Genomic DNA, 63,319 nt, shown 5'->3' on the forward strand with positions numbered 1-63,319 from the left:
TAATTTCTGACAATACAATAATAGTAGAGGTCCTTAACACACATTTACATCAATGAACAAATCATCTAATAGAAAATAAAAAAGGAAACAAGGACTTTGAAAGACACACTTGACTAGATGAACTAAACAGATATATTCATAATGTTCCATCCTAAAACACCAAAATACACATTTTTTTTAAAGTGCATACAGGACATTCTCCAGAACAGATGACATATTAAGTCCCTGATCAGGCCTCAACAAATACAAAACAAAAACAAAAACAGAAACAAACAACAACAACAACAACAAAAGCAAGCAAACAAACAAAACCCTGCAATAGTATCATGCATATTTTCAGACCACAACACTGTGAAACTTGAAGTCAGCCACAAGAAACAAATTTGGAATGACTGCAAATACATGAAGGTTTAACATGTTAATAAACAACGAATGAGTCAACGAGGAAGCCAAAGAAGAAATTTTAAAAAATACATAGAAATAACTGAAAATGAAAACATGATGGTCCCAAACTTTTGGGATGCAGCAAAAGCAGTCTTAAGAGTGAAGTATATAGCAATACAGCCTTATTTCAAGAAACAAGGAAAATCTCAAATAAGCAATCTAACCTTACACCTAAAGAATCTAGTAAAAGAACAGCAAACGAAGCCTAAAGCCAGCAGAAAGAAGGAAATAATAAAGATTAGAGGAAAAATAAATGATATAGAAATTAATAATAATAACAATACCAATAATAATAATAGAACAGATCAATGAAACCTAGAGTTTGTTCCCTGAAAAATTAATATAACATGAAAAACTTCTCTCCATTCTTATCAAAAAGAAAAGAGAAAGGAACCAAATAAATAAAATCACAAATGAGAGAGGAGAAATAACACCCAACATCACAGAAATACAAATAATAATAATAGGATATTATGAAAAATTATATGCCAACAAACTGGACAACTTAGAAGAAATGAATGAATCCCTAGAAACATTTAAACTACCAAAACTGCGGGGCACCTGGGTGGCTCAGTGGGTTAAGCCTCTGCCTTCGGCTCAGGTCATGATCTCAGGGTCCTGGGATCGAGCCCCATGTCGGACTCTCTGCTCAGCGGGGAGCCTGCTTCCCCCTCTCTCTCTGCCTGCCTCTCTGCCTACTTGTGATCTCTCTCTCTGTCAAATAAATAAATAAAATATTTTAAACTACCAAAACTGCAATAGGAAGAAGAAATAGAAAACTTGAAGACACTGGTAAGCAGAAAAGAAACTGAATCAATAATAAAAAAACTCCCAAGAAACAAGAGTCTAGGTCCAGATGTCTTCACAAATTCTATGTAAATATAAGACATAAATATATATGTATCTTTCTTATAATTCATTTTTTCTCTCTGATTTTGAAAAGCAACTACATAAAGCAATAATTATAAATTAAATTGATGGCACATAATGCATAAAGATATGATTTACCACAGTAACAGTAAAAAAGAAGGGTGGAGTTACATAGGACCCAAATTTTTGTACACTATTGAGACAAAATTGCTGTTAATATAAACCAAATTCTTATAAATTAACATGTTAGTTGTAATTCCCATTGAAAGAACTAAGAATATAAGCTAAAATTATATAATATGATAACAAAAAAAAAGAACAGAAATGGCACCCTAGGCAATATTAGTTTCATGCAAAGAAGGCATAAATAGAGGCATTGGTGGGAGAAATAATATACAGTGAAGAAAAAACAAAATTACAGAAAGTCTTCTGTTAGTAATTACATTAAATGTAATGATTAAACTGTTCAATAAAAGGCAAATTGGAAAAAGGATTAAGAAAAATATGATCCAGTTACATACTTTCAATAAGAGACTCACTTTAGCTTTAAGGACATAAATTGAAAATAAAGCACCATGTGAACAGTAAGCAAAGGAGAGCTAGAGTGATCATACTAATATCACAAAGTATACTTTAAAAGTTGTTACAAGAGATTAAAAAATTATATAATGAAAAAGCATCAGTCCATAGATAAGATATGGCATTTATAAATATATATGTATCTAACAGTAGAGCCCTAAAACACATCAATGAGAAACTGACATAATTAAAGGGAGGAAAAAAAAAAAACAGCTTAACAACAGTAGTTGGAGATTTCAATGCCCCACTTTCAATATATCGGTAAAACAACTAGATTTAATATTAATAAAGAAATTGAAGATATTTGGGTGCCCAGGTAGTTTATCCTTGGGTGGCTGCCTTCGTCTCAGGTCATGATCCTTGAATCTTGGGTTGGAGTGACGCATAGGGATCCCTGCTTGGGAAGGAGACTACTTCTCCCTCTGACCCTCACCCCACTTGTTTTCTCTCTCTCTTTCTCCCTTTCAAATAAATAAATTAAATATCTTTTTAAAAAAAGGAAATAGAAGACTTTATTAACCAACTATACTAACAGACATCTATGGAACACTCCACCCAACAACAGCAGAATATACATTTCCAAGATAGATAATATGTTAGAACACATCTTAATAAATAAAAAAATAAAGTCTTAAAAAGCATTTTATTTTATCAACACTGAAAGGAAATTAAAAAACAATATCAAAATCAAATTTGGGAAACTTACAAATATGTAGAATTAAACAATACACTTATAAACAACCTGTGGGTCAAAGAAGAAATACAAGAAGTTAGGAAATAATTTGATATGAACAGAAATTAAAATGCAAAGCACTGAAACATATGGTATGCAGCAAAAGCATAGTCAAGAGAAATTTATAGCTATAAACATCTACATTAAAAAGGAAAAAAAAGTAAAATCTCAAACCAGTACCCTAAATGTCACCCTAAGACACTGTGGAGGAAAAAAAAGAACAAATAAACATAAAGCAAACAGGAAGAAGGAAATAATAAAGACTAAAGTGGAGAGACAATAGAATAGAAAGCAATAGAGAAAATAACAGAAACAGAAACTGGTTTTCTGAAGATTAGCAGAAGCGACAAACATTCAGCAAAAAAGAGAGGACTCAAAAACACTAAAATCAGGAAAGAAGGAGGAGACATTACTAAAGCTTTACAGAATAGAAAGGATTATAAAGGAATACCATAAACAAATGCTGATAAACTAGATCAACTCAACGAAGTGAACAAATTCTTAGAAACACTAAAGTGACTCAGGAAGAAATAGAAAATATCAATATACCTATAATAATAGATTGAGTTAGTATTTAAAAAAAAAAAAAACTATAAAAAAGACCCCAGCCCAGATGGTTTTGCTAGCGAATTCTACCAAAGTTTTGAAGAAAAAAAAATTAATACCAAGCTTTCACAAAAAAACAGAACAGGAGGGAGCACTTTTTAACTCAATCTATGAAGCCAGATACCAAAGGCAGAGACAGACATCACCAGAAAACTACAGACCAATAACCCTTATGAATACAGATGCAAAAATCCTCAACAAAATACTAATAAACTTAATCCCGCAGAATATTAAAAGGATTCTACATGAAAACAAAGTGGGATTTACCCTAGAATGCAGAGTTGGTTCAGCATACAAAAACAAATCAATATAATATGCCATATTAAGAGAATGAAGAGAAAAAAATATATTACCATCTCAAAGGATGTAAAAACATTTTTGACAAAATCCAATGTCTTCTCTTAATTAAACAGAACAAAACATTTAACACACTAGGGATAGAGGCAATGTTTCAAACTAATGAAGGCCATTTATGAAAACAACACCATATTAAATGATGAGAAGTCTCAAATCTTTCCTCTAAGTTCAGGAACAAAAAGCATATCCACCCTCACCACTTCTGTTCAACAATGCACTAGAGATCTATACAGAGACAAGAAAAAATTGTGCATGTATTCAAGTGAGTAAATGAACAACCACAACTGAAATATGTTTTGCCATCTTTAAGGTCCAGAGTCCAGAGTCGCCTTGTTTCTGGAATAAGTCCATATTCCACCTAGCTACGGAGAGCAGGATCAAGATTCTTTCATGTTACTGATACTTGTGACTGAGGCTTCTGTCTGACCCAGGATATTGCCCTGAGCGGTATAATCACTCATCTCTGTGCTTGTGTAAGGAACCCAAAGACATTTTAGAATTCTGCCAAGACAGCTCAGAGCGAGTGACCAACTTGAAAAGGACTCCTTCCTGAAATGGTGACTCAGGAAATAGCTCAAGATACAAATGCAAGTGTGAATAAAGAGACATGTAAAAGTAAGTTTTACTTTTGTTATTGCTATTATTTGATGTGTGTGTGTGTGTGTGTGTGTGTGTCTGTGTCTGTGTCTGTGTCTGTGTGTGCCCACATGTCCAATGTCCCTAAGAAAAGTATTTGAGCCACAGAGAGCAGACACCAGGGTGCAAGAGCTAAGAGTTGGATCTGTTGTTCTCTCAGGTCTGGTCAACCTGATTTCTCATTTCTTCTCATTTCCTAATTAAAATTGTTCCATAGTTCTCAGTTCAATAACCTCTCTCATTAGATATTCTTTTCTTTTCCATCTGATTCTTTTCTCATTTTTGTCCATGCAGTCTAATTTTGGAAAGTCTCTCTGCCCCTATATTTCTCCTCTTCTATCAGTAATGTTCCTGGGTCAGATGCTTCTGTGTAGTTTAATTTTTTTCCACTCTCTAGTCCCACAATCCCAAGTCCTAGCTCACTCCAATCCATTCTTTTCTGTGTCATTAGAATAGCATTTATTTCTAAACTATGTCCAGGAATTAGCATTTAATATGTATGATATTTATATTTTAAAATTTGAGAAAGATGACCTAATAGAATTAAAAACCAAAAACTTTCATACTGGCCACTCTGTGTAATAATGAAATAAAAGCTTTTTTAAAGGAACACATTGCTGTGGAATTCTAAAAAACTATTAATATTCATGGTGAATACTTTTTTTTAAAAAAGATTTTATTTATTCATTTGACAGACAGAGATCACAAGTAGGCAGAGAGGCAGGCAGAGAGAGAGAGAGGGGGAAGCAGGCTCCCTGCCGAGCAGAGAGCCCGATGCGGGGCTTGATCCCAGGACCCTGAGATCATGACCTGAGCTGAAGGCAGAGGCTTAACCCACTGAGCCACCCAGGTGCCCCGTGAATACGTTTTAATGTGCACCAACTGGGACTTTTTGAATTAGAGAAGAGATCCAACTTATACCGACTATAGTTCTGATTCACAGTAAGTTCTTTATAAATCAATGTATAATAAGACTACAAGTAAGTGAGTAACTTTTTATGGTTGAAAAAATACATAATCAAGGACTATCCAGATACAGAATGGAAAAATTCATTCAAGTATCATTCAAGTTATACTTGCCTAGAATTTATATTATGCTCTAAAAATGCTTCATGCAAGAATATGGAATTGGACTACTTTGATGTTAACTTTAAAATTTTATTTGCTTTGGGGGCGCCTGGGTGGCTCAGTGGTTAAAGCCTCTGCCTTCGGCTCAGGCCATGATCCCGGGGTCCTTGGATCGAGCCCTGTGTCGGGCTCTCTGCTCAGCGGGAGCCTGCTTCCTCCTCTCTCTCTCTGCCTGCCTCTCTGCCTACTTGTGATCTCTCTCTGTCAAAAAGAAAAAAAAAATTATTTGTTTGTAATATTTAAAAGAAAACAAAACACCTGTTTCCTTTTTTCCTCTGTAAGTTGTGTGAAACATAGTGGTGTAAAGTTTCTCCTATGTTTTCTTATTTTATATATAAGACCATATCCTACAAAAGCATTTTCGCTACAATGACTATTTAGAACCTTAGGCAAATATAAGAGGATAGGATATATAATTTGTCATATTCTCCTCCTGAATGATAATTCCATATCACTTTTGAAATTTAAGACAAAATCTTGCTAGATCTTGCCCTTTTTATGTCTGAGTAATAGAGAATAGATGGATAACCCATTTTTTTTTTCCATTCAACTATCCATGAACACTTGGGTTGCTTCCATATCTAGGCTATTGTAAATAATGCTGCAATAAACACAGGGCTGCATATATCTTTTCTAATTACTATTTTCATTTTCCTTGTGGAAATATCCCATAAAATACTGGATGATAGGGTAGTTACATTTTTTATTTTTTGAGAAACATCCATACTGTTTTACAGAGGCTATAGCAATTTACATTCCCATCAACAGTGCACAAGGATGCTTCTTTTTCCATATCCTTGTCAACATTTGTTATTTCTTCTCATTTTGATTATAGCCATTCTAACAGGTGTAGGTGACATCTCAATGTGGTTTTGACTGGCATTTCCATGATGATTAGTCTTCTAGAGCATCTCCACATGCATCCGTTGCCCATCCGGATGTCTTCTTCAGCAAAATGTTTAGATCCTCTGAACATTTTTTATTGATTTTTTTTTGGAGAGGGGATTGGTGTTAAGTTGTAGAAGTTCTTTTTTTCTTTTAACTTATTTTGTTTAAGTTCAATTAGGTAACATAGAGTGTATCATTAGTTTCAGATGTAACTTTCAGAAATTCATAAATTGGTTATAAATTCTTTGTGTATTTTGGACATTAGTCACTTATTATTTGCAATGTCTTCTCCCCCTCAATAGGTTGTCTTTTTGGTTTTTTTAAATATTTGTATTAAGCTATCCATTTTAATTCCAATTTGGTTAATATACAGTGTTATACTCGTTTCAGGTGTACAATGTAGTGATTTAATAATTGTATACTTATCTCAGTGCTCATTGTGATAGGTGTATTCTAACCCCCATTACCTAACTCACCTATCACCCCATGAAACTCCCTCTGGTCACCCTCTGTTTGTTCTCTATTGTTATTTTTTGGTTTGTCCCTCCTTTTTCTTGTTTGTTTCTTAAATTCCACATATTAGTGAAATCTTATGGTATTTGTCTATCTTTGAATGACTTACTTCACTTAGCTTATACTCTCTAGCTCCATTCACATTGTTTCAAATGGCAAGAGTTCATTCTTTTTTATGGCTGAATGGTATTCCTGTGTGTGTGTGTGTATGTGTGTGTGTGTGTGTGTGTGTGTGTGTGTGTGATTCCCTTGTATGTGAACGTGTGTGTGAGTGCATAAATTTTTATTTTGATGTAGTCCCAATAGTTTATTTTTGTTTTCATTCTTCTTGCTTCAGGAGATATATCCAAAAAACTGTTGTGGTCAATGTCAGAGAATTTCTGCCTGTGCCATCTTCTACAATTTTTATGGTTTCAACTCTCACGTTTAGGTCCTTAATTCATTTGGGTTTATTTTTGTGTATGGTGTAAGAAGTGGTCCTGTGTCATTCTTTTGCATATAGCTATCCAGTTTCCCCAACACAATTTGTTGAAGAGATTGCCTTTTTCCCACTGGATACTGTTTCCTCCTTTGTCAAAGATTAATTGGTCATATAATTCTGAGTTTATTTCTCTATTTTGTATTCTATTCTCATGACCTATGTGTCTATTTTTATTCTAGTACCATAGTGTTTTGATTATTACAGCTGTGTAGTGTAGCTTGAAATCTGGGATTGTGATACCTTCGGTTTTCTTCTTTCTCAAGATCGCTTTGGCTCTTTAGTGCCTTTCCTGGTTCTGCACTAATTTTAGGATTACTCTAGTTCTGTGAAAAATGTTGGTATTTTGATAGGGATTGCAAGAATTTGTAGATTCCTTTAGGTACTATAAACATTCTAACAATATTGATTTTTCCAATCCATGAAATATTTTTTTCCATTGGTGTCATCTTTAATTCTTTCATCAGTGATCTATAGTTTTTGGAGTATTGGTATTTATTTCCTTTATTAAATTTATTCCTATGTATTTTATTATTTAGGTTCAATTGTAAATGGGATGGTTTTCTTAATTTCTTTTTTCTGCTACTTATTTTTAGTATATAGATATGCAACAGAATTCTGAACCTTGATTTTGTGTCCTGTGATGTTACTGAATTATCTGATCAATCACTGTAGTTTTATAGTGGAGTCTTTAGGGTTCTCTCTATGTAATATAAAGTGATCTGCAATTGGTGAAAGTTTTACTTCTTCCTTATCAATTTGGATGCCTTTTATTTCTTTTTCTTGATTGATTGCTGTGCTTAGGACTTCCAGTACCATGTTGAATAAAAAGAGTGAGAGTGGACCTACTTGTTCTACTTGATCTTAGAGGATAAAAGCTCTCAGTTTTTCACCATTGAGTATGATGAAAGCTGTTAGTTTTTCATATATGGCGTTTATTATGTTGAGGTATGTTCCCTTTACCCTTATTTTGTTGAGAGTTTTTGTCATGAGTGGATATTGTACTTTGTCAAATGCTTTATCTTACATCTTTTGAGATGATCATATGATTCTTATTCTTTGTCTAGTTAATTTGATGTGTCATGTTGATTTATTTGCAAATATTGAATCACCCTTGCATTAATGGAACAAATCCCACTTCATCATGGTGAATAATTAATGTATTATTGGATTCAGTTTGCTATGAGTTTGTTGAGGATTTTTGTGTCCCTGTTCATTAGAGATATGGGCTTCTAGTTTCCTTTTTATGTAGTTTCTTTCTGGTATTAATATCAGAATAGTGCTTTTATTGTAAGATCAATTTGGAAGGTTTCCTTCTTCTTTTATTTTTTGGAATAGTTTGAGAAGAATAGCTATTAACTCTTTTATAAATGTTCAGTAGATTTAACCTGTGAGGCCATCTGGTCCTTGACTTGTTTACTGATTCAATTTCATTGCTAGTAATTAGTCTGTTCAAAGTTTTAAAATTTATTCTGGTTTAGTTTTGGAAGTTTCTAAGTTTCTAGTAATTTATCCATTTCTTCTAGCTTGTCCATTTTTTTTGAGTATTAGTTTTTATAACATTATCTTATAATACTTTGTTATTCTTTATTATTCTGTGGTGTTTTGTAGTTTTCAGACTACAGATCTTTTATGTTTTTGGCTAGGTTTATTCCTGGGTATCTTACGGTTTTGATGTAATTGTAAGTGGGATTGATTCCTGATATCTCTTTCTGCTGCTTTATTATTAGTATATAGAAATGAAACAAAGTTCTTTACTTTGATTTTGTATCCTGTGATTTTCCTGAATTCATGTATCAGGTCTAGAAATTTTTTGGTGGAGTCTTTTGGGTATTCTGTTTGGAGTACCATGTCATCTGCAAATAGTGAACATTTGGTTTCTTCTTTGCCAGTTTAGATGTCTTTTATTTCGTTTTGTTGTCTGATTGCTCAGTCTAGGATTTCCAGTACTATGTTAAATAATGGTGGTGAGAATGGACATCCCTGTCTTTTTCTTAATTGTGGAGGAAAAGCCCTCAGCTTTTATCCATTGAGGATGATATTAGCTGTAGGTTTTTCATATAGTGCCTTATTTTTATGAGGTATATTCCTTCTATCCCTGCTTTATTGAGGGTTTTTATCATGCATGAATGTTGTACTTTGTGAAGTGGTTTTTGTCTATCGATTGAGAAGATCATGTAGTTCTTTTTTATTCTTTTTATTAATTGTGACATATCACATTGATTGATTTGCAAATGTTGAACTACCCTCACAGCCCAAAAATAAATCTCATTTGATTGAGGTGAATGATTTTTTCAACATATTGTTGGATTCATTTCCCTGATATTTTGTTGAAAATTCTTACATCTGTGCTCATCAGGGATGTTGACCTATATTCTCCCTTTTAGTGGAGTTTTTCTGGTTTTGGATCAGGGTAATACTAACCTTGTGGAATGAATTTGGAAATTCTCCTTCCATTTCTATTTTTTGGGACAGTGAGAAGAACAGAAAATAACTTTTTTGGGGGGAAGATTTCATTTATTTATTTGACACAGAGAAAGATCACAACTATGAGCAGCAGGCAGAGAGAGAGGGGGAAGCAGGCTTCCTGCTGAGCAAAGAGCCTGATGCAGGGCTCAATCCCAGGACTCTGAGATCATTACCAGAACCAAAGGCAGAGGCTTAACCCACTGAGCCACTCAGGCAACCCCAGGTATTAACTCTTTTTTAAATGCTTGGTATAACACATCTGGGAAGCAATCTGGACCTGGACTTTTGTTTGTTGGGAGATTTTTGATGAATGATTAAATTTCTTTGCTGGTTATCAGTCTATACAAGTTTTCTATTTCTGCTTCAGTTTTGGTAATTTATACGTTTCTAGGAATATATCTCTTTCTTCTAGGTTGTGGAACTTGTTAGTATGTAGTTTTTCATAATATTCTCTTACATTTGTACTTATGTGCTTTTGGTTATTATTTCTTCTCTCTCTTTTGTGATTTTATTTATTTGGGTCCATTCTCTCTTATTTTTGATAAATGATCAATTTTATTAGTTTTTCAACAAACCAGCTCATGGTTTGATTGATCTGTTCTATAGTTCTTTGTTTGTTTGTTTTAGTTTCTATATTATGCTCCAATCTTTATTATTTCCTTTCTTCTGCTGACTTGAAGCTTTGTTTTTCATTCTTTGTCTAGCTCCTTTAGGTGAAAGGTTAGAATGCTTATTTGAGATTTTTCTTGCTTCTTGAAGTAGGCTTGTATTGCTATACACTTCTTTCTTAGGTTTGCTTTTGTTGCATCCCAAAGGTTTTGGACCATCTTGTTTTTATTTTCAATTGTTTCTACGTTTATTTAACATTTTTTTCTTTGATTTTCTGGATGGCAGATGCATTGTTTAGTATCAGGTTGTTTAACTCTGTGTATTTTGGTCTTCCAGATTTTTTCTTGTGGTTCACTTTAAGTTTCAGAATACTGTGATGAAAAATATGCATGGTATGACCTCAATCTTTTTGTACTTGTTGGGGGCTGCCCTGTGACTGAGGATGTGATCTGATCTGGAGAATGTCCCATGTGTACTTGAAAAGAATGTGTTTTCTGCTGTTAGGATCAAATATTTTGAATATATATGGTAAGTCCATCCGATCCAATGTGTCTTTCAAAATTATCGTTTTTTTGTTGATTTTTTTTCTTTTCTTTTAAAGATTTTATTTATTTATTTGTTAGAGGGGGCACACAAGCCATGGAAGTGGCAGGCAGAGGGTAAGGGAGAAGCAGGATCCCCACTCAGCACGGAGCCCGAAGCAGGACTCTATCCCAGTATGCTGGGATCATGACCTGAGCTGAAGGCAGATACTTAACTGACTAAACCACCCAGGCATCCCTCTTGTTGATTTTCTGCCCAGGTGATCTGTCCAATGATGTATGTGGGGTGTTAAATTAAAGCTGAATGAGAAAATTCCATACCCAAGTATACTTTATCCAGCAAAGCTATCATTTAGAACAGAAGGAGTATACTTGGCTACAGAATTTTTCCATTCAGCACTTTGAATATATCATGCCATTCCCTTCTGGTTTGGAAAGTGTCTGCTGAAAAATTTCCTGCTAGTCTTATGGGTTTTCCCTTCTATGTTACTTCTTCTTTTGCCTTGCTGCTTAAAATTGTTTTGTTTTTTTTTTTTTTTTTTTTCTTTATCACTATATTTTGCCTGTTTAATGACAATATGTGTTGGTGTTGGTCTGCTTTTGTTGAATTTGATGGGGGTTCCCTTTGCCTCTTTAATCTGGATGTCTGTTTCCTTCCCCAGATTTAGGGAAATTTCCAGTTATTATTTCTTCAAACAAATGTTCTCCCTTTTCTCTCTCTTCTTCTTTATTATATTATGGAGCTTCTATATTATGAGTGTTATTATGTTTGATGGAGTTACTGAGTTCCCTAAGTCTATTCTCCTTTTGCATAACTCTTCTTTGTCTCTTTTGCTCATCTTCACTATTTTCCATTATTTTGTCTTCCAGGTCACTAATTTGTTCCTCTGTTTCTTCCAGCCTTGTGTTCATTGCATCAATCTGCTTCCAATATTATTCACTGTACTCTTCAATTCTGATCGACTCTTTTTTACCTTTTATATCTGTGGTAAGCATCCCTTATTGTCTTTTTATCCTTTTCTCAACCCCAATGAGTAACCTTGTGATTGTTGCTTTAAATTCTCCATTGGGTGTGTAACTTATGTCTGTTTTTCTCTAGATCTCTGGCTATGGCCTTGTCTTATTCTTTCATTTGGCAAAAGTTCGTCCATCTTTGCAGTTTGTCTAAGTCTCTGCCTTCTTACTCTGTGTTAGAAATTATGTCTCCTGCTCCTGAAAATAGTGACCTTATGAAGAAAAGGTCATGTAGTTTCCAGGGTCTCGTACTTAAAGGAATGTCTCTTATGTGTGCTATGTGCTCTGCTGTTGTGTTTTGGTTGACTGTCTTTCAGGCCAGTCATCTACAGAGGCTTTCCTTGCCTGATGTTGGCAGTGTTTTGTTCCTGGCCTGAATGTGGCAAGTTTTAAGTAGGTGTGCTCTGGTTTTGTTGTGACATGAAATTTGACACCATTTCCACCAGAATTGAGGCCCTGCAGAACTCTCTGGTTGAGAAACATGATGTAGGTGGTAGTTTGTGCTGGACTTCAGAGGTAGAGAATCACCACACTGGGACTGAGGCAAGCTTGACTGAGAAGGGCAGTCCTGCCAGAGTACAAGGAGGTGGGTTTTGGTGAACAAGTTAAGCATGTAAAACGATGCAAGTTCAGCACTTTGCTGCTTTCTGCAAATGGCTCTGTGTTTATGCTGAGGTGTAGGGGAGGGACACAGTGACAGTCAGTTTCTTTGTTCTCAGAGATTGTCTCAGTGAATGCTGCCTCTCAGAGATATGCTCCAAGAAGGGTGAATAATCTCCCCACTATGTGCCCCAGATGTTATTCAGATCACCTTTTACATGCTGTCTTTTCCCTAGTTTGCCTGTCTTCTCTCCAGAAGCAGGGCAATGCCTTCAGTGCTCTATCTTTGCCAAGTCCACCAAACTTTAAAACTCTAGGTTTTAGGTCCCACTGGTTGTAAGAACTCATGAAATTTAGCCTCTTTCATTTGTCAAGCCAATGGGTTTGAGGAAACTCTCTCCTTATACATTCCATTGTGTGTTTCTTCTCCCCCGCCCCCTTCTCGATGACTATGGCTCCCTCTCCTCCACAGCACCTGCTATTTATTTCTTGAATAAACCATGTCTCTGTACCTCATACTTTTTCAGTGTGGCTTTTTTCTCCCTTTAGTTAGCTCCATCAGTCTTCAGGTTGATTTCTTGGATATTTAGGATGATTTGATAATTATCTAGTTGTGTTTGTGGGATGAATAGAGTCTGTGGTCCTTCCACTCTGCTGCCGTTTTCCCTCCCAAAGTCCTCTACTCTTTTTTTTCAAGTCCAGTCAGTATCTTTATGATCATTGCTTTAAATTCTCCATCAGGCATGATACTTATATCTGTTTCACTTAGATCTCTGGCGATGGCCTTATCTTGTTCTTTCATTTGGGAGAAATTCCTCTGTCTTCTTATTTTGTCTAAGTCTCTGCCTTCTTCCCTGTGTTAGAAAAGCCAGCTATGCTTCTGAAAATAATGGTCTTATGAAGAAGAGGTCATGTAATGTCCTGGGCCTGGTGTTTCAGGATTTGTCTCCAGCGTGTGCTGCATATACTCCACAGTTGCTCTGACTGCTCTGTCCTTCAGTCTGTAGTCTTCACAGACTGCAGTAGGCACTGCAGTAGGCACCTTTTTGTCCCTAGCCTGAATGTGGTGAATTTTAGCTAGCTGTGTTGTGATCTGTTGGTGAAATTAGACCTGTTACCACCTCCACCAAAACTGAGGCTCTGCGAGCTTCTTTGGTTGGGAGACATCATGTGGACAAGTGTTGTGCTGTCTTCTAGGGGGAGTGACCTGTTATCCTGGGACTAAGGCCAGCTTGACCTAGAAGGGAAGTTCCACCAGACTGCAGGGGGCATGTGTCTTGGTGCATGCAAGTTAAGCAGCCAGTGTTGGCATTGTGCCAGTTCCCACATGTGAACGTGTGCTTCTGCTGAGGAATGGGAAAGGGAAATGATGCCAGTCAGTACCTTTGTTCTGGGAGAGCTGTCTCTGTGAACTATGCCTCTCTGGGACATACTCTGAGAAAAACAAATAATTTCTCCACTGTGTACCCCAGGTATTCTTCAGATCACTGTTTCCATGCTGCATGTCCATGGACTCTTTGCCTTCTTTCCAAGAGCAGCTTCAATGTTTCCAGGGTCTCCTGGAGTCAAGCTCTCTGACATTTAAAACTTCAGGTTAATCCCCTCTGGTTGAAATTTAGACACTTGGAATGGAAATGTTTCACTTTCTAAGCCAATGGCTATGAGGAAAATTCTGCTTGTTCGTTCCCCTGTGTGCTCTTTTATCTCTTTCATCCTTCTCCATGACCAGAGCTCCTTCCCCTTCATAGCTGTCAGGAACCATTCCCCTAGCTAAGCCATATCTCTGTGCTTCCTAACTTCTTCAATGTGGTCTCTTCTCTACCTTTAGTTGTGGAGCTTGTTCTGCTCAGGCCGGCTTCTGGGGTATCTAAGATGATTTGATAGTTACCTAATTGTGTTCATAGGTGGGAGCAAGCCTAGGGTCCTCCTAGTCTGTCATTATCTTCCCTCTTTGTTGTTTTCTTTTAGAACTGCTATAATGTCATTGCATAATGAATACATATAATTCATTAAAAAAAGAATCCTCACTCCAATATAACTTAAGATGTTTTATTCCAAATCTATTTTGTTCTTCTTTTCTTGTTTTATCATGACTGATATTCCCTGGTAAGAAAACAAAGACAAAATAAACTGTGGCCTTGCTGTAATAGTCAAGCTGCTCAAGTGATGTTATAATTGCATCACTGTACTACAAACAGTCTTGATTGCAGCTCCTTATCTTTGTTATTGTTGTGAAAAACAGCTATAGACTATACACCATTAAAAATATAGTGATCTGAAGGGGCATGTCTACCAGGATGTTTACAGCAGCAATGTCCACAATAGCCAAAATATAGAAAGAACCTAGATGGGGCACCTGGGTGGCTCAGTGGTTTAAGCTGCTGCCTTCGGCTCGGGTCATGATCTCAGGATCTTGGGATCGAGTCCCACATCTGGCTCTCTGCTCAGCGGGGAGCCTGCTTCCCTCTCACTCTCTGTCTGCCTCTCTGCCTACCTGTGATCTGTCTGTCAAATAAATAAATAAAATCTTAAAAAAAAAAAAGAAAGAACCTAGATGTTCATCAACAGATGAATGGATAAAGAGGATGTGGTATATATATATACAATGGAATACTATGCAGCCATCAAAATAAATGAGGGGCACCTGTGTGGCTCAGTTGGTTAAGCTACTGCCTTCGGCTCAGGTCATGATTCCAGGGTTCTGGGATTGAGTCCCGCATCGGGCTCCCTGCTCAGCAGAGATCCTGCTTCTCTCTCTCCCTCTGCCTGCCACTCTGCTTACTTGTGCTATTTCTCTGTCAAATAAATAAATAAAATCTTAAAAAAAAAAGAAATGAAATCTTGCTATTTGCAATGATATTTATGGAACTAGAGAGTATTATGCTGAGTGAAATAAGTCAATCAGAGAAAGACAATTATTATATGATCTCCCTGATATGAGGAATTTGAGAGGCAAAGTGTGGGGAGCTTGGGGAGTATGGAAGGAAAAAATGAAACAAGAGAGGATCAGGAGGGAGACAGACCATAAGAGACTCTTAATATCACTAAACAAAATGAGGGTTCCTGGGGGGAGGGGAGTAGGGAGAGGGTGGTTGGGTTATGGATATTGGGGAGGGCATGTTCTATGGTGAATGCTGTGAACTGTGTAAGCCTGACAATTCACAGACCTGTACCCCTGGGACTAATAATACATTATATGTTAATTTTAAAAAAATAGCTGAGTTCTGTTGACATTGAAATTCAAATTTCATATTATTTTTCATCACATGTTTTATTTAAAATTTTTTCAGTTATTTTAAAATGTGAAATCTATTCTGAAATCCCAAGTCTTCCAAAAATACATGCCAGCCTTGATTTGATTTGTAGACCAAAGTATGGCTATATCAGTTTTGGCTTCATAAAGTATAGCAAAGTGATGAGGAGAGACCTGGAGCTTAACAGAGATTCCCTCCTTTACTGTGAGGTGTCCATTCCCAAGAATTCTTCATAACGCATGGGATAAGCATCTCCCTAACCTCTGAGATATTCAATCCCATTATGTCTTCCAAGTAGCTGTTGTGGTCTGCTGCTGTAGTGTTTAAGAGTAGTGGGATCCCTCAGCTTTATCTTCGAAAATTGAAACTTGGTCAAATACCTATAAGTTATCAGAAGTATAGAATAAAACTTCTATGGCAAAAACAGTAATAAGGTTGGTCTGGATGTTAATACAGAAATTCTCTGGCATTCATTTTTCAGAATTCCACCTTGAAGATCTAATAATCACCAATGCTCTCCTACACCTAGGATTTTTCTTCATCATTATTTTTCTGTGGCTGGATTATCATAATCATGGTAAGTTAGAAAATGTGTAAAGTCGGGGTATCTTAAGGGTTCACTACTCTCACTGATTTTGACATGGTTCCTGAGTGGTGATTATAACAGAGATAAGTGGAATCTGACCTTCTTATTATAAAAACAGAATTGGAGGTGAGAGATGTGACAGTCTCGCTTTATTGTTTACCTCTCACTTTTTCATATTTACTTCTAATCAACATATTTAAGAGAGATTTTGACAAACTGCAACTCATCAGGTGTATTATTCCCCAAACTGTAAAGGTTCTGGAAACATGTCTCTAAAATTAACAGTATAAATAATGTTTAACAGGGAAATCTACAGCACTTGAGTTACTTGTAAAATATTTGATTGCTTTGATAATTTGTCATCATTTGATAACTTATCTCAACTCTTAGGATTAGAAATAACTGGTTGAAGCTGTAAAGAGTAATATTTGAGTTCTATATAAAGAAAAAGTTTAATAATAAGACATTTCTCCTTAATGAGTATTTTTACAAAGGAAGTCATGAGTTCACTACCACTGATAGCATTTAATGGAAGTCTTAATGGTCATATAAAGGACTTGTTTATCTTAGAGAATAGATTCTTATATTAGAGAATGGATACTCAGTTAAATGGAAGATCAAAATATAATATATTTTATCATAAGTAACATGAAAGTATAAGAAATAAATCCTTAATTCTCAAATAACATTTATGGGGAAATGTTTTTTCCCATATTTTTCATAATTTTTAGCATTCTTTTGTACAAAAAAAAATTACCTCCTTAGAAAAATACACTATGCAGTGCCTACAAATTAAAAAATCCTGAACAGGTAGAGATATCCAAATAAATAAATTGGAAATTTTTTTCAGTGTTTATAGATGGCAATAGGAATAAATTATTATTAATAAATGAAATCCTATAAAGTATATTTTATTCTGAAAACAAACACACTAGATTTAAATAAATGTTTTAAATAAAAGCAAGACCAAATTAAAAAAATCAATTTAAATGAATATAATATAGTTACCCCAATAATAAAAATGTATATTGGTACAAACAGAAGCAAAATTTGAAAATATATATATATATATATATATATATATATATATACTATACATATATATACGCTGCCCTCCTAGGTTAAATATATTCCTAACCTTTTTATTCTTTTAGGAACTATTGTTAATGAAATTGTTTTCTTAGTCTCATTTTTGGAAAGTTCATTGCTTGTATGTAGGACAAAACCATTTGTATGTTGATCTCATATTCTACAACTTAGCTGAATTTGTTTAGAAAAATTATGAGGAAAACTATGGCCTACCAGAACAGAAGAGCTTTAGGATAACACCTGCCTTACTCTAGGACAAGTAACAATGGTCTTCCTCAACCTCCCAATAGTTTCAGCCTTAGAGAATAACTAAGCTTCCACTCCTAGCTGGCAGCATGAGACAAACAGAGGCAGTGCAAGGCTGTGTTAGGTGGCATTCTGTTTTCATTCCACCCAGGCATCTGTGTGTTCCAGCTAAGCTTTCATCCCTATACAGAGTGAGGAGGAGATGTGAGGAGATGTGAGACCATGTTCTGCTTTCTTCAGGAAAGTATCACTGGGGCAGAGGGGCAAGCTGAATTAGACTTCTACTAGTAGCCAATGTGGCAGTAATAGTCAGCATTCCATTTCTACCAGTGACCAAGAGGGAATTTATATACACTCCCACCCTGGAAACACTTGCTATATATAAACCCAATGACTGTCAGCTAATATAGAAGAATAGATAAAATCTATGGTCTCACATGTAATATCCAATGTGTCCAGAATAAAATAAAAAAAATCACTCATCATGTCAAGATCAAAGACAATCACCACCTGAATGACAGTGGACAATTGTCAGAAACCAACACTGAGATGACAAAATTGTTGGAAGAATCTGGCATGGATGGTAAAGCTGCAATGGTAAAAAAGATTCAATGAGCAATTGTAGAAACTCCTGAAACAAAGAACAATGGAAAATTTTAGGAAATAGATTTTACAAATAACCAAAGGAAAATTACAGAACTAGAAATTACAATAACTGAAATAGAAAAGTTACTTGATGATCTCAATGCATGCTAAATTGAAGATGACAGAAGAAGGAAACCAAACATAAAGATAAATCAATAGAAATTATCTAATCAGGAAATAAGTGAGAAAATAGACAGAAGACGAAACAGAGACCTGGAATGTGTAGATGATATAAAAATAATCCATCATTTTTGTTATCAGATTCCTCAGAGAAATTACAAAGAGTATGGAGCTAAAAACATATACATATAGATGAGATAATGGTAAAATGCAAAACTCTACAGATTCAAGATACTGAAATGTCCACAAATGGGAGAAACCTAAAGAAATCCACAATGAGGTATCACTACACATCTTTTAAAATGATTAAAATTAAAAATTAAACAGACAAAATATCCTAGTAGTGCTGAGAACATGAGGAAACTGGACTTCTAACATTGCTGGTAAGAATATAAAAGTGGTACAGCCCTTCTATTCAATAATGTGGCATTTTCTTGTAAAAATGAATATGGTGAGTCTGGTGGTGGGTATTAAGGAGGGCACATATTGCCTGGAGCACTGGGTGTTAGACATAAACAATGAACCTTGGAGCACAACATCAAAAGCTAATGATGCATTGTATGGTGACTAACATAACACAATTAAAAAAATAAAAAAATGAATATGCACTTGCTGTATAAATCAACAATCACACACTTAGTCATTTAATCTGAAGAATAAAGAAATATAACCTTACATTTCATACGGAATCTTCAATGCAGAACAATTTTACTTATATTAGCAAAAATCTGGAAACAAAAAAAAATACTCTTCAGTGAATGCAGAGTTAAATAAACTGTGATAAATGAGTACAAAGGAATACTATTCAGCAATAAAATGGAGCAGAGTATTGATTCATACAACAAATCTGGTGGGCTTCAATAGTACTGTGCTTAGTGGGAAAAAAGTATACCTCAAAAGATTGTGTACTGTATGATTCTATTTGTATGACATGTGAAAACTGACAAAACTATAGAGATAGAGTATAGATTAGTGGCTGCCAGCGGACAAAGGATGAACAGGGGTGGAGACTGAGAATATAAAGAGATTGCCTAAGAGATTGTGGTTATGGACCAGTTTTATATCTTGATTGTGGTTTCTTGAGTCTATAGATGGGAGAAAATGCATCAACACACACGTGCACATGCACATCAATGCATGCAAAAGTGGTGAAGCCCGAATGAGGTATGTTGTATAGTTAACAGGATTATAACCATGTCAGTTTCTTGGCTTTGATATTTTACTACAGTTATATGTTTTCTTTCATTAGAGGATCTGGGTAAAGGATATATAGGGCTTTATATAAAAAAATTAAAAAGAGGGGGAAACTATGATTCCTGTGCTTCATCAGGTAAAATAAAAGAGACTAGAAATAAAAAGAATGAAAATTCACAGCAGACAAATGGAAACTAGGAAAAAATAGTCAAATCAAAATTTTAGAATTGAAAGATACATCTGAAATTTAAATACTACTGCATTAACACAATAGGAAAATGTAGATAATAAGGAAAAGACCAGAAAGTGGAATTGCCAAAATAAAAAATACAGGAAACAACAAGTCTTGATGAGGATGTAGAGAAAAGGGACCCTCATGTGCTATTGGTGGGAATGCAAACTGGTGCAGCCACTCTGGAAAACAATATGGAGGTTCCTCAAAAGTCAAAACTGGAACTATCCTATGACCCAACAATTGTTCTACTGGCTATTTACCCCTAAAAATCCAAAACCATGAATTCAAAAGGATATAGGCATAGCCTATATTTCTTGCAGTATTATCTACAATAGACAAATTATGGAAGCAGCCCAAGTCTCCATGGATAGATGAATGGATAAAGAAGAAAAGGAATATATACAAAATAGAATATTATTCAGCCATAAAAAAGAATGAAGTCTTGACATTTGCAACAATATGGATGGAGCTAGCGAGTATAATACTAAATGAAATAAGACAAAGAAAGACAAATGCCATCAGATTTCAGTCATATGTGGAATTTAGAAACAAAATTAATGAACGAAGTAAAAGAAATACAACGCAAAAAATGGGCTCTCAACTATAGAGAACAAATCAAGAGTTACCAGAAAGGAGGTGTGAGGGGGAAGAGGTGAAACAGGTGATGGGGATTAAGAGTACACTTATCATGATGAGCACTGAGTAGCTTGTAGAATCACTGAGTCACTATATTAGACACCTGACACCAATATAATTGTGTTAATTATATTAGCATTAAAGTAGAAAAATTAATTTACAAAGGAAAAGTGGAAATATTTGCAGTGTGTGTAAGTTTTCTGCATAAAGATATTTGGAAATTAAAAAAAATTTTTTTGCACATTAATAAAGAAATTCCCAGGAAGAGATGAGAAAGATTGGAGCATATAATCTATTTGAAGAAGACTGTCAAAATTCTCTCACACTTGGTAAAAAATGTAAACTTAAAGATGCAAAATACTTGGCAAAGTATAAGCAGAATAAACTTAAAAAATACCGACATGCCTAGAATTATTTTGAGCATAATTTTTGAAAGCCAAATTAAAGAAATAACTCTTGAACTTATCTAAAGTAAAATGAGAAAGGACAAATGATTCAAAACCAGGTGACTTCACACAAGAAATCATAGAAGAGTAAAATAAAGCAAAGTCATTAAAATACTGAAAGAAAAGACTGTCAACCCACTAATCTATAAATTCAGTGAAAAAAGACTTCAGCAAAAAGACAAAAGAAAATCTTTAATGCATGTAAGAAAGAAAAGTCAAGAAAAGAAAGACAAGACAGAAATTAGTTACCAGATTTGTCTCATAAGAAATCCTAAAGAAACTTCTGGAACATAAGGGAAATAGCAGAAGGAACATGAGAAGAAGGGAAAAACATGTGGATAGAAATAAGAGATTGTAAATTCTGAAAATCAAAAATTTCTTCTATTTTGTTTTGAAAATGTGAAAAGGTGTTTTCTCTTCATCCACAAGCAATTTAATTAATGATCTAATAAATTTTACCCTCTTGAATTCATTTTTATGTTTTATCAATTATTTGAAATAAATAAGCTTAATGAATTTATTCAGAGAAAGGGAGGAAGTTAAAGGGAAACTTATCTCCACCAGAACAGAAAATGTATTACTAAAGGAAACCCTGTCCTGGATGATAGAAAAGCAATGCTTTTGGTACTTTGGCATTTTGTAAAAATAGTTTGCCCCTAAAAGAACTAATATTTGATCCTCTGTACTTTTATTTATGAATTACTTCAATTATCTTAATCAATATTTCTCATTTGATATGGACATTGGGGAAGGTATGTGCTATGGTGAGTGCTGTGAAGTGTGTAAACCTGGCGATTCACAGACCTGTACCCCTGGGGTTAATAATACATTATATGTTAATTTAAAAAAATTTTTTAAATTTCTCATTTGATTTTCAGAGAAAATAAAAGATGATGAGTTCTAAATCTTAAATCGCTTAGAAAAGGTATCATTGCAGCAAACTCAGTTTCAGACAATAAAAAGAAAAGGTGTTTGGTATCTTGACATTATACCAAATAAAACTTTCTTCCTAGTACACCAAGTGTAACTCTATTGTTACACTTGTAATTTGTTTCAGTTTAATATGTAATAAAACTTTCCTGTTTGTTTTTTTCTAAACTGTCTAAATTTCTGTCTAATTTTTTTTTCAGAGAAAAGGAAGAAAGAAGAGCAAGGTAGCCATTTTATCTTCACATAAGTACAAATCATCCAATTAGATATTGTCAGCTCTTGACTGTATGAAAGCAGCCCTGGGCATCTTGGCATTGTGTTGAACCAAGAACATCGTCCCCTAGTAAATGAATTGATTTGACCTTCTGTTACTTTATTTGCAGATCACTTCTGTTGCTCTAACTTTTGTTTACTCTTTTGCATAAGCATCATGATATCTGAAGCACTTTTGGTGATCAAATGTGATGCTGCTTGTGAAACATGTATCACAGAGCTTAACGCAGAGAAAGCAGTTAATGAATGTCAATGGGCATGTTGGGGATGATGGTGACAATGATAGTGATGGTGATGGTGATGGTGATAATTATTATGACAATGATATCATGCCTACAGAAGACTTCAGGAAATTTAAAATTATTTTTCTGCTTTACCATTTCACATAAAACAATGTGGAAACCCATAAGTTTTTCAGTAAAACACCTATAAAATAAACATAATCTTTTTTTCTCTGAAGTGACTAACCTACTATATACACAATAGGAGAAAAGATTTTTGCAAGGTTTTTTGTTCATTTTGTTTGTTTCATAATGATTCTTGTACTACTTTCTTCTAATTTTTCAAGTGAACCTAGGAAAGAAAATGGTAAAATTTAATGACTATTTACAAAATATAATATTCCTAGTGTCTATGTCATAGTAATTTTCATATTACTCTGTTTTATTTTCAAGTGAACCTAGGAAAGAAAATAGTAAAATTTAACGACTATTTACAAAATATGATATTCCCATTGTCTATGTCACAGTGATTTTCAAATTACTCTGTTTTATTTTCAGGTGAACCGTGGAAAGAAAATGGTAAAATTTAATGACTATTTACAAAATATGATATTCCTATTGTCTATGTCATAGTGATTTTCATATTGCTCTGTTTTGTTTTCAGGTGAACTCAGGGGAAAAAATGGTAAAATTTAATAACAACTTATTTTCAAGATATGATCTTCCTATATGGATTTTTGCTGCTTTTTCCTTTTCCATTCCCCCTACTTTCTCTGTATAATTTCTCTCATGATTTTCATTAGTGTTTATTATATTACTATTTCCCTTCCTGTTTCTTTCTTTGTTCTTTTCCCATTAGTTAACTCACTTCTCTCATTCACCCTTGTCTTAATTTAATTTATTGTTTTTCAGTTGTCTCCATGACGTTAGCAATAACTTCTTCTAGTGGCTCTGAAATAAGTCAGATCTAATCTGACAATATATTTGAAAGAGCTCCCAACCATGCTTGCTGTGCCCACAACCTGATTCTAAGTAAAACTGAAACTCTTCTAAATATGACACTATTTTATCAAAGAAATGTGCAATAAGTTGTTCCTTATACAGAACAAACACTACTACTCTACCTTTTGACTGAAGCGTCAGCTGGCTGGACCAAAAGTGGAGGATTATGGCATAGTTATTGAGTTTTTAATTTGCAGTTTAACTTATTTAGATTTAAATCTTTGATCTGTCCATTTACCAACAGAAACTTCACCATGTTGTTCACCCCTTTCATTCTCAGATCTTTGTTCTGTAAACAGAGGAATACTACTTCCCCATTATTTTGCTAGCATTCAATTGGGTAATTATATAAAGTCATTAGATAATACCTATTTCAGTGAATGCATTGAATAAATTGTAGCTGTTACTGCACAGATGATGGATAGTATCACATTACAGGTGATGATATTTATTAGTATCAGCATTCTAAAGTACTTCAAAAACAATATATTACTGGGGACTAGGGGAATTTTATCTTGAATTTCAAATGTAAACTAATTTATCCATGTAAGCATGTGATATATTTTTGTATTGTTTTGTTTCCAATAAGTTTTCTAAAAAAGGGAGGGCTTTTTTTTTAAACTTTAATTAAAGTAACTTATTTCACGTGTAATTCATTTAAGGAACTTTAATTTTTCTTTTCTCTGTGATATTAAAATGGAGTTTTCACTTTGTATTTCAGGAGAATTGCAAAAGGAAATTGGTAACTGTATTCCAATAGTTAAAATATTTGCAAGATATATTGTGGAAATCCCATGCTTCACATTATCCTGTTTCTTTACCTCTTCATTTTGGGTGTCTTTTACATTTTCCTATTGCCTCTCTATATTGTAGTTATCATGCTAGGAATGATTTACCTGTTTACCTTAAGTCCTAAAAATCATGTGAGTCATCTTTATTATTTTTATATAAATATATTAATATATATTTAATTTATTTATTGTTTATTATTTATATATTTATTTATTTTATATATTTATTATATATATAAATATAATAAATATATTATATTTATTATATATAAATATAATAAATATATTATATTTATTATATATAAATATAATAAATATATTATATTTATTATTTCCATAAGAAATAATTTATAAGGAGCAATGGCTTGACTAATATGATAGTGATAATTAGATTGTCAAAGAATGCATGTCTTTATTTGCATTTTCATCTCTTCAAGAGTCTCAGTCTTCTGTGTACTTTTCCTTTCAGATCAGAGAAGAGCCCAATTTAGGAATGGTAAGTAGCTCAGAAGTTCTTCCATGGCAGTTCTTAAATTCCATAAATAATAAGATTCCTAACTCAGCTCTAAACCCTGTTCCCAGAGAGTCAGGTGTATTATACCATTGCCTGTATTCACTGTGTAGGAGCATAAATGGAAGAGAATCTGTAGTTAGTTAACTCGTTTTTCCCTAATTTGGAATATCCTTTTCACTTCATCTCACTTTCTCGATTTCTTTATTCCTTCACTCTGTTCTTCCTAATTCCTTCCTTTTCTTCTTCCTTCACCTCTCTTCTTTCCTTCCATTTTCCCATCCTTCTTATCTATCTTTGTCTCAAATTACCCACCTTACTATCATTACTTCTTCATTTTCTATCTCCTTTATTTCCTTTCTTCTTTCTATTGTTTTTAGTTTGCCTTTTTTTCTGACTTTATATTTTTCCACACACAAACACAACTCAACCATTTTCCTTTTTTTAATTAATTAATTTATTTATTTATTTTCAGCATAACAGTATTCATTGTTTTTGCACAACACCCAGTGCTCCATGCAATACGTGCTCTCCCTATTACCCACCACCTGGTTCCCCAACCTCCCACCCCCTGCCCCTTCAAAACCCTCAGGTTGTTTTTCAGAGTCCACAGTTTCTCATGCTTCATCTTCCCTTCCAATTTCCCTCAACTCTCTTCTCCTCTCCATCTCCCCATGTCCTCCATGGTCTTTGTTATGCCCACAAATAAGTGAAACCATATGATACTTGATTCTCTCTGCTTGACTTATTTCACTCAGCATAGTCTCTTCCAGTCTCGTCCATGTTGCTACAAAAGTTGGGTATTCATCCTTTCTGATGGAGGCATAATACTCCATCGTGTCAATGTACCACATCTTCCTTATCCATTCGTCCGACAACTCAACCATTTTCTAGTTTAAGAAAGGAATGGTCACATGCTTGTGAGGAAGGAAAGCAACAGACAGATAAATATGTCACTCAATGCTTAAAGAATGTCAGCGATGAGAAGAGAGGAAAAGATATAAGAAGGACCAGGAGAGAGTAATAATATTTCATCATTTTGTTCACCTGCAGACTGGCAGAACGCATCATTGTACCCTGGTGAGTACATTATCCTGACTTTGATAATTTTCTTTGAATCTAAGATATGTAACTAAGCTCCTAAATTCTTCAAGATTTTATGCTACCAACTACCACATGACAGAGAAAAAAGTGTACTTCTGTTCCATAGAAAACTTACCAAGAAATATAAATTACTTTTCTTTCCATCTTTTTCTAGCCTGTGTCTCACAGGACACTTACAAGTTAATTAAAGAAGATATTAAGAAATAAAAATAGTATCTTGTCAATTTAACAAATTTCCTTTTTTCTATCACAATTCAAGGAAGTTTTATATTTATGTGAAATAATCCTAGCTACTCTTTCAAATAAACATCAAAACATGAAAAAGTTTAGCAAGCTAGAGTGCATCTTTAATGTGTATACAAATATTCCTGGTTAAGAAGATCTACTTGGAAGATACCCTCTAAGCAAAGACTTAGACCTAGACTCTTTCATTGTGTAACTTTTCAATATTCTAGATGTCCTTCAAAGACAGTCAAAATTTTTTGAGAAAAAGAAATGTGAATATCACCAAAATCTATAGTGTTTGGTGACAGGGGTTGACAGGGCATTGACCATGTACACCTACATAGGCCAGTTCTGTCATGTGGTTTCACCTAGGCAAAAAGGGAGCTGGGAAAGGTGGTTTAGCTGTTTTCCCAGAAAACAGAAAAGCAATGAGTATTGTTAGAGTTTTGCCATCTCTACAACAAGTTGACTTTCGGGTAACCAAAGATCAATTTAATCCTCTTTTCCTGTATTTATCTAACTTGGTCTTTTTTCAAAAAGAGGAGCCAAGGGTCCATGGAGTCACTGCAACTAACCCTAAGGCCAAGATCTCTAGGAGATGCCCACTTGTCTTCTGTCAGTGGATGTAACTCTTCTGGATCTTGAAATCTGTGTACTCATAGACAGGAGTTGTCTGCACTCTTCATTCCATACTTAGACTATGCAATAAAACATGGATAACAATTTATGTATGGAATAAGGAAGGAGAAAGCACCACAGTCATCATTTACCAACAGCAGTAAGAATTTCCACCAGGGATATTGGGAAGGCCCCCTATTCTGAGGGTGGAAGTGTTTTCCTGATTATGTAGATCCTTGTTCTACTCTTGAGATGTAACTTGCTTCCAGTTTTCCTCAATAGCCCTTGGCTCTCCCCCACTTGAAATGTATAGTGGCGAAGCACTCTTCTGGCTCGTGCAAATTTATTTCAAAATATGCTTTGCAGCTTTCATGCTTACATATGTTTTACTCTAAGCTCATTTTTTTTTGGAGAAAATGTTATTGGATATAATATACATACTATACATCTAAGTAAGTGTTCACTCATTTTTTAAAAATCAATTCAATGATTTGTTAATACATTTACACAGTTGGGCAACAATCAATCATCAAATCCAGTTTTAGAAGATTTCTATCACCTGGAAAGATCTTTTGTTTCCATTTTCTGCCAGTCCTTTCCCAGGCTCAGGCAATCCCTACTCACTCTCTCTTATAGCTTTGCCTTTTGGACATGTATAATTGGAATCATGTAATAAATGGTCTTTCTTTTCTTTTTTTTTCCCATTTAACATGTTTTTGAGACTCTCCTTTTAGTGTGTTTTAGTACTTTGTTCTTTTATATTGCCAGATAGTATTCCATTGTAAGGATATGCCACATTATGCTTATTTATACCCTAGATAATAGGTATTTAGAATACTTCCACTTTGTTTTATGGTTTTAAGTTTTAATTTAAATTCTAGTTAGTTAACACATAGTGTAATATTAGTTTCAGAAATAGAATTTAGTGATTCATTCACATATAACACCCTGTGCTCACCACAGCAATTGCCCTCCTTATTACCCATCACCCATTTAGCCCATTCCCTGAACCCACCTCCCCTCCAGAAATCCTCAGTTTGTTCTGTGTTGTTAAGAGGCTGTGTTATGGTTTCTCTCTCTCTCTCTTTTTTCTCACCCTATGTTCATCTATTTCATTTCTTAAATTCCACGTATGAGTGAGGTCTGGTATTTTTCTTTCTCTGACTGACTGAACCTCACTTAACATAATACACTCTAGCTCCATCCATGTTGTTGCAAAATGATAAGATTTTATTCTTTCTTATGGTTGAGTAATGTTCCATTTTACATATATGTGTGTGTATGTATATGTATACATTCACATATACAAAAATGTATACATACATATACATACTCATATATGTATGTATATGTATGTATATATGTATGTGTATATATACATGTATGTATATATCTATGTATGTGTGTATGTATACATTTTTGTATATACAAATATATACAAATATGTATACATTTGTATATACACATATATACATACATATATATGTATGTATATATGTATACATTTTTACATATATATACATACATATATGTATGTGTATATATGTATACATTTTTGTATATATATATATTACATACACACATACCACAATTTCTTTACCCATTCAACAGTCAATGAACATTTGGGCTCTTTCCATAATTAAGCTATTGTAAATAAAGCTGCTATAAACATCAGTATGCATGTGTCCCTTCAAGCCAATATTTCTTAAACTTTAGTTAAATACTTAGTATCACAATTGCTGGATCATAGGGTAGTTCTATTTTTAACTTTTTGAGGAAACTCTAGACTGTTTTCCACAGTGGATGCACCAGTTTCCACATTTGAAGCCTCATGAAAAATTCTGCTAGGAACCTTCACATACACATCTTTGATCGAAAATATGTTTTACTTTTTCTTGGTTATAGATTAGGAGCGGGAATTCTAAATCATATGATAAATTTATGTTTAACATGCAATGAAATTGTCAAACTGTTAACCAAAGTGTCTGTACCATTTTACATTTTGGACAGCAATACATGACCGCATTTGTTATTATCTGTAATCTCATTATGGTCTTCTTAGTGGATGTGAAGTGTATCTTTTTGTGGTGTTGGTTTGACTTTCTCTAATGTAAAATGATGTTGTAAAATATTATTTGATGTGGTTTACAGCCTTTGTATTACTTCCTTGATGAAATATCTATTTATTATTTTATTATTTATTATTTGATGTGGTTTACAGCCTTTGTATTACTTCCTTGATGAAATATCTATTATTTTACCATTTTAAATTTAATTTTTATTTTTTAAAAACAATTTATTTATTTATCTGGAAGAGAGAGCAAATGAGAGAGAGTGAGCAAGTGTGCATGAGCAGGGAAGGGAAGGGTGGAGGAGAGGGAGAAACAGATTCTCCACTGAGCAGGAATCCGGACAGGGGGCTCGAAGCTAGGACCCTGGGATCATGACATAAGCAGAGGCTTAAACAATTATGCCACCCAGGCACCCTATTTTGCCATTTTTCAATTGGAATGTTTGTCATCCCATTTTTGACTTTTAAGAAATCTTTTTATTTGGATACAAATCTTTTATCAGATAAATTGTTTGAACATATTTTTTTTTCTAGTCTTTGTATTGTCCTTCCATTTTCTTTTTTAAAATTATTTTTATTAACATATAATGTATTATTTGCCCCAGGGGTACAGGTCTGTGAATCATCAGGCTTACACACTTCACAGCACTCATCATAGCACATACCTTCCCCAATGTCCATAACCCAACCACACTCTCCCTACCTCCCCAACCCCCAGCAACCCTCAGTTTGTTTATGAGATTAAGAGTCTCTTATGGTTTGTCTCCGTCCTGATCCCATCTTGTTTCATTTTTTTCCTTCCCTACCCCCAAAACCCCCACCCTGCCTCTCAAATTCCTCATATCAGAGAGATCATATGATAATTGTCTTTCTCTAATTGACTTATTTCATTCAGAATAATACCCTCTGGTTCCATCCACATCATTGCAATGGCAAGATTTCATTTTTTATGGCGGCATAGTATTCCATTGTGTGTGTGTGTGTGTGTGTGTGTGTGTGTGTGTGTGTGTGTATACACACACACACACCACTTCTTCTATATCCATTCATCTATTGATGGACATCTCGGTTCTTTCCATAGTTTGGCTATTGTGTACATTGCTGCTATAAACATTTGGGTGCATATGCCCCTCTGGATCACTACATATGTATTTTTAGGGTAAATACCCAGTAGTGCGATTGCTGGGTCTTAGGGTAGCTCTATTTTCAACTTTTTGAGGAATCTTCATGTTGTGGAGTGACTGCACCACTTGCATTCCCAGAGTGGCATTTTTCCAGAGTGACTGCACCAGCCTGCATTTCCACCAACAGTGTAGGAGGGTTACCCTTTCTCTTCATCCTCACTAACATCTGTCGTTTTGAGACTTGTTAATTTTAGACATTCTGACTGGTGTGAGGTGATATCTCATTGTGGTTTTGATTTGTATTTCCCTGATGCTGAGTGATGTGGAGCACTTTTGCATGTGTCTGTTGGCCATCTGCATGTCTTCTTTGCAGAAATATCTGTTCATGTCCTCTGCCCATTTCTTTTTTTTTTAATTTAAATATTTTATTTATTTATTTGACAGACAGAGATCACAATTAGGCAGAAAGGCAGGCAGAGAGAGAGAGAGAGAGAGGAGGAAGCAGGCTCCCTGCGGAGCAGAGAGCCTGATGCAGGACTCGATCCCAGGACCCTGAGATCATGACCTGAGCCGAAGGCAGAGGCTTAACCACTGAGCCACCCAGGCGCCCCCCTCTGCCCATTTCTTGATTGGATTATTTGTTCTTTGGCTGTTGAGTTTGATAAATCTATATAGATTTTGGATACTAGCCCTTTATCAATTATGTCATTTGCAAATATCTTCTCCCATTCTATCAGTTGTCTTTTGGTTTTGTGGACTGTTTCCTTTGCTGTGCAAGAGCTTTTGATCTTGATGAAATCCCAATAGTTCATTTTTGCCCTTGCTTCCTTGTTTCTGGTGATGTTTCTAGGAAGAAGTTGCTACGGCTGAGGTTGAAGAGGTTGCTGACTGTGTTCTCCTCAAGGATTTTGATGGATTCCTGTCTCACATTGAGGACTTTCATTCATTTGGAGTCTATTTTTGTGTGTGGTGTAAGGAAATGGTCCAGTTTCATTCTTCTGCATGTGGCTGTCCAATTTTCCCAACACCATGTGTTGAAGAGACTGTCTTTTTCCCAATGGACATTCTTTCCAGCTTTGTCGAAGATTAGTTGACCATAGGGTTGAGGGTCCATTTCTGGGCTCTCTATTCTGTTCCATTGATCTATGTGTCTGTTTTTGTGCTGGTACCATACTGTCCTGCTGATGACAGCTGTGTAATAGAGCTTGAAGTCTGGAATTGTGATGCCACTAACTTTGGCTTTCTTTTTCAACATTCCTCTGGCTATTTAGGGTCTTTTCTGGTTCCATATAAATTTTAGGATTATTTGTTCCATTTCTTTGAAAAAAATGGATGGCATTTTGATAGGGATTGCATTAAATGTGTAGATTGCTCTCAGTAGCATACACATTTTTACAATATTTGTTCTTCCAATCCAAAAGCGTGGAAAGTTTTTCCAGTTTTTGTGTCTTCTTCAATTTCTTTCATGAGTACTTAATAGTTTTCTGAGTACGGATCCTTTGCCTCTTTGGCTAGGTTTATTCCTAGGTAACTTATGGTTTGGGTGCAATTATAAATGGGATTGGCTCCTTAATTTCTCTTTCTTCTGTCTTTCTGTTGGTGTATAGAAATGCAACTGATTTCTGTTCATTGATTTTATACCCTTATACTTTACTGAATTTCTGTATGAGTTCTAGCAATTCTGGAGCGGAGTCTTTTGGGATATCCACATAAAGTATCATATCATCTGCAAAGAGTGAGAGTTTGACTTCTTCTTTGCTGATTCGGATGCCTTTTATTTCCTTTTGTTGTCTGATTGCTAAGGCTAGGACTTCTAGTACTATGTTGAATAGCACTGGTGATAGTGGACATCCCTGCCGTATTCCTGACCTTAGGGTAAAAGCTCTGTTTTTCCCCATTGAGAATGATATTCACTGTGAGTCTTTCATAGATGGCTTTGATGACATTGAGGTATGTACCCTCTATCCCTACACTTTGAAGAGGTTTTTTGTTTTTTGGTTTTTGTTTGTTTGTTTGTTTTTAAAGACTTTATTTATTTGACAGAGAGACACACAGAGAGAGGGAACACAAGCAGGGTGAGTGGGAGAGGGAGAAGCAGGCTTCCTGCTAAGCAGGGAGCCCAATGTGGGACTTGATACCAGCACCCTGGGATCATGAACTGAGCCGAAGGCAGATACTTAACAGCTGAGCGACCAGGCCCCCCTGAAGACTTTTGATCATGAAAGGATGCTATACTTTGTCAAATGCTTTTCAGCATCTACTAAGAATATCATATGGTTCTTGTTCTTTCTTTTATTAATGTATTGTATCATATCGATTTGTGGATGTTGAAACAATCTTGCAACCCGGAAATAAATCCCACTTGGTCGTAGTGAATAATCCTTTAAATGTACTGTTGGATCCTATTGGCTAATATTTTGGTGAGAATTTTTGCATCTGTGTTCATCAAGGATATTAGTCTGTAATTCTCCTGGTGCACACCCCCGTTTGGAGTTTCCAATCCCAGCAGATTACTGCCTCATGCTCCTGCACCAGTCCTCCTGGAGGAGGAAGGATGGAGTCTCTCCGGATCTGTCACTTGTGAGGGTCCCTGCTTGAAAAGCGGTGGCCTGACTGTGCCTTGGATCACAGTTTAAGGTAACGCAAGCTGAGAGCTCACTCCTGTGCTCCATCTCTACAGCCGGCTTCCCCTCTCTGATACCTGGCAGCTTGCCACACTCAGACACCCCCAGTCTTTCTGTGATCCTGTGGGTCCCGAGACCACACTGTCGCCTTGAGGGCTCCACCACTGCTTAGCCTCTGGAGCAATATCCCTCAGTGGGACAAACTTCTAAAAGTTCTGATTTTTTTGCTCCACTTCTCCACTGCTTGCAGGAGCCAGTCCCTCCCCCTGCAGTCTATCTTCTTGTCACTTTGGATTCACTTCTCCACACATTCTACCTTCCGGAAAGTGGTCAATTTTCTGTTCCTAGAATTGCTGCTCTTCTCCTCCTCTATCTCCTGTTGAATTTGTAGGTGTTCAGACTCATTTGATAACTATCTAGCTGAACTCCTGGACCTAATGATTTCTAGTCCGCTACTCCTCCACCATCTTGCTTCCCCCCAAAGATTAATTTTTTTAATTAAATTTTTTTATTTTTTCAGCGTAACAGTATTCATTGTTTTTGCACCACACCCAGTGCTCCATGCAATACGTGCCCTCCCTATTACCCACCACCTGGTTCCCCAACCTCCCACCCCCTGCCCCTTCAAAACCCTCAGGTTGTTTTTCAGAGTCCACAGTTTCTCATGCTTCATCTTCCCTTCCAATTTCCCTCAACTTCCTTCTCCTCTCCATCTCCCAATATCCTCCATGTCATTTGTTATGCTCCACAAATAAGTGAAACCATATGATACTTGACTCTCTCTGCTTGACTTATTTCACTCAGCATAATCACTTCCAGTCCCGTCCACGTTGCTGCAAAAGTTGGGTATTCATCCTTTTTTTTTTTATAAACATATAATGTATTTTTATCCCCAGGGGTACTGGTGTGTGAATCACCAGGTTTACACACTTCACAGCACTCACCATAGCACATACCCTCCCCAATGTCCATAACCCCCTCCCCCTGTCCCAACCCCACCTCCCCCCAGGAATCCCCAGTTTGTTTTGTGAGATTAAGGGTCATTTATGGTTTGTCTCCCTCCCAATTCCATCTTGTTTCATTTACTCTTCTCCTATCCCCCTAACCCCCCATGTTGCATCTCCACGCCCTTATATCAGGGATATCATATGATAGTTGTATTTCTCCGATTGACTTATTTCACTAAGCATGATACCCTCTAGTTCCATCCACGTCGTCGCAAATGGCAAGATTTCATTTCTTTTGATGGCTGCATAGTATTCCATTGTGTATATATACCACTTCTTCTTTATCCATTCATCTGTGGATGGACATCTAGGTTCTTTCCATAGTTTGGCTATTGCAGACATTGCTGCTATAAGCATTCGGGTACACGTGCCCCTTCAGATCACTACGTTTGTATCTTTAGGGTAAATACCCAGTAGTGCAATTGCTGGGTCATAGGGTAGTTCTATTTTCAACATTTTGAGGAACCTCCATGCTGTTTTCCAGAGTGGTTGCACCAGCTTGCATTCCCACCAACAGTGTAGGAGAGTTCCCCTTTCTCCACATCCTCGCCAGCATCTCTCATTTCCTGACTTGTTCATTTTAGCCATTCTGACAGGTGTGAGGTGATATCTCATTGTGGTTTTGATTTGTATTTCCCTGATGCCGAGTGATGTGGAGCACTTTTTCATGTGTCTGTTGGCCATCTGGATGTCTTCTTTGCAGAAATGTCTGTTCATGTCCTCTGCCCATTTATTGATTGGATTGTTTGTTCTTTGGGTGTTAAGTTTCCTAAGTTCCTTATAGATTTTGGATACTAGCCCTTTATCTGATATGTCGTTTGCAAATATCTTCTCCCATTCTGTCAGTTGTCTTTTGGTTTTGTTAACTGTTTCCTTTGCTGTGCAAAAGCTTTCAATCTTGCTGAAGTTCCAATAGTTCTTTCTTGCCCTTGCTTCCCTTGCCTTTGCCGATGTTCCTAGGGAGAAGTTGCTACGGCTAAGGTCGAAGAGGTTGCTGCCTGTGTTCTCCTCAAGGATTTAGATGGATTCCTTTCTCACATTGAGGTCCTTCATCCATTTTGAGTGTATTTTTGTGTGTGGTTTAAGGAAGTGGTCCAATTTCATTTTTCTGCATGTGGCTGTCCAATTTTCCCAGCACCATTTTTTGAAGAGGCTGTCTTTTTTCCATTGGACATTCTTTCCTGCTTTGTCGAAGATTAGTTGACCATAGAGTTGAGGGTCTATTTCTGGGCTCTCTATTCTGTTCCACTGATCTATGTGTCTGTTTTTGTGCCAGTACCATGCTGTCTTGATGATGACAGCTTTGTAATAGAGCTTGAAGTCCGCAATTGTGATGCCACCAACTTTGGCTTTCTTTTTCAATATTCCTTTGGCTATTCGAGGTCTTTTCTGGTTCCATATAAATTTTAGGATTATTTGTTCCATTTCTTTGAAAAAAATGGATGGGATTTTGATAGGGATTGCATTAAATGTGTAAATTGCTTTAGGTAGCATGGACATTTTCACAATATTTATTCTTCCAATCCAGGAACATGGAACATTTTTCCATTTCTTTGTGTCTTCCTCAATTTCTTTCATGAGTACTTTATAGTTTTCTGCATATAGATTCTTAGCCTCTTTGGGTAGGTTTATTCCTAGGTATCTTACAGTTTTGGGTGCAATTGTAAATGGAATTGACTCCTTAATTTCTCTTTCTTCTGTCTTGTTGGTGGTGTACAGAAATGCAACTGATTTCTGTGCATTGATTTTATATCCTGACACTTTACTGAATTCCTGTACAAGTTCTAGCAGTTTTGGAGTAGAGTCTTTTGGGTTTTCCACATATAGTATCATATCATCTGCGAAGAGTGATAGTTTGACTTCTTCTTTACCAATTTGGATGCCTTTAATTTCTTTTTGTTGTCTGATTGCTGAGGCTAGGACTTCTAATACTATGTTGAATAGCAGTGGTGATAATGGACATCCCTGCCGTGTTCCTGACCTTAACGGAAAAGCTTTCAGTTTTTCTCCATTGAGAATGATATTTGCGGTGGGTTTTTCATAGATGGCTTTGATAATATTGAGGTATGTGCCCTCTATCCCTACGCTTTGAAGAGTTTTGATCAGGAAGGGATGCTGTACTTTGTCAAATGCTTTTTCAGCATCTATTGAGAGTATCATATGGTTCTTGTTCTTTCTTTTATTAATGTGTTCTATCACATTGATTGATTTGCTGATGTTGAACCAACCCTGCAGCCCTGGAATAAATCCCACTTGATCGTGGTGAATAATCCTTTTCATGTACTGTTGAATCTTATTGGCTTGTATTTTGGTGAGAATTTTTGCATCTGTGTTCATCAAGGATATTGGTCTGTAGTTCTCTTTTTTGGTGGGATCCTTGTCTGGTTTTGGGATCAAGGTGATGCTGGCCTCATAAAATGAGTTTGGAAGTTTTCCTTCCATTTCTATTTTTTGGCACAGTTTCAGGAGAATAGGAATTAGTTCTTCTTTAAATGTTTGGTAGAATTCCCCTGGGAAGCCATCTGGCCTTGGGCTTTGTTTGTTTGGAGATTTTTGATGACTGTTTCAATCTCCTTACTGGTTATGGGCCTATTCAGCTTTTCTATTTCTTCCTGGTTCAGTTGTGGTAGTTTATATGTCTCTAGGAATGCATCCATTTCTTCTAGATTGTCCAATTTGTTGGCATAGAGTTGCTCATAGTATGTTCTTATAATTGTCTGTATTTCTTTGGTGTTAGTTGTGATCTCTCCTCTTTCATTCATGATTTTATTTATTTGGGTCCTTTCTCTTTTCTTTTTGATAAGTCTGGCCAGGGGTTTATCAATCTTATTAATTCTTTCAAAGAACCAGCTCCTATGATTTATTTTTTAAAATTTTGGAAAAGTACACCAGTAAAGCCAACTGGGACTGGGAATTTCTTTGTGGAAAGTTTATAATTAATAATAATTCTTATAATTGTATCACTAATAAGTAACTAAGATATTGGCAAATTAGTAAATTTTAGTTAGTAAATAAGTGAATTAGCAAATTAACAAATTATTAGTAAATATCAATAAATTAGTAAGTTTTATTACTTAATATTTAATACTTAATTAATATTACTATTTATTGGTAATAAATTAATAAATAAGATATTAAATCTTACTTGTTTGAGCTCTATCTAGATTTTCTATTTCTTAAGCCATTGTCAGTAATTTGGATTTTAAAGAATTTTTGCATTTCATCTAAGTCTAATTTAGTAACATAGGGATTTTCATAGAAATCCCATTTTAGCCCTCTAATTTCCGAGAGTGTAATAGTGATGTCCCGTCTGAGTTGATTATTGTGGCTTTAAATTTTTTTCTTTTTCTTTTTTTTAAGTTTTAATTTTTTTTTCAAATTCCAGTTAGTTCACATAGTGTAATATATATATATTTTTTATTTTCAGCGTAACAGTATTCATTGTTTTTGCACCACACCCTGTGCTCCATGCAATACGTGCCCTCCTTATTACACCACCTGGTTCCCCAACCTCCCACTCCTGCCCTTTCAAAACCCCCAGGTTCTTTTTCAGAGTCCATAGTCTCTCATGGTTCATCTCCCCTTCCAATTTCCCTCAACTCCCTTCTCTCCATCTCCCCATGTCCTCCATGTTCTTTGTTATGCTCCACAAATAAGTGAAACCATATGATACTTGACTCTCTCTGCTTGACTTATTTCGCTCAGCATAATCTCTTCCAGTCCTGTCCATGTTGCTGCAAAAGTTGGGTATTCATCCTTTCTGATGGAGGCATAATACTCCATCGTGTATATGGACCACATCTTCCTTATCCATTCATCCGTTGAAGGGCATCTTGGTTCTTTCCACAGTTTGGTGACTGTGGCCATTGCTGCAATAAACATTGGGGTACAGATGGTTCTTCTTTTTACTCCATCTGTATCTTTGTGGTAAATACCCAGCAGTGCAATTGCAGGGTCCTAGGGAAGCTCTATTTTTAATTTCTTGAGGAATCTCCACACTGTTCTTCTAAGTGGCTGCACCAACTTGCATTCCCACCAACAGTGTAAGAGGGTTCCCCTTTCTCCACATCCTCTCCAACACACATTGTTTCCTGTCTTGCTAATTTTGGACAGTCTCTTCAATAAATGGTGCTTGGAAAACTGGACAGCTATATGTAGAAGAATGAAACTTGACCATTCTCTTACACCATACACAAAGATGAACTCGAAATGGATAAAAGACCTCAACGTGAAACAGGAATCCATCAGAATCCTAAGGAGAACATAGGCAGTAACCTCTTCAATATCAGCCACAGCAACCTCTTTCAGGATATGTCTCCAAAGGGAAAGGAAACAAAAGTGAAAATGAACTTTTGGGACTTCATCAAGATCAAAAACTTCACACAACAAAGGAAACAGTTAACAAAACAAAAAGGCAACCCACGGAATGGGAGAAGATATTTGCAAATGACAGTACAGACAAAAGGTTGATATGCAGGATCTATAAAGAACTCCTCAAACTGAACACACACAACAAAGATATCAAAACCACATTGAGATATCACCTTACACCAGTTTGAATGGCCAAAATTAGCAAGACACACAGTGTAATATTAATTTCAGGTGTATAGTTTCATGATTCAGAACTTTCACACAACACCTGGTGCTCAATATAACAAGTGCCTGTGCTTCTTATTATTGACCTTTGCTGACTTTTCTAAGAAGGAGCATTTACTTAACTGACTGACACAGCCAAATATTGAATTTAGGGTTTTCTTCATTGATTGATCTTTTTATAAAGATTTTATTTATTTATTAGATAGAGCATGAGGGTGGGGGAAGGCACAGAAGAAGAAGGGAGAAGTAGACTCCCCACTGAGCAGAGAGTCCACAACATGGCTCCATCCCAGGACTCTGAGAACATGACCTAAGCCAAAGGCAGATGCTTAACCAATCAAACCACCCAAGCACCCCTTCTTCATTGATTTCTAATTTCATTACTTTTGATTACTTCAAGCTCAGTTTATTACTTACTTTTTAGTCTCTTTAAGGAGAAGCTTAGTTTATTGGTTTAATTAGTAATTGGTTTAATTCTCCTTTTCTATAGAAGACATTTAAAACTCTACATTTCCCTTTAGGCTCTGCTTTTAGCTGCATCCAGTAGATTTTGGTATGTAATATTTTCACTTTCATTCAACTCAAAATAGCTTCTAAATTCTCCTTTGATTCCTTTTTGTTCCATAGATTATTTAGAAATATATTGTTTAATACCAAATTTTTCTTTATTTCTAAAATTTGCTCCTGTTTTCATTTTCAACTTGATTCCACTGTAATAAGATAAGATCCTTTTATGGACATTTTTTATTAATCATTTTAGTTTTTCCTAACTGAGTGTATCTCAATGTGCTGTGTGCCCTTGTCAGTTGCCTTTGTGCATTTCTAGAATTCAAAAGTTCCAATTTGAGAACTTTTCCAGTCTTATTATTGCTTTGGGAGAGAGAATTTATCAAGCCATTCATTAAGTCATTACAGAAGCCCTTTGCTTCATGTTCTTTTTTGTTTGTTTGTTTAAAGATTTCATTTATTTATTTGACATTTGACAGAGATCACAAGTAGAGAGAGGCAGAGAGGCAGGCAGAGACAGAGAGGAGGAAGCAGGCTTCCTGCTGAGCAGAGAGCCTGATTTGGGGCTTGATCCCAGGACCCTGGGATCATGACCTGAGCCGAAGGCAGAGGCTTTAAACCACTGAGCCACCCAAGCGCCCTGCTTCATGTTATTTTTGACAACTTTTTCATCTGAATTTCATAGACCTCTCATATATTTCCTCCCAGTTAGCTTCATGTAGCAATAATTATATCCAAAGTGACTATAGATGTATTTGCCAACCTGATTTATTTTCTTATACATCTCCTTTTATGGTTGGTTTCTTGAAGCCACCTGAACCAACTATGAAAAATTCATTATTTTAACTTGTTCTTTTCCTTAAGTCACTTTGTTCAATAAAGAATTGCACTCTTCCTTTGTGCTAAAAAAAAAAAAAAAAACAACACTATTTAACTTCATCTCTTCTCTGGAGTGGTCTAGAAAAGTGATTGCCATACTTTTCTGTAAAGATTCATATTATAAATAGTTTAAGGTTTGTGGGCTATATGGTCTGCTCACAATTACTCAGTGGTGCCTTGTACACTAAGGAGCCATAGGCAATACATAATAAATTAGTGTGGCTGTCTTTCAATAAAATTGTGTTTACAAAGACAGTTGGTGGGCTGATTCTTGGTTTAGAAAAGGTTACCTTTTTAAACTCTAATACTTGCCCATTTATTGGAGTTTTTCTATTTATTTTGATTCATGCCTAGGAACACATGATATGCTTTCCAAATGATCATAGGAAACAGTTTTAGCAAATGTTTCCTCTACTTATTATGGATGTCCATGTTTGTGGTCAGTTTTATCTGTTTTGTCATGTCTATTGCCTAAGCACTAAACCAGACCACACATTTTCATCTTTAGGCTGTACTTTCTGCATTGAGTAGTATAATTAACTTTGTTTTTGTAAAAATACCTATATCTCCATGGTTAACACAATGGCTTGGTATTCCTCACTTCTGCAAATGATAATATGAGAATATCTAGTTCTATGTCTCTCTTGGGCAACTGCCTTCAAAATAGTAACTCTGAGAACCAGGAATCTTCTGATCTCTTGTATTCTCCAATTTTAGAGTCTTTCCTCTTAGTCTTGTACCTAGGGAAGCAGTGGGAAAGTGTTAAAATGGGACTGAGAATGAAAAATATCATATGAACTATTTTATTGTTGAAAGTATAAATGGTATGTTTCCTGCTGTGCACATTTTATTGACCATAACTCAGTCACATAAACTCACCTAAATGCAATGGGATAGGGGATGGAAACATGTAACTTTACTGCCTATTTAAAAAGAGGATAATTATTTTGGGACATCTCTATTCAATACCAAAGAAAATACAAGTTAGAGGAATTAATTCTTATGGGAATATTTAACAAGATAAGCAGTGAAAACTTTAGGTCAAGCAAAAGTTACTGAATAAATTTGGGAAATAAACAAAATAAGTGTTAGAGGGAAGAAATTACCTCTTTTGCCAATAAATTCAAATATTAGGGCTGATGATGCATATTTATGTTCTTTTCAGACTGGAGGAAAGAATTTTTCCAGGCTGGTGAGTCATTCCCTGGTGGTCTAACAGGGCCTCTACTCCTTATGCTCCAGCTCAGTCTCTGGAGAAGTTTCTGGAGGGCAGATGAAAAACTCCACTGAGAATATATACGAATATATACACTTCCCACAGCCCCAAGATATCTCAGGCTAACACAGCTATCTCTGTTTCCAGGATCACTCTAACCTTTTCAGAGAATATTATTCTGTCTTTCAGAGAATATTATTGTCTTTGCAGCAAATGTCATTCTTGATCCAGCCACAGCCCATCCTGCACTCATCTTGTCTGAAGAGAACAGATGTGTAAGCTGTGGAAAGAAGCCTCAAGATCTACCTAAGGACCCACAGAGATTTAATTCCCTTCCCTGTGTTCTGGGACACCCAGTCATCACCTCAGGGAGGTGCTACTGGGAAGTAGACATCAGAGATAGTGGAGCCTGGGACCTGGGAATATGCAGGAATAATGTAATGAGGCAGGGGAGGATTTGTATAAAACCTGAGGATGGTTTCTGGGCCATCAGGTTTTATAAAGATGAGTACTGGGCACTCACTTCTCCAGAAATGCAGCTTACTGTAAGAGAGCACCCTGCCAGAATGTGTATTTTCTTAGAATATGAGGATGGACGTATCTCATTCTACAATATGACAGATAAATCCCACATTCACACCTTCTCTCAAGGTTCCTTTAATGGGTCTGTAAGGCCTTTTTTCAGGCTTTGGCTCAATGATTCAAAACATTTGACCATCTGTCCAGTGCCTGAAGCATAACCCTTAATGTGGTCCCGCCCCTATATTAGCAGCATCCTAAGACCTGCAGGTCAGTCTGGATTGAAGTACGAGGACATGACATGAATTCTCCTATACCAAAAACAAATTATTTTTTCTTGTCCTTTTCTTTGATTCTCCTTAACATTTTATCTCCTTCATAAATGACTTCTCAAAGGCATGGTGCAGCATGGAAAAATGTGTGCTACTTATGCTATGTTTAATAAAAATGTATATACATATAAAACATATGCACATTCATATAATATGACCATTTTATTACTATAAGTATACACAAGGAACTAGTGTGTATCATTGCCCAAACAATGTTGAAACTTCTTTAATCTGACAAATGTAGGAATAAGGAGAATAACCTTTTATTTTATACTCCTTTGTATCTTTGGGTTTTGAACTATGTTTATAAAATGAACTATGTTTATAAAATTTTGTTTGTTTGTTTCATTTTTCTATTATTTAATATTATTTATAATAATTTTATAGTGATATTTCACTAAATTTTTGCTTGAATTTCTCTAATGGGTAGTAAAGCATCTTTTCTTGTGCTTGTATACCATTTGTGCATCTTCTGCATGAAGTGTCTGTTTAAATGCATAGTCTATTTTCTAAACATTTCAATAGAATTTACTTGAAGAACAGTTTTAGGTTTACCAAAAAATTGTGCAGAAAGTACAAAAAGTTTATATATGTACCCACTCTTCCCTAGTGGAATTTCACCTAGTAATGTCTTGAGGTAGTGCTTTTTTACAATTGAGGACCAATTTGACAGATTATTGTTAACTAAATTACATCATTTACATGAGACCCACTCTTTGTTGTACCTTCTATGGGGATTTTGACAAATAAGTGATGTCATGGCATTACAGTACCATACAGAATAGTTTCGTGCCCCTAAATATGTTCTGTGCTCCACCCATTTATTCTTCTTCTCCTTCTGACTTCTGACCACCCCTGATCTTTTTACCCTTTCTTTTTTTTTCTTTCTTTTTTTTTCCATTTTATTTATTTTTTCAGCGTAACAGTATTCATTCTTTTTGCACAACACCCAGTGCTCCATGCAAAACGTGCCCTCCCTATTACCCACCACCTGTTCCCCCAACCTCCCAGCCCTGACCCTTCAAAACCCTCAGGTTGTTTTTCAGAGTCCATAGTCTCTTATGGTTCGCCTCCCCTTCCAAATTTTTTTTTTTTAATAAACATATAATGTATTTTTATCCCCAGGGGTACAGGTCTGTGAATCGCCAGGTTTACACACTTCACAGCACTCACGATAGCACTTACCCTCCCCAATGTCCATAGCCCCCTCCCCCTCTCCCAATCCCACCTCCCCCCAGCAACCCCCAGTTTGTTTTGTGAGATTAAGAGTCATTTATGGTTTGTCTCCCTCCCAATGAAACAAGATGGGATTGGGAGGGAGACAAATCTTTTTACCCTTTCAATAAGTTTGCCTTTCCCCAATGTTAGATAGTTGAAATTATACAGATAAGTAGCTTTTTTTAGAATGGTTTCCTTCACTTAGAAAAATGCATTTAAGGTTTTACCATGTCTTTTTGTTGCCTGATAGCACACTTAGTCTTATTGTTAAATAATATTTCATCATAAGAATATACCATACTTGGTGTGTGTATCCATCCTCCTGGTGAAGGACATTTGGGTTCTTCCAGTTTGGAACAATTATGAATAAAGCTAATATAAGTACTCAAGTGTAAATCATTTGTGGACATACATTTTCAGCTCATTTGTGTAAATACATAGGAGTATGATTGCTGTACCCTAGTGTATGACTATCAACAATTAATTAGAGTTCCTGTTTCGTATTCTTGGCAGTATTTAGTTTTAGATTTTCACTGTTCTAACAGGTTTGTCATGGTACCTCATTTTTAAATTACAAATTCTGTAATGTCATATCATGTAGGACATCTTTTCTTATGCTTATATTCTAATCATTATGAGAGATGTAAGTCTATCTATAGATTAAATTTTTTTTGCTTGTGGATGTCCAGTTGTTCCAGCACCACTTGTTGAAAAGAATCTCCTTTCTTTATTGATTTGCCTTTGCTCCTTTGTGAAAGATCAGTTGACTATGTATGTGTGGATCTATTTCTGAAAGTAGTCCATTTGAGAAGCATGTTTGTTTCTCATTGTTCAGTTCTAAGAGTTCTTTATGTATTTTTGATACAAGTCCTTATTGGATATGTAATTTGCAAATATTTTTTACCAACCTCAAGCTTGTCTTTTCATTCTTTTAACAATATATTTTGCAGATAAAGTTTTTACTTTAAGTTCAACTTATCCTTTCTTTCCTTTAAGGATCATGATTTTTGTGCTGTTTCAAAAACTATCTGACTTAAAAAAAATCAAAGGTTTTCTGCTGTATATTTTTTTAAAGTTTAACTATTTAACATTATATTCAGATCTATAATCTATTTGGAATTAGATTTTTCTTAGGTATAGGGTTTGAGTCAAGTTTTTTGCATATGGATATCTGTTGATATGAATTTGCACATTTTTTGCATATGGATATCTGTTATGTAATGAATTGTGTTCCCAAAAAAGATATATTAAAGTTCCTATCACTGGTACCTGTGAATGTGACCTTATTTGAAAGTAAAGTCTTCACTGACCTTTGGAACAAAAAATAGATGCATTTTCATTATCAAAACAAATGATATTTTCATATTCCACTAATGGCTAATTTAAAAATGAAATTAAATGCAATATAATTTAATAGGACATGAAAAACACACACTGCCAAATAATACATGTAATAAGGGATGTTATATATACAAATGGCTAATAAACACATTAAATTTTTTTTAATTTTTATTGTAATTCCAGGTAGTTAACATACAGTATTATATTAGTTTCAAATTATACAGCAAAGTGATTCAACAATTTTGCTCATCACCTAGTGCTCATCATGCCAAATGCACTCCTTAGTTCTCATCATCTGTTTCACCTATCCCTCCACCCCAATCCCTTTTCGTAACCATCAATCTGTTCTCTATAATTAAGCATCTGTTTCTTGGTTTGTCTCTCTCTTTTTTTCCTTTGCTCACTTGTTTTGTTTCTTAATTCTACCTATGAGTGATATCATATGGTATTTGAATTTCTCTGACATTTCACTTAATATTATACTCTCTAGCTCCATTTATGTTACAGACAATGGCAAGATTTCATTCTTTTTTATGGCTAATCTTCCATTGTGGAAAATTTTTTATCTTTTTATCAATCAATGGACACTTAAGCTGCTTCCATACCTTGACAAATATAAACAATTTGCTGCTATAAACACAGGGCTGCATATATCCCTTTAACAAAGTGTTTATTACTGTGCAAATTAAAACAATTGTGAGATACCACTACACACTACTAGAATGAGATACCACTATACACCCACCAGTAGATGAAATTAAAACAGAGTGACAGCACCAAATGTTGAGAGCCTGTGAGGCAATAACTTCCATACATTGATGAAAGTACTGTTTATGATACAACCTGTTTGGACAATATCTGCCTATTGAATCTATGCCTATCCTATGATCCACCAATATTGCCACAAAGTATTTATCCAAAAATGTAAAAACATATTCATGAAATGACTTGGTGTGATTAACCAGAATATGTTTAGTTATTGTTCAATGCTATAACAAAAAATGTATAGTTTCAGAATTGCTCACCCATACAACTAAGAAAAACCTATTAACTGGTTTAATAAATCTTTATACCTCACCATTTTTAGCCCGAGGATTTATACTTATTTATACTTTAGGAATTAATTGGAATAATTGTATTTCCTTTCAGTGTGCTTATACCATTCATGAGAAATTTGGCTAATTGTATTTGTTAGTGTCTGAATTTTAGGTTTTTAAAAAAATCTTTGTTGATTTGTTTTTAAATATATGAGGGACTAACTTGTTTTCAAGCAAGAAAAACTTTATAAAAGGTATACTAGGAAGAGGTTCACACCTTCCCAATAATTCCATCTACACACAACACTGTTCTTTCCACTCTGATTCCACCCCACCTCCATCAGTAGTCATTTTGTTAGTTTCTAGTTTATTCTACTGCTCAAAATAAAGACACAGCCCCAAATTTTGTCACTTAGGTGACAAATCAGTACACTAAGATTTAATAACTAACTTTACTGTAGTTTTAACACCCAAGAAATGTAACCTTTAACCAGTTGACATGGAATTTTTTGGTCAGCACTATCAAATCTATAGTTAGAACCCTACTGTTCCCTTCACGAGGTGACCTTATCTAAAACAATGGATTACTTTGTTAGCAATTTCATTTTCTCCACTTCCTATCTTTAAAAACTTTTCCTTTTTCTGTAGCTCCCCTTTTTGAAGCTCTCCTCTATTTGCTGGATGAGATGCTGCATGATTTAATATTTACTTGATTTTTGTTGTTGTTGTTGTTATTTGACAGGTTTGGGAGCAGTGGTGGGATTCAAAATGAACTTCCAGCAGCATTTGGAAGCAAGGAGAAAGACAGGCTTGGTACTCTCAAACCTGCTGCGTTCACTGTCTTTCTCCTGTTTCTGAGGGCTGTGGGTAAGTTCTCCTCAGTTCTGAGCTATGCTCTTTTTGCATTCTTGTTCCCAATCTAATCATCTTTCCTTTACAGTGCAGGTAAGCTTGAGCTGAAATATGATTATGCTTGGAGCACAACTGAGCTGGCAGTTGTGCCTGTAGCCAGGTGAATAGCCAGTTTTGCCAGGCCCCCAACTGTGCTGGCAGAAGGGCCTGCACAGAACCAAGTCCCTAGCCTTTCAGACCATAATTGCCCAGGTGGAAAACCTCAGCAAGTTTTCACAGGAATTGTCAATGGTATACACAGGACCTTTTTGTGCACAGGACACAATAATGTTTCTCAGTTACAGCCAATAATTAAGGTGCACAATGTTGTCTTATTTTGTGTGGATAAAGGCTATCGTTGCTGGGGTCTCGGAAACCAAAATGCCACAAACATTTGTGGACATAAGTTGAGTATTTAAAGGCTGTTAAAATGCTTGCCATCTCAAGAAGACTCTGTAACAGGATAAGTTTGTCATAGAATGGGTTAGTTTGACATTAGATCACTTGCCAATTACAAGAAAACTCTTGTGTAAGACTGATGGAACTCCTACTTTTCTTCTCTTTTTCTTTTGAGTATTCACCCCAGCAATTTTATCAGAACTGTTTTTCCACTCTGAAAAGACTAAAGAACTATAAAGAAAAGCCCACCAAGTTAATAGCCTTTTAAACACCCTCATATCTACTTTCAAAAGGATGGTCCCCATCTGTGCCTCTCCCAGAGTTGAAGAAATGGGGTAATTCTGGAAAACTACAATTTTCTTCCCTTAAATAGCCAAGGAGAGACTGATAAATACCTGAGACTGCAGAAGATAGTCTGGAAAAACTAGCAGCCAGCAAAGTGTGCAAATTCTTATCAGAATCCCCTCCTTCTAAATCTCTATCTGCAGTGCCCAGTTAAGAAAGGAAAATAAAATTTTATATTGTTTACTGGTTATTTACCTTTTCTTTCCCAGAGATAGTTATTGTCTTCTCATTTGCCTTACTTTGTGTAACTGAGCTTGCCAATTCTTCCTGTCTGGAACATGCAGGTTGTTGGTTTTCTTTTGATTGTCATTGGAAATGACTCTGTATTTTGGGAAGGTAATCAATCACCTTTGTGCCCTGTTTGAAGACTCCTCATACACCCAGTGGGGGTTATTTAATACTGCCAGAAATATTTAAAATTAAAACTGTGTACCTAGAGGAAAAGAAGCAAGTTGAGAATGCTGTAATTGGATAAGTAGATCAACCTATGATGCCATTTAGGCTACAACCCATTCTTTGAAGAAACTGAAAGCAAATTTCCTTATCTTATAAATGTTTGCAAAACTAGAAATAGAGCTCTGAAGTTTTAAATATCAGCCACATGACTGAGACAAAACACAAGAGCACTATGACACCTGACAGGCAGACCCTCAGACACAGACAGGATGAAGGCAGGGATCTGATGGAAGCTAGGCTTCTGTGAGGGCTTCTTTAACAGTGACAGGTGAAAACTTTCTGTTTCAGGGAGAGGAGAAAGGGGAGGCAATACAATTTTGTCTCAACTCATCAACACAGACAGACTTCAGTGAGCAAGACCATGCCCCGAAGTGGAGGCTGGAGCTACTTATAGCAAGCCCTGCCCTCCTGTGCCCTACAGGTACATCTTTGCTAGGGCAAATCTTCCTGAGAATCAGTGCAACAGCCAGCCCTCCCACCAGAAGACCAGCACAAACCCTTCACATGTGCCAAGTCAACTTATCAAAACCACAGCAAAGCTTTGCCTGTAGGAGGAAATACGATCTAGCTTCCTTTAACAAGTAGACCAAACACTAAGTTCAGACTTGCCACATACTGGGAAAGGTCCAAACACTCCCTTCTACAGGCAAGGAGAAATTCCTCAGAAACTGACCAGAGGGAGTCTACGGCCATACCACCCTGAATGCGCCCGATCTCGTCTGATCTCGGAAGCTAAGCAGGGTCGGGCCTGGTTAGTACTTGGATGGGAGAAACTGACCAGAGGGAAAGAGCAGTCAAAACACAACACCAGAATGCACACTCTGAAACACCTCCTGAAGCACCAGACCCAAGTATGGGACCTTTACTCAATATAGGTGTTGCTCTCAAGAGCAGGAATATAATATGCCAACAAATTGGAAAATCCAGAAGAAACTGACAAATTCATAGAAATATCCAAACTACTAAAACTGAAATAGGAATAAACAGAAAATTTGAATAGACCCATAACCAGCAAAGAAATGAGTCAGTAATCAAAAATCTTCCAATAGAATCCAGGGCCTGATGGCTTCCCAGGGAAATTCTACCAGACATTTAAAGAAGACTTAATACGTATTCTTCTGAAACTGTTCTAAAATACAGAAAGAGAAGGGAAACTAGGCCAGCATGACCCTGGTTCCAAAACCAAAGACCCCACTAAAAAGGAGAATTAAAGCCAATACCCCTGCTGAACATGGATGCAAAAATTCTCACCAAGATACTAGCAAATTGAATAAAATAGTACCTTAAAAGAATTACTTACCACAATCAAGTGGGAATTATTCCTGGACTGCAGGGGTGGTTCAGTATTCACAAATCAATCAATATGATACATCACATTAAAAAAAAAAAGAAAGCATAAGAACCAAGGAGGTACTTCACTTGAAGAAGGAAGCCTTCAGATTGATTTTCTACTTCGAATATGAATTAGCCCCATGTTACAGTGAGGTGTAGTGAACCCATGAGGGAAGATCAGGGAAAAGGATGGGGTGGGAATGTTATTCTCAACTGAAGTGTATGTCTCTACTTCCTGCTCCTTGCTCACAAGGAGCCTTTGGAACCTAGACCTTCAAGACCTCCTAAAATGAATCATAATCAAGCAGTTAGGTCCTTCAATATTTTCCTGTTCTTCCTCACTGGTGTCTAATTACTATTGTCTTTGCCTATCCGCTAGAAGATATTTTTAATTTTTAGGTTTCCTGGTATCACGTTCCAGACTTTTCTCCCAATTCTCTTTGACATATTATCTTTGGTAGGGCTGACATTTGTTAACTTCCTGTGGCAAAACTGATGACCTATCTGAATTTTTCTTTTTTTTTTTTTTCCATTTTATTTATTTTTTCAGCGTAACAGTATTCATTCTTTTTGCACAACACCCAGTGCTCCATGCAAAACGTGCCCTCCTCATTACCCACCAACTGTTCCCCCAACCTCCCACCCCTGACCCTTCAAAACCCTCAGGTTGTTTTTCAGAGTCCATAGTCTCTTATGGTTCGCCTCCCCTCCCCAATGTCCATAGCCCGCTCCCCCTCTCCCAATCCCACCTCCCCCCAGCAACCCCCAGTTTCTTTTGTGAGATTAAGAGTCATTTATGGTTTGTCTCCCTCCCAATCCCATCTTGTTTCATTTATTCTTCTCCTATCCCCCTACCCCCCCATGTTGCTTCTCCATGTCCTCATATCAGGGAGATCATATGATAGTTGTCTTTCTCCAATTGACTTATTTCACTAAGCATGATACGCTCTAGTTCCATCCACGTCGTCGCAAATGGCAAGATTTCATTTCTTTTGATGGCTGCATAGTATTCCATTGTGTATATATACCACATCTTCTTGATCCATTCATCTGTTGATGGACATCTAGGTTCTTTCCATAGTCTGGCTATTGTAGACATTGCTGCTATAAACATTCGGGTACACGTGCCCCTTCGGATCACTATGTTTGTATCTTTAGGGTAAATACCCAGTAGTGCAATTGCTGGGTCATAGGGTAGTTCTATTTTCAACATTTTGAGGAACCTCCATGCTGTTTTCCAGAGTGGTTGCACCAGCTTGCATTCCCACCAACAGTGGAGGAGGGTTCCCCTTTCTCCACATCCTCTCCAGCATCTGTCATTTCCTGACTTGTTAATTTTAGCCATTCTGACTGGTGTGAGGTGATATCTCATTGTGGTTTTGATTTGTATTTCCCTGATGCCGAGTGACGTGGAGCACTTTTTCATGTGTCTGTTGGCCATCTGGATGTCTTCTTTGCAGAAATGTCTGTTCATGTCCTCTGCCCATTTCTTGATTGGATTGTTTGTTCTTTGGGTGTTGAGTTTGCTAAGTTCCTTATAGATTTTGGATACTAGCCCTTTATCTGATATGTCGTTTGCAAATATCTTCTCCCATTCTGTCAGCTGTCTTTTGGTTTTGTTAACTGTTTCCTTTGCTGTGCAAAAGCTTTTGATCTTGATGAAATCCCAATAGTTCATTTTTGCCCTTGCTTCCCTTGCCTTTGCCGTTGTTCCTAGGAAGATGTTGCTGTGGCTGAGGTCGAAGAGGTTGCTGCCTGCATTCTCCTCAAGGATTTTGATGGATTCCTTTCTCACATTGAGGTCCTTCATCCATTTGGAGTCTATTTTCGTGTGTGGTGTAAGGAAGTGGTCCAATTTCATTTTTCTGCATGTGGCTGTCCAATTTTCCCAGCACCATTTATTGAAGAGGCTGTCTTTTTTCCATTGGACATTCTTTCCTGCTTTGTCGAAGATTAGTTGGCCATAGAGTTGAGGGTCGATTTCTGGGCTCTCTATTCTGTTCCACTGATCTATGTGTCTGTTTTTGTGCCAGTACCATGCTGTCTTGATGATGACAGCTTTGTAATAGAGCTTGAAGTCCGGAATTGTGATGCCACCAACTTTGGCTTTGTTCTTCAGTATTCCTTTGGCTATTCGAGGTCTTTTCTGGTTCCATATAAATTTTAGGATTATTTGTTCCATTTCTTTGAAAAAAATGGATGGTATTTTGATAGGGATTGCATTAAATGTGTAGATTGCTTTAGGTAGCATAGACATTTTCACAATATTTATTCTTCCAATCCAGGAGCATGGAACATTTTTCCATTTTTTTGTGTCTTCCTCAATTTCTTTCATGAGTACTTTATAATTTTCTGTGTATAGATTCTTAGTCTCTTTGGTTAGGTTTATTCCTAGGTATCTTATAGTTTTGGGTACAGTTGTGAATGGGATTGACTCCTTAATTTCTCTTTCTTCAGTCTTGTTGTTGGTGTACAGAAATGCAACTGATTTCTGTGCATTGATTTTATATCCTGACACTTTACTGAATTCCTGTACAAGTTCGAGCAGTTTTGGAGTGGAGTCTTTTGGGTTTTCCACATATAGTATCATATCATCTGCGAAGAGTGATAGTTTGACTTCTTCTTTACCAATTTGGATGCCTTTAATTTCTTTTTGTTGTCTGATTGCTGAGGCTAGGACTTCTAATACTATGTTGAATAGCAGTGGTGATAATGGACATCCCTGCCGTGTTCCTGACCTTAATGGAAAAGCTTTCAGTTTTTCTCCATTGAGAATGATATTTGCAGTGGGTTTTTCATAGATGGCTTTGATAATATTGAGGTATGTGCCCTCTATCCCTACACTTTGAAGAGTTTTGATCAGGAAGGGATGCTGTACTTTGTCAAATGCTTTTTCAGCATCTATTGAGAGTATCATATGGTTCTTGTTCTTTCTTTTATTAATGTGTTCTATCACATTGATTGATTTGCGGATGTTGAACCAACCCTGCAGCCCTGGAATAAATCCCACTTGATCGTGGTGAATAATCCTTTTAATGTACTGTTGAATCCTATTGGCTAGTATTTTGGCGAGAATTTTTGCGTCTGTGTTCATCAAGGATATTGGTCTGTAGTTCTCTTTTTTGGTGGGATCCTTGTCTGGTTTTGGGATCAAGGTGATGCTGGCCTCATAGAATGAGTTTGGAAGTTTTCCTTCCATTTCTATTTTTTGGAACAGTTTCAGGAGAATAGGAATGAGTTCTTCTTTAAATGTTTGGTAGAATTCCCCTGGGAAGCCGTCTGGCCCTGGGCTTTTGTTTGTTTGGAGATTTTTGATGACTGTTTCAATCTCCTTACTGGTTATGGGCCTGTTCAGGTTTCCTATTTCTTCCTGGGTCAGTTGTGGTAGTTTATATGTCTCTAGGAATGCATCCATTTCTTCCAGATTGTCCAATTTGTTGGCGTAGAATTGCTCATAGTATGTTCTTATAATTGTCTGTATTTCTTTGGTGTTAGTTGTGATCTCTCCTCTTTCATTCATGATTTTATTGATTTGGGTCCTTTCTCTTTTCTTTTTGATGAGTCTGGCCAGGGGTTTATCAATCTTATTGATTCTTTCAAAGAACCAGCTCCTAGTTTCATTGATTTTTTCTATTGTTTTTTTGGTTTCTATTTCATTGATTTCTGCTCTGATCTTTATGATTTCTCTTCTCCTGCTGGGTTTAGGGTTTCTTTCTTGTTCTTTCTCCAGCTCCTTTACGCGTAGGGTTAGGTTGTGTACTTGAGACCTTTCTTGTTTCTTGAGAAAGGCATGTACCACTATATATTTTCCTCTCAGGACTGCCTTTGCTGTGTCCCACAGATTTTGAACTGTTGTGTTTTCATTATCATTTGTTTCCATGAATTTTTTCAATTCTTCTTTAATTTCCTGGTTAACCCATTCATTCTTTAGAAGGATGCTGTTTAGTCTCCATGTATTTGGGTTCTTTCCAGCTTTCGTCTTGTGATTGAGTTCTAGCTTCAGAGCATTGTGGTCTGAAAATATGCAGGGAATAATCCTAATCTTTTGATACCGGTTGAGACCTGATTTGTGACCCAGGATGTGATCTATTCTGGAGAAGGTTCCATGTGCACTAGAGAAGAATGTGTATTCTGTTGCTTTGGGATGAAATGTTCTGAATATATCTGTGATGTCCAACTGGTCCAGTGTGTCATTTAAGGCCTTTATTTCCTTGTTGATCTTTTGCTTGGATGATCTGTCCATTTCAGTGAGGGGAGTGTTAAAGTCCCCTACTATTATTGTATTATTGTTGATGTGTTTCTTTGATTTTGTTATTAATTGGTTGATATAGTTGGCTGCTCCCATGTTAGGGGCATAGATATTTAAAATTGTTAGATCTTCTTGTTGGACAGACCCTTTGAGTAGGATATAGTGTCCTTCCTCATCTCTTATTATAGTCTTTGGCTTAAAATCTAATTGATCTGATATAAGGATTGCCACCCCAGCTTTCTTCTGATGCCCATTAGCATGGTAAATTGTTTTCCACCCCCTCACTTTCAATCTGGAGGTGTCTTCGCGTCTAAAATGAGTTTCTTGTAGGCAACATACTGATGGGTTTTGTTTTTTTATCCATTCTGATACCCTGTGTCTTTTGATTGGGGCATTTAGCCCATTAACATTCAGGGTAACTATTGAGAGATATGAATTTAGTGCCATTAGTAGCCTGTAAGGTGACTGTTACTGTATATTGTCTCTGTACCTTTCTGATCTACTACTTTTAGGCTCTCTCTTTGCTTAGAGGACCCCTTTCAATATTTCCTGTAGAGCTGGTTTGGTGTTTGCAAATTCTTTCAGTTTTTGTTTGTCCTGGAAGCTTTTGATCTCTCCTTCTATTTTCAATGATAGCCTAGCTGGATAGAGTATTCTTGGCTGCATGTTTTTGTTGTTTAGTGCTCTGAATATATCATGCCAGCTCTTTCTGGCCTGCCAGGTCTCTGTGGATAAGTCTGCTGCCAATCTAATATTTTTACCATTGTATGTTACAGATTTCTTTTCTCAGGCTGCTTTCAGGATTTTCTCTTTGTCACTAAGACTTGTAAATTTTACTATTAGGTGACGGGGTGTGGACCTATTCTTGTTGACTTTGAGGGGGGTTCTCTGCATCTCCTGGATTTTAATGCTTGTTCCCTTTGCCATATTAGGGAAATTCTCTCCAATGATTCTCTCCAATAGACCTTCTGCTCCCCTCTCTGTTTCTTCTTCTTCTGGAATCCCAATTATTCTAATGTTGTTTCGTCTTATGGTGTCACTTATCTCTCGAATTCTCCCCTCATGGTCCAGTAGCTGTTTGTCCCTCTTTTGCTCGGCTTCCTTATTCTCTGTCATTTGGTCTTCTATATCACTAATTCTTTCTTCTGCCTCATTGATCCTAGCAGTGAGAGCCTCCATTTTTGATTGCACCTCATTAATAGCTTTTTTGATTTCAACTTGGTTAGATTTTAGTTCTTTAATTTCTCCAGAAAGGGCTTTAATATCTCCAGAGAGGGTTTCTCTAATATCTTCCATGCCTTTTTCGAGCCCGGCTAGAATGTTCAGAATCGTCATTCTGAACTCTTGATCTGACATATTACCCATGTCTGTGTTGATTAGGTCCCTAGCCTTCGGTACTGTCTCTTGTTCTTTTGTTTGTGGTGATTTTTTCCGCCTTGTCATTTTGTCCAGATAAGAGGATATGAAGGAGCAAATAAACTACTAATAGGGTGGCAAAGACCCCGGAAAAATGCGCTGTAACCAAATCAGAAGAGACCCCAAATTGTGGGGGGGAGAAAGGGGATAAAAAACAGGTTCTGAAAAAAAAAGAAAAAGAAAAAGAAAAAGAAAAAAATTTAAAAAATAAAACAAATAAAAAAATATAAAAAAGAAAGAAAAAATATATATATTTAGATGAACTAGTCAAAAAACGTTAAAAAAGAAAAGGGTAAAAGTTTTAAAAAAATTTAGCAGAAGAAGAAAAGAGAAAAAAGAAAAAAATTGAAAAAAGAAAAAAAAATTGAAAAAAGAAAAAAAAATTGAAGTAGCCGCAAGACTAAAGAATCATGGGGAGAAAGCCATGAGTTCCTTGCTTTGCTTTCTCCTCCTCTGGAATTGCTCTTCTGTCTTAGGAATTGAATCTGCTTTCTCCTTGATAGATGAACTTCGTCCTGGCTGGATATTTTGTTGATCTTCTGGGGGAGGGGCCTGTTGTAGTGACTCTCAAGTGTCTTTGCCCGAGGCGGGATTGCACCGCCCTTACCGGCGGCCTGACTAAATAATCGGCTCGGGTTCGCTTTTGGGAGCTTCTGTTCCCTGAACGCTTTCTGTAGAGTTCCGGAGGACGGGAATGAAAATGGCGGCGTCCCAGTCTCCAGCCCGGAGGAGCCGAGAGCCTGGGGCCCCACTCCTCAGTGCGCCCCCAGAGGACAGCACCCAATCACTCCCATATCCCCAGCCTCTAGCCGCGCTCCGAGCTCACCCAGCCCGCGACCAGTTCAAGGTAACCCCGAGCTGAGAGTTCAGTCCTCGGCTCTGTCTTTGCGGCCAGTTTCTCCGTTCTAATATCTGCGAGCTCTCCGACACTCTGACACCCCCGATACTTCTGTGACCTTGCGGGGCCTGGGGCCACGCTGGCCCCGCGTGGGCTTCACCCCGGTTTAGCCCCTGGAGCAATGTCCCTCAGTGGAACAGACTTTTAAAAGTCCTGATTTTGTGCTCCGTTCCTCCGCCGCTTGCCGGGAGCCGGCCCCTCCCCCCACGGTCTATCTTCCCATCGTTTTAGATTCACTTCTCCGCCAGTCCTACCTTTCACAAAGTGGTTGATTTTCTGTTTCTAGAGTTGCTGTTCTTCTTCTTTTCGCTCTCCCGTTGGATTTGTAGGTGTTTGCAATGTTTAGATAAGCTATCGAGCTGATCTCCTGTTACCTGATGTAGTCTCAGGCTGCTACTTCTCCGCCATCTTGACTCCTCCCTCTGAATTTTTCTTATCTCTGAAATTTATATGAGACATGATATCCCTGAAATAAAAGCACTCTTTTAATGAAAGCTGCAAGAAGGGTGTAAATTGCTTAGGCCAACCAAGTGGAATACCTCAGCATCTAAGGCAATTTTACAAGATTTAGGTGCATAAGCTCTTATTAATGAGGTATTAAAGCTTACTAACTCCAGAAGGCACATATGTGTCCTAGTTATGAGGTTATGAATTCAATATTTCATTTCATTAAATCACACCAGACATTCCTAACAAAGGAAACCATCCTACACAGGTACATATTAAGAACTTTTACTATGTTAACTAGTAGCTTGGAGCCGCTGGTTGAATGAAATGATCTACTTCTCAAGAATGGCATATCCAGGGGTGATTTGGCAGAAAGTCCCCAAGATTCCCATTTCTTGTTCAATACCAAACAACAGTACTAATGGCTTAAATTCTTGGGTGACTCATTATGGATAAACAAATATCCTTCAGAGCAAAGCTACAATATTCTGAATTCCTAATTACTGAAACAACAGTAGCCATTTCAGCACTTTATACTACTTTAGACTGAATAAAACAATAAATTCTGAGACAATCAGTTGGTGAGATAGGTACAGATCAGGATCAGTACCAAGGAAATTAGAGAAGACACTAAGGTTTGCAAGTGGCCCACAAAGAGGAAAATGAGGCTCAAGGGAGCACAGCTACATTCAGAGGAGTAATACCAGGAAGCCAAAAAAAAAAAAAAAAAAAATCCTCAAAGGAGAAAGGTGAATCATTGAAGGATTTAACTTCTACATTTTCTACTATAGGTACTTAAAAATTCATATATCCTGATTCTCCTAATTTAGAATAATTATAGCAAGGAAGGTTTTTGTTTGTTTTTAATAAATAAACCAATTTTCTCGCTTTTGTTGTACATTAATATATGTATTTAAAATCATAAATTTGAAAATGAGGTTTCTCTAATTTTTTTTTTGGCTCTTAAGAAAGGATTTATTATTTTTTTATTATGTTCAATTAGTCAAAATATAATACACCGTTAGTTTTTGAGGTCATGTTAAATGATTCATCAGTTGCATATAACACCCAGTGATAATCACCACACATACCCTCCTTAATATCCATCACCTGGTTATAAATGCTCTGAAGGTGAAGAGGCCTATGCGGCCGTGTGTCCCCAGTTCAGGAAAGAACTTAGAACAAGAGCAGACTATAAGCCATTTGGATACTCTGAGTTAAGTGCACGTCCATCCCCATATGCTTCCAAAACATATAATTGCACTTCAGGTGAAGTCTCATAAGTGGCAGTGTGTTCCCAGTTAAGGAAAGAATTTAGAACAAGGGCAGACTAGAAGCTTGTTGGATACTCTGAGTTAAGGGCACACAAAGACGCTTATGCTTCCAAAACGTAAAAGCGATCTTAAAGTGAAGATTCAAAAATGGCAGTGTGTTCCCAGTTGTGGAAAGAAGTTAGAACCTGGGCGCACTATAGGCAAGTTGCATAATCTAAGTGCACGCCATGTTCCTTATGCTTCCAAGACGTAAACTCGATCTTTAGTGAAGATTCGTATGTGGCTGTGTGTTCCCAGTTGTGGAAAGAAGTTAGAACCTGGGTGCACTATAGGTAAGTTGCATACTCTAAGTGAAGTGCAGGCCAAGACCTTTATGCTTCCAGAACATAAACTCAATCTTTAGTGAAGATTCATATGTGGCTGTGTGTTCCCACGTGTGGGAAGAAGTTAGAACAAGGGCACACTATAGGCAAGTTGCATACTCTAATGTAAGGGCATGCCAAGTTCCTTATGCTCCCAAACGTATAATCGCCCTTAGGGTTAAGTCTTATAAGTGGCAGTGAGTTCCCAGTTGAGGAAAGGTGTTAGAACAAGGGCGGACTCTAGGCAGGTTGGAGACTCTGAGTTAAGTGCTCACCAATGCTCTTCTACTTCCAAAACGTAAAATCCTGCTGCATATGAAAACCCATTCTGGCAGTGTTTTCCCAGTTGAGGAAAGAAGTTAGAACAAGGACGGACTGTAGGCAAGTTGGATACTCTGAAGGAAGGGCACACCAAGTCCCTTAGACTTCCAAAACGTATCATCGCTCTTAAGGTGAAGTCTCATAAGTGGCAGTGTGTTCACAGTTCAGAAAAGAACTTAGAACAAAGGCGGACATAAGCAAGTTGGAAGCTCTAAGTAAAATGCAGGCTAAGGCCCTTAGGCTTCCAAAACGTATAAAGGCTCTGAAGGCGAAGAGGCCTAAGCGGCCCCGGGTTCCCAGTTCAGGAAAGAACTTAGAACAAGAGCAGACTATAAGCCAGTTGGATACTCTGAGTTAAGTGCACGTCCAGTCCCTTATGCTTCCAAAACGTATAATCGCACTTCAGGTGAAGTCTCATAAGTGGCAGTGTGTTCCCAGTTAAGGAAAGAATTTAGAACAAGGGCGGACTAGAAGCTTGTTGGATACTCTGAGTTAAGGGCACACAAAGATGCTTGGAATGCTAATGTGGTTCCTAGAGTCAATAGTCTCTCATGGTTCATTTCCCTCTCTGATTTCTCCCCCTTCAGTTTCCACTCACTTCCCCTGTGGTCTTCTGTGCTATTTCTTATGTTCTATATGAGTGAAACCATATAATAATAATCTTTCTATACTTGTTTATTTCACTTAGCATAATCCCCTTCAGTTCCATTCATGCTGATGCAAATCGTGGTTATTCATCCTTTCTAAAGGCTGAGTAATATTCTGTTGTATATATGGACCACATCTTCTTTAGCCATTCATCTGTTGAAGGACATCTCACCTCCATCCACAGTCTGGCTATTGTGAACATTGCTGCTATGAACATTGGGGTGCATGTGGCCCTTCTTTTCACTATGTTTATATCTTTGGGGTAAATACCCAGTAGTGCAATTACTAGGTTATAGGGTAGCTCTATTTTTAACATCTTGAGGAATGTCCATACTGTTTTCCAGAGGGACTGTACCAGCTTGAATTCTCACTAACAGTGCAAGAGGGTTCCCTTTCTCCACATCCTCACCAACATTTGTTGTTTCCTGCCTTGTTAATCTTTGCCATTCTAACTGGTGCAAGGAAGTATCTCATTGTGGTTTTGATTTGTACTTCCTTGATCGATAGTGATGTTGAACATTTTTTCATGTATCTGTTAGGCATTTGTATGTCTTTTTGGAGAAGTGTCTCTTCATGTCTTCTCTCCATTTATTGACTGGATTTTCTTCCATTCTTTATTTTTTGACAGAGAAAGACAGAGAGACATAGCAAGAGAGGGAACACAAACAGGGACTGTGGGAGAGGGAGAAGCAAGCTTCCCTTAGAGCAGGGAGCCTGATGTGGGGCTCGATCCCAGGATCCTGGGATCATGATCCAAGCCAAAGGCAGATGCTTAATGACTGAGCCACCCAGGTGCCTGGGGCACCCAGGTGCCCCAGGATTATTTGTTGAGTGTTGAGTGTCGAGTTTGAGAAGTTCTTTATAGATCTTGATATCAACCCTTTACTTATAATGTCATTTGCAAATATATTCTCCCATTGTATGTTGCTATTTAGTTTTGTTGACTGTTTCTTTTGTTGCGGAAAAGATTTTATCTTGATCAAGTCCCAGAAGTTCATTTTTTGCTTTTGTTTCCCTTGCTTTTGGAGACCTATCTTGAAAGAAGTTGGTGTGGCTGATGTCGAAGAGGTTACTGCTGATGTTCTTCTCTAGGATTTTAATGGATTCCTGTTCATCCATTTTCAGTTTATATTTGTGTATGCTGTGAGAATGATGCAGTATCATTCTTCTGCCTGTGGCTGTCCAATTTTCCCAGCACCATTTATTTAAGAGACTGTCTTTTCTCCATTGGATATTTTTTTCCTTCCTTGTCATAGATGAGTTGACCATAGAGTTGAGCACCCATTTCTCAGCTCTCTATCTGGTTCCATTGTCTATGTGTCTGTTTTTGTGCCAACACCATGCTGTCTTGATGAACACATCTTTGTACTACAGCGTTAAGTCAAGCATTGTGATGCCCTCAGCTTTGGTTTTCTTTTTCAACAATCCCCTGGGTATTCTGGATCTTTTCTGGTTCCTATACAGTTTCTAAACAAACTTTAGGATTGTTTGTTCCAGCTCTGTGAAAAATGTCAACCGTATTTTGATAGGGATTATATTGAATTTGTAGATTGCTTGGGGCAGCATAGAGATTTTCACAGTGTTTATTCTTCCAATCCAAGGGCATAGAACATTTTTCCATCTCTTTGTATCTTTCTCAGTTTCTTTCATAAGCGTTCTGTAGTTTCTAGACTAGAGATCCTTTACCGCCTTGGTTAGGTTTATTCCTAGGTATCTTATGGTTTTAGGTGCTATTATAAATGGAATCAATCCTTAATTTCTCTTTCTTCAGTCACATTGTTAGAGTATAGAAGTGCAGCTGATTTCTGTGCATTGATTTTGCATCCTGACACATTGTTGAATTGCCATATGAGTGCTTGTAATTTGGAGGTGCAGTCTTTTGGGCTTTCCACATTCAGTATCATGTCATTTGCAAAGAGAAGAGAGTTTTACTTCTTTGCCAATTTGAATGCCTTTTATTTCTTTTTGTTGTCTGATTTCTGAGGCTAGGACTTCAAGTATGTTGAACAAAAGTTGTGAGGGTGGACATCCCTGTTGTGTTCCTGACCTTTAGGGAAAAGTTCTCAGTTTTTTTATATTGAGAAATATATTCACCATTACTCTTTTCATAGATAGCTTTTATGATACTGAGGTATATTCCTTCTATCCCTACCCTTTGAAGAGTTTTAGTCAAGAAAGTATGCTGTACATTGTCATATGTTTTCTCTACATCAATCAAGAAGATCATATGGCTCTTGTCTCTTCTGTTTGTAATATGATCTATCACTTTGATTGATTTCTGAATATTGAACCACACTTGCATCTCAGGAATAAATCCCATCTGGTCAGGGTGAATAATTCTTTTAATGTACAGTTGGAGCCTATTGGGTAGAAGCTTCTTGAGTATTTTGGCATCCATGTTCATCAGGAACATGGGTCTGTAAATATCCTCTTTGAAGGGGTCTTTGCGTGGTTTTCAGATCAGGGTAATACTGGCCTCATAGAATGAGTTTGGAAGTTTTCCTTCCATTTCTATTTTTTGGAACAACTTCAGTAGACTAGGTATTAATTCTCTAAATGTTTGGTAGAATTCCCCTTGGAAGTCATTCAGTCCTGGACTCTTGTTTTCTTTGGAGTTTTTAGTTATTGTTTCAATTTCCTTGCTTGTTATTTGTCTGTTCCAATTGTCTATTTCTTCCTGTTTCAGTCTTGGTAGTTTATAAGTGTCTAGGAATACATTCATTTTTTCCAGATTGCCTAGTTTTTGGGGCAGATAGTTGCTGGCAATAAGTTCTAATAATTGTCTCTATTTCCCTGGTTTTGGTAGTGATTTCTCCCCTTCCATTCATGATTTTATTAATGTGGGTCTTTTCTCTTTTCTTTTGGAGCAGTATGGTCAGAGGTTCATTGATGGTATTAATTCTTTCAAAGAACCAGTTTCTAGTTTTGTTAATCTGTTCTACTATTCTTTTAGTTTCCATTTCATTGGTTTCTTCTCTAATCTTTATTATTTCTCTTCTGCTGCTGGGTTTAAGCTTTCTTTGCTTTTTTTATCCAGGTCCTTTTGATGTGCATTTGGGATTTTTCTAAATTTTTGAGAGAGGCTTGGATGGCTATGATTTTCCTCTTAGGACTGCCTTTGCAATTTGACGTAGGTTTTGAACCAATATGTTTTCATTTTCATTGGTTTAAATGAATTGTTTAATTTCCTCTTGAATTTCCTGGTTGACTCACTCATTTCTTAGCAGGATGCTTTTTACCTTGCAAGGGTTTGTGTTCCTTCCAAATTTTGCCTGTAGTTGAGTTCCAGTTTCAAAGCATTTTGGTCTGAAAATGGACAGGGAATCATCTCAATCTTTTGACTGAGACCTTGAATTGTGATCTATTCTGTGTATGTGATCTATTCTGGAGAAAATTCCATGTGCACTCGAGAAGAATGAGTATTCTGTTGTTTTAAGATGGAATGTTTTACACTGTTGGTGGGAATTCAAGTTGGTGCAGCCACCTCGGAGAACAGTGTGGAGATTCCTCAAGAAATTAAAAATAAAGCTTCTCTAGGATCCTGCAATTGCACTGCTGGGTATTTACCCCAAAGATACAGATGTAGTGAAAAGAAGGGCCATCTGTACCCCAATGTTTATAGCAGCAATGGCCACGGTCGCCAAACTGTGGAAAGAACCAAGATGCCCTTCAACAGACGGATGGATAAGGAAGATGTGGTCCATATACACGATGGAATATTATGCCTCCATCAGAAAGGATGAATACCCAACTTTTGTAGCAACATGGATGGGACTGGAAGAGATTATGCTGAGTGAAATAAGTCAAGCAGAGAGAGTCAAGTATCATATGGTCTCACTTATTTGTGGAGCATAACAAATAACATGGAGGAGATGGGAAGATGGAGAGGAGAGGGAGTTGAGGGAAACTGGAAGGGGAGGTGAACCATGAGAGACTATGGACTCTGAAAAAGAACCTGAGGGTTTTGAAGGGTCGGGGGGTGGGAGGTTGGAGGAACCAGGTGGTGGGTAATAAGGAGGGCACATATTGCATGGAGCACTAGGTGCTGTGCAAAAGCAATAAATACTGTTATGCCGAAAAAATAAATAAATAAAAAATTTAAAAAAGGTGGAATGTTTTGTATATATGTACAAAGACCATCTGGTCCAATGTGTCCTTCAAAGCTCTTGTTTCTTTTTTGATGTTCTACTTAGGTGATCTGCATATTGCTGTGAGTGGAATGTTGAAGTCTAGTATTAATGTATTATCATTTATATCATCTTGTTCACGATGAGGGTAACTATTAAAAGGTATGAATTTAGTGTCATTGTATTACCTGTAAAGTCCCTGTTTCTACAGACTGTCTCTGTTAATTTCTGGTCTATATCACTCCTAGAGTTTTTCATCTTTTATGGAACGCCCCTTAGTATTTCTTGCAGGACTGGTTGGTGGTCACATATTCCCTCAGTTTCTGACAGTCCTGGAAGCTCTTTATCTCTCCATCTGTTCTGAATGAAAGCCTTGCTGGATAAAGTATTATTGGCTGAATGTTCTTCTCATTTACTATTTTGAATATGTCTTGCCAACCCTTTCTGGTTTGCCAGGTCTCTGTGGATATGTCTGATGGTATTCTGATGTATCTCCCTCCGTGCCTAAGAAATCTCTTCCACCTAGCTGCTCTCAGGTTGATTTCCTTGGCTCTAAGATTTGCAAGCTTCACTATTATATGGCAAGATGTTGATCTGTTTTTATTGCTTTGGGGAAGGATCCTCCCTGCCTCAGATAGGAATGCTTGTTTCCTTTCCAAAATTGAGGAAGTTCTCAGCTATGACTTGCTCAAATATACCTTTTAGTTTCCCTCACTTTCCACTCCCTCAGGGTTTCCAATAATTCTGACATTAGAACATTTCATGGTGTCATTGATCTCTCTACGTCTATTTTCATGTGCTACTGGCTGCTTCTCCCTATCCTCCTCAACTTCCTTCTTTTCTATCAGCTTATCTTCTAGATCACTAATTCGCTCTGCTTCATTTTTCCTGGCTGTTAGAGTATCCAGTTTAGACTGCATCTCTTTCATAACATTTTTAAGTTTGGCCTGATTAGATTTCATTTCTACCTTTGGAGGTTCTATATTGTCACTAATGCTTTTTTTCAAGCCTAGCTATTGACTTCATAATTGCTATACTGAAATCTATACCTGACATCTTGCTTATATCCATATCCATTAATTGTGTGGTAA

At 36.6% G+C, this 63,319-nt stretch overlaps 1 protein-coding gene across 21 annotated transcripts; it reads left to right on the plus strand.

Moving 5' to 3' along the window:
• Positions 1–3,889: 3,889 nt before the first annotated feature.
• LOC123941623 (butyrophilin subfamily 1 member A1-like) lies at positions 3,890–41,600 on the plus strand. Of its 21 annotated transcripts, XR_006818319.1 has the most exons (13): positions 3,890–4,204; positions 10,647–10,702; positions 16,202–16,297; positions 18,548–18,686; positions 19,498–19,570; positions 22,048–22,071; positions 22,900–22,920; positions 23,006–23,026; positions 24,065–24,630; positions 25,699–25,725; positions 38,536–38,567; positions 40,566–40,592; positions 40,827–40,899. XR_006818319.1 is itself a non-coding variant. In XM_046004995.1 (12 exons), exons 1-10 carry the CDS (start codon positions 8,134–8,136, stop codon positions 38,559–38,561), a joined length of 366 nt encoding a protein of 121 aa, XP_045860951.1. In that variant the 5' UTR covers positions 7,812–8,133; the 3' UTR covers positions 38,562–38,567; positions 40,566–40,592; positions 40,806–40,899. The 21 variants fall into 21 exon arrangements, 8 of the variants coding, with proteins under 8 accessions (XP_045860949.1, XP_045860947.1, XP_045860951.1 ...); XR_006818312.1 differs by having other exon boundaries at positions 3,907–4,204; positions 19,491–19,570; positions 23,006–24,630; XR_006818314.1 differs by having other exon boundaries at positions 3,907–4,204; positions 23,006–24,630; positions 40,806–40,899.
• The last annotated feature ends 21,719 nt before the right edge of the window (positions 41,601–63,319 follow it).

This window comes from Meles meles, chromosome 5 (genome assembly GCF_922984935.1).
Source record: "Meles meles chromosome 5, mMelMel3.1 paternal haplotype, whole genome shotgun sequence".
In the NCBI taxonomy this organism is placed as follows: domain Eukaryota; kingdom Metazoa; phylum Chordata; class Mammalia; order Carnivora; family Mustelidae; genus Meles; species Meles meles.

Bases quoted from the DNA above. Each gene is read 5' to 3' on its own strand.
- LOC123941623 (XM_046004988.1), top strand. From the start codon at position 8,134: ATGATGAAAGCTGTTAGTTTTTCATATATGGCGTTTATTATGTTGAG. The intron at 8,181-10,646 runs GTATGTTCCCTT...TTGGTCTTCCAG, and splicing joins ATGGCGTTTATTATGTTGAG to ATTTTTTCTTGTGGTTCACT. The intron at 25,726-40,565 runs GTGAGTACATTA...TGTTCTTTTCAG, and splicing joins GAACGCATCATTGTACCCTG to ACTGGAGGAAAGAATTTTTC.